Raw genomic sequence first — 70,403 nt, 5'->3', positions numbered from 1 at the left:
ACATCTCACGAACTCGGACTCAACTCAACGAGTTCGGATGCCTAGTTACATCTCACGAACTCGGACTCAACTCAACGAGTTCGGATGCTCAACCATCCTAGTGACATGTCACTTGTATCCTAATCTATTCCTAAGGTTCAAACGGGATTTTTCTCGAACACTTATCCTTGCCGTCTTCCGTAGAATGCCGAAATCAATATTCGGTAACAATTATATTTAACAAGTAGCTCACATAATTTACATATTATTTGAAATTAACCACAAAGCATACATTTCATAATGAAATTCAGCATAACACATAATTAATATCAATAACTTAAAAATAACAATTATGCTACATTATTTACACATGAACTTACCTTGGTACCAAAATACAAAGATTTTGCAATTTAGTCCACAATCTTTTCTTTTCCTCGATTGAGGTCGATTCCACGTCTTTCTTGATCTAAAATAACACATTTAGCTCATTTAATACTCACATTATCAAATTAATCCTAACTCAAATTTTGGCAAAATTACAATTTTGCCCCTAAACTTTTTCATATTTACATTTTTGCCCCTAGGCTCGGGATTAAACTTTATTCCTTATTCTTATGTTTTACATCATGCTGATCACTTTTCTCTTCTATGGCAACATCAAATTCTCACTCTAACATGTACTTGTGACTATTAGGTATTTTTACCGATTAAGCCCTTTTACTCGTTTTTGCTTAAAATCGAGTAGTACAAGTTGTCTAACATAATTTAAAACCCCATATTCTATCATAAAACATCAAAATACACAAATTTCACCTATGGGTATTTTTCCAAATATAAACCCTAGGTTGAATTATTGCTAACATAAGCTTAATCGAGCTACCGGGATTCCAAAAACGTAAAGAACATTAAAAACGGGGCTTGGAATCACTTACTATGGAGCTTGGAAGCTTGAAACAAACCCTAGCTATGGAGAACCCTTGAAATTTCGGCCTAATGAAGAAGATGGACAAAAATTGGCTTTTAATTTTGTTTTTAATTCATTTTAATAACTAAATGACCAAAATACCCTTACTACTAAACTTTCCAAAAATTCCTTCCATGTCCTAATTTTGTCCATGAACTTAAAATTGGTCAAATTGCTATTTAAGACCTCCTCATTAATATTCCAAAACAATTTCATACTAAAAACTTCTAGAATGCAAGTTTTGCAACTTATTCGATTTAGTCCCTACTTTCAATTTAAGCACTTTAGGCATAGAATTTCATCACGAAATTTTCACACAATCATGCAATCATATCATAATAATCAAAATAATTATAAAATAATTATTTCTATCTCAGATTTGTGGTCACGAAACCACTATTCTGATTAGGCCCTAATTCGGGATATTACAGGAGTGACTCGAGAAGCTCTCTTCCGAGCTTTGAATGATTTGTTTGCCGAGTTCGTTCGTACGAATCCGGCAGTTAGACCTCCACCCCCTTATGATTCTCAGGCTACCCATGTAGCTCAAGCTTCCTCAGTCACAGGTACAATGGTAAGAGAAAAGCCACCAGTTGATAGAATCAGGAAACAAGGGGCAGAAGAGTTCCGAGCAACAAAAGATGATGATGCAGAAAGAGCAGAATTTTGGTTAGAAAATACTATCAGAGTCTTTGACGAATTATCTTGTACACCCGAGGAATGTACGAAATGTGTAGTATCACTTCTTAGAGACTCAGCCTACTACTGGTGGAAGACACTTGTATCAGTTGTACCAAAGGAGAGGGTCACTTGGGATTTCTTTCAGGAGGAATTTCGTAAAAAGTACATCAGTCAGAGGTTTATTGACCAGAAGAGAAAGGAATTCCTGGAATTGAAACAAGGTACTATGACAGTGACCGATTATGAGCGCGAATTTGTCAGGCTTAGTAAATATGCTCGAGAATGTGTGTCCACAGAGGCTATCATGTGTAAAAGGTTTGAGGATGGGTTAAATGATGATATCCGACTGTCAGTGGGTGTCCCAGAAATAAAAGAGTTCGTTATTTTAGTTGAGAGAGCCTGTAAGGCAGAGGAGCTGTTAAAAAGAAAAGGCAAAGTTGAGATAGAGACACAAGATACAAAGAAGAGACAGATGAGCAGATCATTTCAGGCTACATCCAAGAGTCCCAAAGAGTTTTCTACCAGATCTAGCTTTTCGGCAGGGCAATCTAGTCAGAATAGAGGTAGCAGATTTAAGGATCCGAAGGCTCAGACCACCTCGACTACGAGTGTAGGTAATGTCAAACAGGGTAGATCAGGGTGTCCACGGTGTGGTAGACTTCATTATGGTCCTTGTCGGGCAGGCGAAAATGTTTCCTATAAATGTGGCGCTCTAGATCATTTTGTACGAGAATATTCAGAAGTGGCTAGCCGAGAAGTAACACAGAGTGCTAGATCCGAAAATGCTCCTACTAGAGGCAGATCACGAGACAACCGGGAGTAGGAGCAAGTAACAGAGGTACCTCTAGAGATTCGGCTGTGAGACCAAATGTTAGAGCCCCTGCAAGGACTTATGCTATTTGTGCACGCGAAGAGGCATCCTCCCCCAATGTGATTACGGGTACATTTTCTCTACATGATATTAATGTCATTACTCTGATTGATCCGGGTTCGACTCATTCTTATGTTTGTATGAAATTGATGCGTAGTATAAGTATGCCTATAGAATCTATAGAATTTGTGATTAAAGTATCAAATCCATTAGGCAAGCATGTATTAGTAGATAAAGTATGTAGAAATTGTCCTTTAATGATTAGAGGCTACTGTTTTCCGGCTGATCTTATGCTATTGCCATTTGATGAGTATGATGTGATTCTTGGTATGGATTGGTTGACTACACATGATGTGATAGTGAATTGTGGAAAGAAATTCATTGAGTTGAAGTGTGAAAATGGTGAAATTCTTCGGGTTAATTCAGAAGAGTCAGATAGTTTATTTCCCATAATTTCTGTTATGTTTGCTCAGAAATGTTTGAGAAAAGGGTATGAAGCTTATCTTGCTTTTGTGTTGAACACTAAAGATCCAGAATTGAAAATTGAATCAGTGCCTGTGGTATGTGAGTTTCCCGATGTGTTTCCGGAAGAACTACTAGGTTTGCCTCCTGTTAGAGAAGTTGAGTTTGGTATTGAGTTGATTCCAGGTACCACGCCCATTTCTATTGCTCCTTATAGAATGGCTCCGTTGGAATTGAAAGAATTGAAAGCTCAGTTGCAAGAATTAACAGATAAAGGCTTGGTAAGACCCAGTAGTTCACCATGGGGTGCACCAGTGCTATTTGTGAAAAAGAAAGACGGATCGATGAGATTGTGCATAGATTATCGGCAAATTAACAAGGTAACAGTAAAGAACAAGTATCCATTGCCTAGAATTGATGATTTGTTTGATCAATTGAAGGGAGCTACTGTGTTTTCCAAGATAGATTTGAGATCCGGATACTATCAGTTGCGAGTTAAAGTGTCAGATGTCCTGAAGACTGCTTTCCGGACTAGGTATGGTCATTATGAGTTCCTTGTGATGCCATTTGGCTTGACTAATGCTCCTGCCATTTTCATGGACTTAATGAACCGAATTTTCATATCGTACTTAGATAAGTTTGTAGTTGTGTTCATTGATGATATTTTGATTTATTCTCATGATGACTCTGAGCATGCAGAGCATTTGAGAACAGTTTTACAAATTCTGAGAGATAATCAGTTGTATGCCAAGTTCAGCAAAAGTGAGTTCTGGTTACGAGAAGTTGGTTTTCTTGGACATATTGTCTCAGGTGAAGGTATTAAGGTTGATACGAGCAAGATTTCAGCCATTGTTGATTGGAAGCCTCCTAGAAATGTATCAGAAGTTAGAAGTTTTCTTGGTCTTGCCGGATATTATAGACGATTTGTGGAGGGATTTTCCATGATAGCTACCCCGTTGACGAGACTGCTACGGAAGGATGTTAAGTTTGAATGGACTGAGAAGTGCCAACAAAGTTTTGACAAGTTAAAGGCATTGTTGACGGAAGCTCCTATCTTAGTACAGCCGGAACCGGGTAAAGAATTTGTGATTTACAGTGATGCATCCTTGAATGGGCTCGGTTGTGTACTCATGCAAGAAGGAAAGGTAATTGCTTATGCCTCTAGACAATTGAAGCCACATGAGAAAAATTATCCGACACATGAATTAGAGCTAGCTGCTATTGTATTTGCATTGAAGATTTGGAGACATTATTTGTATGGTGAAAGGTGCCGGATATTTACCGATCATAAAAGCTTGAAATACTTGATGACTCAAAAAGATTTGAATTTGAGGCAAAGAAGATGGTTGGAATTGCTTAAAGATTATGAGTTAGTGATTGATTATCACCCAGGTAAGGCAAATGTAGTTGCTGATGCTTTAAGTAGGAAACTTTTATTTACATTGCGAGCTTTGAATACCAATTTAGCCATGTCAGATGATGGTTCTATTTTAGCTGAATTGAGAGCTAAACCGGTATTTCTTGAAGAGATTTGTGAAGCTCAGAAAGATGATAATGAGTTACAAGCTAAAATAGTTCAATGTGAGTCAGGCATAGAATCAGATTTCTGGATTGGTTCTGATGGTTGTTTGATGTTTAGAGACAGAATATGTGTACCAAAGAATGATGAGCTTACTCGGAAGATTTTACAGGAAGAACATAGCAGTCCTTTATCTATTCATCCAGGCAGTACAAAAATGTATAATGATTTGAAGAAATTGTATTGGTGGGTAGGAATGAAAAGAGATATTTCAGAGTTTGTTTCTAGATGCTTGATTTGTCAACAGGTAAAGGCCGAACATCAGGTACCCTCAGGATTATTGCAGCCTGTGCTAGTTCCGGAATGGAAATGGGATTGAGTTACTATGGATTTTGTGACAGGATTACCGTTTACACCGAGAAAGAAAGATGCAGTATGGGTTGTGATTGATAAGTTAACGAAGTCGGCTCATTTTATCCCAGTTCGTATGGATTATTCACTTGACAAGTTGGTCGAGTTGTATATTTCAGAGATAGTCAGGCTACATGGGGTACCATTATCGATCATTTCAGACAAAGATCCAAGATTTACTTCACGATTTTGGAAGAAATTACAAGAGGCTTTGGGCACAAAGTTGAGTTTTAGTACAGCTTTCCATCCTCAAACCGACGGTCAGTCAGAGAGAGTTATTCAGGTACTTGAAGATATGCTTAGATGTTGTGTATTAGAATTTCAAGGTAGTTGGGAAAAATACTTACCATTGGTAGAGTTTGCCTATAATAATAGTTACCAGTCAAGTTTGAAGATGACACCTTATGAAGCTTTGTATGGACGTAAATTCCGTACACCTTTATATTGGATAGAGCTTAAAGAAAGCCACATTTACGGGGTTGATCTAGTTAAAGCAACAGAAGAAAAAGTGAAAGTTATCAGAAATTGTTTAAAAGCAGCTTCAGACAGGCAGAAGTCATATGCAGATTTAAAAAGAAAAGAGATCGAATATCAAGTTGGTGACAAAGTTTTTTTAAAAGTATCCCCGTGGAAGAAAGTTCTCAGATTTGGCAAGAAAGGCAAACTAAGTCCACGTTTTATTGGACCGTTTGAAGTAATTGAGAGAGTCGGACCATTAGCATATCGGTTAGCTTTGCCGATTGAGTTAGAGAAGATTCATAATGTATTTCATGTGTCTATGCTACGCCGTTATCGTTCAGATCCGTCACATGTGATTTCTCAGACAGAGGTTGAGATTCAGCCAGACATGACTTACGGTGAAGAACCGGTAAAGATTCTAGCTCGAGAGGTAAAGCAATTAAGGAACAAAAGTATTGCACTTGTGAAAGTACTATGGAATAGACACGGGGTAGATGAGGCTACATGGGAACCCGAAGAGGCTATGCGAAAACAATATCCAAATCTCTTCACAGGTAAGATTTTCGGGACGAAAATCCCTAAAAGTAGGGGAGAAATGTAACATCCCGAAATAGGGCCTAAACAGAATAGTGGTTGCGAAACCACAAATCTGAGGTAGAAAAATTTATTTTATTATTATTTTGAGGTTCATGGTATGATTGCATGATTGTGTGAAAACTTCGTGATGAAATTCTATGCATAAAGTGCTTAAGTTGATGTTAGGGACTAAATCGAATAATTTGCAAAACTTGCATTCTAGAAGTTTTTGGTATGAAATTACTTTGGAATATTAATTAGGAGGGTTTAAATAACAATTTGACCAATTTTAAGTTCATGGACAAAAATTAGGACATGGAAGGAATTTTTAAAAGTTTAGTAAGGAGGGGTAATTTGGTCATTTGGATATTAAATGAATTAAAAAGGGGAAAAATAACACAAAAATGGTCATCTTCTCAATTAGTTTCTGCAGATTTTTGCTCTCCTCCATAGCTGGGGTTTCTTCAACTTTCAAGTTTCATAGTAAGTGATTCCAAGCCCCGTTTTTAATGATCTTTACGTTTTTGGAGTCCCGGTAACTTGATTAAGCTTATTCTAGCAATAATTCAACCTAGGGTTCATATTTGAAAAAATACCCATGGCTGAAATTTGTGTATTTTGGTGTTTTATGATAGAATATGAGGTTTTAAATTATGTTAAACAACTTATGCTACTCGGTTTTAAGTGAAAACGAGTAAAAGGGCTTAAATTGGAAAAAAATACCAATAGTCATAAGTATATGTTAGAGTGTGATTTTGATATTGCCATAGAAGGGAAAAATGATCAGCATGTCATAAAACATAATAAAATAGGATGAAGTTTAATTTACGAGCCTTGGTGCAAAAGTGCAAATATGTGAAAGTTTAGGGGTAAAAATATAATTTTGCAAAAGTTTGGGTCAATGACTGTTTTAATAAATGTGAATATTAAATAAGTTAAATTTGCTATTATAGATCAAGAAGAACGAAATTCGGGAGTAGATCGGGGAAAAGAAAAAGTAAAGGATTAAATTGTAAAGTTTAGTCACATTTTGTATCAAGGTAAGTTACAGTAAATAAATGCAATATTCTTTTATTTTACATTAGTATTGTCAATTTCCAGCATTTATATATTTATGTTATGAAAATATTTAAAGTCGAATTTAAGGTGAAGTGACAGAGGAAAAGTGTTAGAAAGCCCCGGTTGAACCCTAGGAATGTTAGGATATTAGGGTTGACAGGACAGAACAGAAATGAGCCATGTAAGTCCATATTAGAAATATGGCTTTGGAGACAGGATTGAGCCATGTAAGTTCATATTATATATGGCATTGGAGACAAGAATAATTCATGTAAGTCCATGTCAAAGACATGGCATTGGCAGGATATTGATAGACAGGAACGACCCTAGTGTCCTTAGTATTTCGAGTGGTTCAACGGGTCAGGATACGAGTTAAATTACAGTGAATTAACAGCAAAGGAAAAGTAGATTATACTTATGAAAAAGGAAAAGTCAGGTAAGAAAGAAGGTAAGGGAATAAAGAAGAAGATAGAAATTGAGAAGTAAAGAAATTTATGATGTTAGATGATATTATGCATAATTATCCATTATGTTGAATGTTGTGATTTATTTGCTTCTAAGCTTACTAAGCCTAGTGCTTAATCTCTTTATTTTCTTCTTCTTATAGTACTTATCTAGTCACTCGGGGATCAAAGGAAACGTCGGAGGCCGATCACACTATCAAAGAAATAACTCGGTATAACTAGACGTTTTGTTTTGGGTATGGCATGTATAGAAACTTAGCTACTTTTGGTATAATATGAACAATGAATGATGTGTAAATACTTGCTAGTGATTAGCTAATAAAATAGCCGATGATATACATGTTTATTAATATGTATGATTGAATGATGATTATCACATGAAAATTATGAAAAATGTGAAAGTAACCTAAAAATAGATTCAAGTAACAGAAATGACGTAACTTTGAAAAATCACTAAAAATTGTAGAAACATAGTTTGAAGATGAATAATATATGAAATTAAGTCTTATTATGTATATTTTCTCATGGAATAAGAAAAACAGGTAAAGGTATTATATTTTAAGAGATATCTGAGTTTTAGTGAAACAGGATCAGAGCGATTTCTGACTCCCCTGTTTCAACTTTGGAAATTCACCATAAATAGTAAAAAACTAATTAGAAGGTGTAATTTATATGGTCAGAATCCTTGTTGAATCTAGTTTTGGGAGAAACAAACGGCTTAGTCATATGAATTTTTTACAGGAAGAAAAATGGTTTGTAGTAAGAAGAGGTCAGTGCAGTCGAGTTTTGAAACAAGGAAAACTTTAACTAATAAACTGTACTAATTGGATAAGTCAAAAATTCTAGAAAAAAATTAGTAGATATATATATGAGTCTAGATTCAAGAAAAATTTACGGATCTTAATTTTGAGTTTTGAAACTAGAGAAATGAATTTTTAAGTAACCATGACGCAGAAAAACAGTTTATTCTAAAAATTAAAATAAGTGGTTTAGAGTTGTTTAAAAGGTAAGATAAGTTTAGTAACACCTCAAGCTTGACTCCGGTGATGGTTTCGGGGGTGGGGGTGTTACAAAAAACTTCTAGAATGCAAGTTTTGAAAATTATTCGATTTAGTCCCTAATATCAACTTAAGCACTTTATGCATAGAATTTCATCACGAAATTTTCACACAATAATGCAATCATATCATGAACCTCAAAATAATAATAAAATAAATTTTTTTACTTCAAATTTGTGGTTTCACAACCACTGTTCCGTTTAGGCCCTATTTCGGGATGTTACAAAACTTGTACATTATCTAATTACCTAACAAAATCTTTAACCATTGCCCAACACTTTCTGTATTGAAATCAAACTTTTCATGACAATGCATCACTGCTATGCCTAACTTTCTGTGTTCAGTAAATAAGTATAGTCAGCAGCTTGTTATTGTGGCTTCACGAATCTCCAAACAGACTTGCCATTGATCATCTCGGATTTAAAAAAGAGATTCGATTTATGTTGCTCCTCTACCGTCTTCTTCAAATATCTAAGTTTCGACCTTTTTATGTGAATAGTAAATATAAATTTTCAAAAACCTAAAAAAAATTAAATTTAAAAATATTTATATCTGATACTTACGTCAAAATCCAAAAAATAAAAACTTATAATGTCGCAACATTATAATGAACCAAACTTTTATGGGTTTAAGTTGAAGTTGAATCCATAGCAAATAATTATTTGAACTAAAGTGATTTTTACTAGTAAAACATATTATATAATGTTGAGGGGATTCAACTTTCTTATTGGAAAAAGTTTTTTAAGTGTTATCTTTTAGCAATAGATTTAGATCTTGAAGTATTGTTTTTAAGGTGTTTCCTAACTTTGAGGAACGTTTAAACCCAAGTCTTTAAAGAGCCCTAAAAGAAAAGTAACAAATGATAAAAATATTTTCATGATTTTGAGTAAACAAAATCCCAAAGTTAAAATCAAACATAAACAATACTCAAACAATTAAAATACCAAATTCACTGCTCAAAAAATGAGATCTTAAAAGAGAATCAATTTCCCCTCACCATATAAAAATGCGAGTCAATGGATCAAAACAAAATGCAAGTGTCATCCAGTTGATTTATACAGTTTCAATAATTTGAGTTTTAGCTTCTTTTTTTATTACAACTTACAAGAAAGAAAATAAAGTAGATACACCTGATCGCTTTCATTAATAACTTTTCGAAAACTAAGATACAAGAGCATACGTAAACCATAAAAGATAGCCCATAATTCAGTATCAAGGACAAAGCACGATCCATTCCTTCTATAATAGCCCCAAAGCCATTGCCAATTAGCATTATGTTCTTCAGATTCTACTTGTTTTTTTTATTGAAAAAATAGACTTTCTATTTTCATTGCATGTTATTTTATGATGCATGTAATTAACGATCCAAAATTAACTAATTACTTTATTTTTGTGCATACTAGTTTTTATAGTACGTGGGTGCTAAATAATTTTACCTATTTATATTTTAAAATTATTAACGATCCGAAATTAATAAATTGTATATTATTATTCGATAATAACTTTTATAAATAAAAAATAGTAAAAGATAAAATTATGACTAATATTACATAATTAACTTATTTTCTTTTTATTATTCATTTGCTTAATTAATTCTTTTTATAAGATGATAAGATGAGAAATACTTTTCTATACCAAATGTTATTTCTTTTAGGAATTTGAATAAATTAAAAAATGGAAATTTTATTTTATTTAATGGGTAGTTCTCAATAACAAAAAGTTTAAATATTTAGATTTTTTTTTAAATATGTATGTTTAGAATTGGATCGACAGTGAAACTGATCAGGCCACTGATTTTGTTGGTCTGAATGGTTCAATTAAAAAATCATTAAAAATTTATAATAAAAAAAAACCTGACCCAACCTATTTCTTAAATATTTCATGGTTAAACTAGTTTACTATTACATTTTAAATCGATACCCCAACCGATTCTTGATCTAGTCTAGTTCAGTTCAAACAAACATCATTCATAAATACTTTACATTGGCAAATAAAGGCTACATTAAAGGGGAAAATAATTATCAATGTCAACTCAATTCAACATCCTTAAAATATGGCTTAAACTTTAAATTAATCACAAACTTAAAAAAAAGTCCTAATAGAATCTTTAAAGTATTAACATCATATCAATAAACCTTCTATCAATTTAGCCATTAACTTACTCATTAAATGTTAAATCCGATTTGACATTGAGCATATTTAGAACACATAGGTCATATTTAAACAAGTTCATACTTACTATGTGGACAACTTAAATTTGACGTACTAAAATAATTCTCCTAAATTTTAATGAGTTTGCCTTTTTTAATACGTTATATCCAAATTGTTTATGTGGTCGTGTACTTGTACTTAAAATTTGGATTCACATATTTTAAGTATGTTTAACATTATATTCAAGTTGGCATTTTAACACCAAAGTGATGTTAGGTTTAAGGAAACACTAGATTAACACAATACTGATACTTCGAAGTTTAAGGATTAATTTGGAATTTAGATTATAGTTCGGGGACTTTTATTGCAATAACTCTAGTTAACATAAAAAAATCTTTATCATGAAAGTAGTTGATCACATGCCACGTGTAGGCCAGATACTTGAAAGAATATTAGAAAAGCCCTTTAAACTCAAAGCTAAGCCTAAGCTAAGCTACACCGCCGATTTATCGGCCATGTCGCCGGACCTATAAAGTTTATCCCGATTTTAGCCTTTCTCTCTCTAAAAACCCCTCTGCACCATTTCTCTTTCTCTCTTTGGCGATTTTTTTTAAAAAATTAATAAAATTGGGTTTAGCTTAAACATTTTAGCACTTCAGCTCCATCTCTCTGAAATAATAAAGAAGAAAATAGAGAGAATCCTAGATTTTTGGGCCTAGGGCCATTTGCGTCATTTCGCGAGAACGGAAGCGATTATTATCATCGACAAATAAAGGAGGGATAGATAAAAAGGGAAGATGTACAGAGGAGAGAGAGCGGCCGGTGGCTCTAAGGGAGAGGTGGGGTCGGTGGATCGGAAGCGTATCAACGAGACGCTTGATAAGCAACTGGTGCGATCATCGCCGTCCACTTTGAGAGCGATCAACGGCAAAGATAAGTCTGCAAACGCCCATCTCATGGGGAAGCATCCACCTGATCATCATCGCGACTCTCGCTCCGCTTCTCTACCTAAAGCAAAGGCCTCCGAAGGTATATGCATAATCACATCTCCCTCTTTCAATAGTTAAATTAGATGCCATTTATTTTTTAAAGATGGATTTTTTTCCTTGTTTCGTATGAGAAATTACAAGAAATGGAGTATTTTTTCTTTATTTAAATTTGTTTCTAGGTTTGCACCATACAATTTGGACATTTTATGTTTTTCCTCCAAAGTTTCATTGTATTTGATATCTACTGAAATTAATCACGCTAAAAGATTTTGAAATTTATGTAATTGAGGTTGGATATAAATGAAATTGAGAGTTCTTATTGATATTAATATCGATGTGGTTGGAAGACAAATTAGTGATTTGGTGCCATCATTTTAAAGAGAGTAATAAATGATAAGAAAGCTCAAAGATTTCTGTTGACATTCCCACAATGACACCTAACTTTCAACAGTGTGTGCTTTTCTATCTTTAAATTAAGAAAAGAAGCATACTTTCTTACACCAATGTTCTCTTTCGATTCTTCCGGTGCTTGGTGCCATAAGATTATATGTTATATTGGCCAGACCCTGTATTTGAATGGACAATTGTTGCTCAATATTTGTGTTTATACACTCAAATGAAGTGTCAGTACTGAAAGCAAGTTGGTTTTAGCTTTTCCTATTTTGCCATTTTTTTTGGAAGTGTTCAATTTCCAAAATCAAGTAATTTATGTTTTATAACCTCTTCATATACTGTTTTGTAAAATTATATTTCTATTTATTCATGACTATGCATCAAGTGGATTTCTTTTTATTGCAAAAGTATTGCAAGACTTGTGGTGTTTCTGTGATTCCCTTTACATTTTTGACTGCATTATCTAGTTTCTTTTTCTGAATCATGTTTTCTAAGTAAGGGTTGTTACATTTTTGGTGTTTGGTAACATTGGTTTCCTATTTCTCTTGTTATGGACATATGCTGATGTAAATTTTCATTGGATTGACTGCAGATGAATCTGAAACAGACAGTGAAGAATCAGATGTCAGTGGTTCTGATGGGGATGACACATCTTGGATTTCGTGGTTTTGCAACCTACGTGGAAATGAATTCTTTTGTGAAGTCGATGATGACTACATTCAAGATGACTTTAACCTTTGTGGGCTAAGCAGTCAAGTTCCTTATTATGATTATGCACTTGATTTGATTTTGGACGTTGAATCCCATGGTAAGCTTGCAGTTCGTTTCTTCACATGTCAAATCATTCCTTCTTGTTCTTGGTGAAGTCTTTCTGTGCCATTGTTCTGTTATTCGTTTGAGAATTGAAAGTGTTAACATTTGTCTATTTATGTTCTTTGAAGCAGCTAGTTTTGTGATACAGTTTTATTCTAACTGTGTTAAATCAAATACAGTTTTCCTTTTCGTATTTGATATTCTTGATATAACACTTAAATTTAAGGGGAGCATGTTATTTATGTCATTTAGCAACGTGGCAAGTGTCTATTTTATTTTTCTTGCAATGGGTAAATTTGTCTTGGGTTGAAATTGATAGGGGATATGTTTACAGAAGAGCAAAATGAATTAGTTGAATCTGCGGCAGAGATGCTTTATGGTTTGATTCATGCTCGATACATATTGACAAGCAAAGGAATGGCAGCTATGGTAAGATGTTTCCCAAGATATTCATTGTGATAGTTCCTTATTTTCTTATACATGTAAATTGGGCAGTTTATTACAATGGAATTTTTTAAACTTTTACAGCTAGACAAGTACAAGAACTATGATTTTGGAAGATGCCCTAGAGTTTACTGCTGCGGACAACCTTGTCTTCCTGTTGGTCAATCAGATATTCCTCGTGCAAGCACCGTAAAAATATACTGCCCTAGGTGTGAAGATATATACTACCCTCGGTCCAAGTATCAAGGCAGTATCCTTTTCGCCATTGAATTTGTTTGCTACTTTTTGTTGCATGCATTTGGTACGGAGATAACATGCATATCATGAATAGGCTTTCATTTCTACCACTCCCATGCATTTATGATATCCCTCTATCATTTTGGACATTTCCTTATTGTTCCTGCATTGGGTCTTAAGTTCCTTTTCTAGGAATCTTTTAAACTTCCATGAAGTAATGATATTATTAAATATTATTGGAAGGACCCCATATGATGATAATGAGTTCATTAGGATATATGATCTATTGGAATAAATACAATCTTTAATAAATATGAAGTGGATATCACTCTTACATCGTAGTATGTGTCACATAAAGGGCCTGATACATCATCATGGGATCAGTGTTTCTATTTCCAAAATTTGTGCTAGGAATGTTGTGGTTGGAGTATGTAATGAAGTTACCTTTATTCTATCTAGACATTGATGGAGCCTATTTTGGGACCACATTCCCAAACCTGTTCCTGATGACACATGGGCACTTGAAGCCACAAAAGGCAACTCAAAGCTATGTTCCAAGAGTATTTGGGTACAAGATCCACAAGCCATAATGCTGGAACTAAAACATCCTTCATGACATTTTGCCTTCTAATCTGGAAGTAATGGTTTTGAAAGATGAGGGATAGTTGAGTAGTCTTTCATAATCAAGTTTACTGTCCTTTTTTGTATGTTCTAAGATCTAAATGGATTACCACAAGGCTTGTTTACAAATAGCAAGTGTTTAATTCTTAATTCAGAAGAGCCTTTCATGTGATTATATTCATTTGAATTGATTCTAGGTAGAGTAACCATTAATACCGTCCGGCATCCGTTGTACTTTATCGATTGATTTATCAGTGTTTTCTCTGTGTATTTCCTTATACTTAAAATGTCTGTTATATGGTATCAGCATTGACATAGTGGAACAATTTGCTAGGCTTTTTAGTTCATACATTTCTTTTCACGTACACGCGATAGGAAGAGATCAATGTGGCTCATGGGCTCTTAATTCAAACAGCTGTATTTCGAAGTTTTAAACCCCTCAACTCTTTTTTTTTAACTCAACCCTCTGCTTACAAGTGATTCGACTTCTGAAGCATATTTTGGACAAAAGGATGTCTTGTTTTTTTTTTTTTTTTTGTCATAATCGTGTGCGAAGTATTATGTATTATATAAGTTTGAGTTAATAAGTAGTTTAGCCCTTTGAATTTATCCAAAAGTTGGTACCTGAATTTTTTTCAGTCACTCAGGTTAGTCACACTAACATTACTAGTTTGTGCTAATGTGGCATTGGTTACCAATCCTATAATGATATGTGTATCTCTTAGTATGGCACATAACGGATATAAATTTAAAAATTTAAGTCTTTTAAAAAATATAATTTTTAGATAAATTTAGGTACTAATTAGGTATTTTTTGGACAAGTTTGGCAGATAAGTTACATCTTAACCCTTAAAAAATAAATGCTATTATCAAATTGGAGTAATGTGAGACGGAATACAAATTCAGGTACTAATTAGGTATTAAAAAAAATTTAGATACTAATTAGGTATTTTTAGACAAGTTCAAGGGGTAAATTGCATATTAACCTATAAAATTTGATGGTTGGATAAATTAAACTATCAGTTTTCAATTTAACAATAAAATCATAATAATTAAATAATAAATTAAAAATAAAAATTATAAACTAATTTAATGGTCAAATTTTTGTTTAAATTTTTTTTAGTGTCCGTCCAACTTTTTTTCCAGATTGGTATATTGACCAATTTTTTATCTTTATCAGTCCTATCTACCGATCCAACAAGACTAATAAATAATGTCCAAAGATGGATGGATACAATGATCTCAAAGTATTAATCCAATAAGAAGAAAATTAGAAGACATTAAGGTTTTATGAAGTGATTTTTAGAATCAAAATTGCTTTTGGAACTGTAAATAATATTAAACAAATAATTTTTGCAATAAAAAATGTTTTTGAACCCAAAAGTGAACAATTTTTTAGTTTCAGTTTTGGAAAAAAACACTTTTAAAACTAAATGATTTATTTAACCCTTATTTATAATCTATTATATTTTATCTTATATATATTGAGTACATAATTATTTTTTTATTTAATTTATTTTAAATATATAACATTATATACTTAAATTTATAATAATTACATTTTAATAATATTTAAAATATAAATTATATGTTCAAATTAAATTTTACAAATAACTAATATTGATTGTTTATAAATATTTAAAATTTATATTTCATATATTGAAATATAAATAACGAATTACAATAAATCATTTTTTTATACTCTTACTAAAATGTAATAATATTAATGAATTTAAAAAATATTTAAATAAATATTTTTACTTCATAATATCAAATCTAAAATAAATATTTTATTTTTCAAAAATACGTTTTAACAACAATACTAAAATTTAACTTTTAAATCAATAGGAAGGAACTGATTTTCGAAGAACTTCAATTACTCCTCCACTCCCAACTGTATTTCGATGAACAACATTGGGATTGTGAAGGTTCTGAGAACATCCAAAGATATAAAATTAGCCCACTCAACCAAATCTGCAGTTCACATTACGGGCTCATTCCCATGGAATGCTTATAAAAGAACTTAACAGGTCCAAGCTAAAGACATACAGACACGAACTAACATGCAAATATCAAAGGTGGCTGCAGCAAGCATTTGAGTGGGAAAAGATATTGGGCTTGGATATCATTTTTTGCGATGAAAACTGATGGTAACAGTTCCATCAGCATTTTTGGTGGTGATTGGATTACTACTACGTCTCCTTTGCTCTTCCGTTTAACGTTTCTCATAATTTGAAACCCATGGCAACGGTGGTGGGTTCATTTCGAGAGTCGATTTTAATGAGAGGAATGTCCCCAGAAGAGGCTAATCCCAAGCCGATAGCATGATACTGGAATCTACAAGCCATTTGAGAATAAAGTGTGCCTTGAACAAGGCCTGAGTCCATCAGGGCTCAGGTGATATGGATTTGAACAGGAAGGCGGTGGACCAATTTTTCTCTCATGGACATGGTGAAATTGGGGAACAGAGTCAGGACCACTGCTCCAGAGTTGAGCGTTGTTTCCACCATCCCCAAACAACCATGCTGATAATTTTTGTATCTAGAGTCAAGCAAGGCCATTCTAGTGGTCACAGGGAGCCCTCTTCTGTTAAGAAAAGTTAAAACCAGCTAAATGGCTCCGACACGAACATAATTGTAGCTGAAGCCGAATAGTGGAAACTGATGTGGAATGTCGAGAGTGAAGCATCTCTTGCTCACCGGATGTGGAAAAAACTGTGCGACTTAGATAGATTCTTTGGGCATTTTAGGAAGGCTAAGGCAAGTTTTAATAAATTTGAAAGAGGATGTTGAAGGCTTAGCTAAACCCTTGTAAAGATTAAGATCAGGAAGTAATATACCGTGGATATCCTCATTTGGAAAATGCTTGCATAGCAACTTGGAGGTTGTTGATTTTTTCAGAGACGGGGGAGGAATGTAGAAGAAATTTTTTGAACAATCAGAGGGTGAAGAGACTTCTGCACTTTGCAGTGCCATAGCTTTTAATGGAACAAAACTGGATACCCGCTTCTGCCCGTAATGAACTACCTCCTATACCTTGGTTACAATGACGATGAGTTTAGAGAGCCCGCCTCCCCTATTCTTATACACAGTGTGACACATACATCACACACAGAAGAGAATAAGGACAATCCTGCCGACCCAAAAACCATAAAGAAGCTAGCACTGGTAAAAGTTGACATAAAGTGATAGAAAGAAAGAGAACAAAATAAGTGCCGTACTTAACAAACGCATGTAAAAGCATCTATGCAGAAAAGATCACCCAAATTCATTTAACAGAAGTCATTCATTATTCAAAAAAAAGGGGCATAAGTTGTTCAAGCCAAAGTTCAATAGCTTATCTAGAGATCAACTCGGGTTGGAACTTTGTGATAGGCTCATCACTCCGTTCATGCTGGGGTCAGTTCTGGAATTCTGAAGAGATTTATGGAGGGTTCGGCCACTATTGCAGCATTCTCAAAACAATACAGTAACAAATAATATGAGCAAGACAAAGAATCAAGAATGCCATAATTTGAAGTGAAAATAACAAGATAATGTCGAATGAAGCAAATAATTGAACTTAAATAAAGTTCTAAAACCAGACTCAGATAAAAAAATGAGAACACATAGCACGAACATCATTGTCAAAAAAAGGTCTCAATTAAGTCTCATAGCTAAAACATGCAAAACAACATCCTATGAAAGTAGAATATAAATCAATCACCAGTGGTGGCTCAGCTCTCAGTTTGCTCCCTCAGCCTCCTGATGGTACTCCTCACAGTCACAGCGCTAGCAGTGCTGTTAAATTAACAAATGCAGCAACCAGTAAATTACCTGGGCATCCAAATAAATGAAATTGAAGTATGAAGAGGTAAAAAAATGTATCTTTACTTCAAAGTATAAGCACCGCCTGCTTTGACTTTCCCGCAATCCTTGCATCCCCAGATACCGACAGCTTTTCTCTCCACCGCATACTGTTGGGAGCAGAGTTTATTAGAACAAATACATTCTACTCAAATAAAGAAGTGCAATAGATACAAAATTTTCTCCAAGTTTAAACAAAGAAATGCACCGAAAGGACAAGCAAAAAGCAAGGGCCTCAAAATATAGGATCAAATGGATAATGCACCAAAAGAAATGCACCAACCTTTCCACAGAACTCACAGAAGTACTTGCTGTGTTGACTAACCTCCATCTTCTTAATTTGCTTCCTCAAACTGGCACCATAACGAGTACCTTTATTACAAGGCAAAAAAAAAAAAAAAAAAAAAAAGAGAGAGAAAGAAATCAGAAACTTTGGGAATTTTTAAAGAGGCAAAATCCCATTGTTATTTCAATTAACTGAAGAGTCTATTACAATGAATAAGAACAAGAAATGAATTCGGATAAATCTTATAATGGTGACAAGTTCCAGCAAAATCAAATCACAGAGCTACCAATTAGTACTGATCTTTCCTATTCCATGAATGCTTTCTACTTAGAAACTCTCTTTAACAAACCATAATAAAGTAAGACTTCAAAAATTTTGCCTACCATATTTTCCAACAATTCCAGCCTTCTTGGTTCTCTTTGTCTGCAACATCAGAGAAAGAAAGGAATTAACTAATTACAACAAAATAAAACAATTAACACAAATTCATCACCTATTGATTTCTTCCTATTCAATTCTCCACACAACCACAGTAAGGGGCTATAAACTAAAGCAATCCTAAATGATAGGATAGTTCAATTCCTAAGTGATTTACTAGCCAAATTTGACAATGAATCAAAATACATAAGTAAATATCAAAACAAGTGGCTGAAATTGAAACTGAAGTAACTTTATGAGTAATCAACAAAAGTTATTACCAAATTTTGTAATATAATAGCTCAAGTTCCAAGTGATTTCCTCCTACTTCTCCGTCAGAATATTAAATAACTTTTTCAAAAAAAAAATGAAAATATGAAGAGAAAGCATGACGACATTGCTGAAACATTCAACCAACAACACAACCAGGACGCAATTTCTACTTAGCTAATAAAGGAGGTTTCATCATCTTTAACTTCTTTTTCTTCGTTAGCTGACCAACTACTTCAATGAACAACACTTTCTATGGACAGCATTTTCTCAAGAAACAAACATATCTACAGATATACACAGCTAAGAGAAAGAATCTTTTTTCCCAACTTAGGAAGTAGAGAAATACCATTGTTGTTTGATTGGGAGGATCTCTGACTGTCTGGTCGCTGAAGTGAGAAACGGCTCGTCGAGAGAATGCAACAAAATCAAAGAAAAATTTAGGGTTTTTCTTGCTCGGTTTTTATATAAACTTGAAATCAACGGGAATTTTGAATTTTAGGCCCATTTCTCATTCTAATGTTAACGACAATAAGGCCCAAAGCGGTTTATCATTTCTTGTGCTGACTTTTTTTCCTTTAAAAAAACACAATTTCTTGTATTATGATAAGAAATTAATTTTTATGATGTGGATTGAGTCTCGATTAGTATGGCTATTATTGTCAATAAAGAAGAACATAGGCTCGAGTGTGTTGAAGCACGCTATCCTCCTATTTATGGGTTAAAAAGGGAGCTATGAATAATTCTAAGCATTATGTAAAAAAAAAAAAACAGATATGATCAGAACTTTGGTATATATTAATATTAAATATCAAAGTTTGAACTTTGATAACCAATATACATTTGATTGGAATGTAGGATTCTTTCCTTTATTTGAGAGAATGCAAGATAATTTAATATCATTTTTATTAAATTATTGTTTTTTATAATTAAAGTATTTTTTATATCTATTTTATGATTTATGAATACTAATTTTTTTTAATTCGTGATCGTCTCTCCTAACAATATCGTCTTTAAAATTCAAATTTGTATTCTTCTATTAGAAGTGCAATATGACTTACCATTATCAAACTATTATAGTTAGTTGATTATGAAAACATAACACTAAGCCAAGTTAATAATATAAAAAATGAGTTAATATAAAGTTTAATGACTTTAAATTTGGTTAAATTTCGCTATTAGTTCTTTTACTGGATTTAGTCATTATATTTTAATTTGATCAATTTTAGTACTTGTATTTTTTGTATTTTTAAATTTCAGTCTTGACCCTAATGGTAGCACTTAAAACTATTTGGTTAAATTATGCTATTAGCCTTGATTTAATCTATATTCTTCAATTTGACTATTCTTAATTCCTATACTTTTTGTTTTGAAATTTTTGCATTCACCAGCACAATAGTTATCCAATTAACTCACCTTTTTTAGAGCAATGTGTGGAAATAGTAAATTATACGTCATTACATATATGATAATATGTTTGCCGCGTATTGTAAGACCCGAATTTTGCCCGGCCCATAAGGAAAGCAAAATCAAACACAAAAATTAAATAGTCCATCAAATTCGTTCGGTTTACAAGCCCAAAATTTTACAATGGCCCGATAGGCCCAAATTTTTAGGGTTTCAGAAACCCTAAGTTCCCCTTTTGCACAGCAGCCCCACGCCGCAACCCCCACGTCGGCACTCCACGCACGATCCCCGTGTGCCTCGCTCCATGTTTGCGCCCATACTCCATGCCCCTCGTTCTCCACAACTTCACGGCCTGTAAGTTGGACAAGGAAGCAGCAGAAATTGCTTGTATTTTGGCTATAAAGCCTTTGATTTTTAATGGTAAAGGGGTTTTTTTTCTTTTTTTTTTGAAATACAAAAGATACCAAAAAAGAGAGTAAAGAGCAGCCAAGAAAATATTCCTAAGGTGGTTATTTTATCATTTTCTTTTCCCGTTCTTTTCCTTGATTTTTATTTCCATTCAAATCCGAAAATACGAAATAAAAGGGGAAAGGGTGAGTACCTCTCGATTCGCTTCACAAGAGGGGTTCTCCAGCCCTCTGTTGGTCGTCACGGAGGCGAATGAAGGCTTGGTGTTGGCCTTGTTTGCGGCTGGAAGAAAGAGGACAGTGGGGAGAAAGAGCTTAGGGTTTTTTAGAAAAAAGAAATTAAAGTTAAAGTTTTTTTAACAAAAAAAAAAAGACTTTAAAACTAGCTTTTGTTTTTAATAATAAAATAAATGGTTGTTAAAAGCAGTAGCATTTTGGAAAGGCCCGTGTGTTGACCCAATTCACAGGCTGGGTCCACACACTTTCATTTTAAAGGGGCAATTTCGCTTCCAGTCCTTCCCATTCGCGCCAGTTTTGAATTAACTCCTATTTGCACCTTCTTTATTTTATTAAATTTTTCCTATAATTTACACGTTGATTGTGATCTGGTCCACGCCCAGGTGCTGAGTTTTGGAGATTTGGGTCATTTTCGTTTTTGATCCTTGAGAATTTGTGCCAATTGAATTGTGGTCCCTAGTTTTAATTTGACGTTCTATTTATTCATTAATTATCTCTTTAAGTTTGGTTTATTTCAATTAAGTTTTTTTTTTACATGTATAATTCATTATTTCTTAAATTTATTTGGTACTCAACTTTTAAAAATTTATTTTAATATACTTTTTAGGTTACCTAAATAATTTTCTACTCTATTTTTATTTGTTTAAATTATAAAAATATTATTGTAAAATTCTATATTATGTAGTGTTGTTTTAAAATTCTTGTATAATATTTAGTTAAAATACCTTTATATATTATTATTATACATATATAATTTATGATAAAATTATTTATTCCATGTACATTATTGTTCTCGTATTATTTTATGTAAGTATTTTCTTAAATTTTATATATATATTTAAATTTATTTATGTATAATTTGGTTCTCTTTAAAGGATTATTGTATATTTTATTTATTTTAGTATCTTGGTATATATCATTTACACTTTTTTTTCCATTTTCATATATACATCATTAGTTAAATTAACTTGTCTATGTTTTGTATTATTTAGTTTGAATTTCTTCTTACATAACATATATATATATTAATAATTATTCATATATTGTCAGTTTTTATATGCATATAAGTTATTTCGAATTTTTTGCTTGTATTATTTCTTTGCATATATTTAATAATCTTTAAATATCATTGACTCCTAATTCTTGTGTTGTCTTGCATATCATGTGCCGTCATTCACTTTCATATCGTTTTCACATATTATTGTTCATACATATAACTATTTTTTTCTCTTGTAATTGCATTATGTTTTCAATTCTCGTGTTTACTCAATATCGATTATTTTTATCCTCAAGCAAACAAGTAGTTTTAATTCGTTGTTGCAACTAGCAAATTTTTTAAAAAAAACTTCTAAAATAAGGCAATGTTCTATGTTTAGAAATTCGAGAAATCGTGCCATAACGTGTTGGGTTTCGTTTTTTTCGTTGGTCCAAATAATTGAATACCCTTCTTGTTGCGTTTTGGAAATCATGAAGTGATCTCAATTTTTGGAGGCTTAAAATATCGTGTCCTAACGTGCTGGATGTGATATTTTATTTCTTTGAAACGAGTGAATCTTGAAATCCAGTTCGAGTTGTGCACACACTTTTAAGGGGATCGTATTTCAATGTTTTTTTTTTAAATTTTCAACATTAGGACATAAATTAACCAGTTAGGTTAATTTTGGGCGTTACGAGGGTGCTAATCCTTCCTCGTATGTAACCGACTCCCGAACCCATTTCTTGATTTTCGTTGGGTCAAAATCCATATTTTAATAAAATGATTTATTAAGTGATCCGATCACACCTAAACCAAAAAAGGATTGGTAGCGACTCCAAACTTTCGTTTTAAAGTCGATCTCGATTTTTCAAAATAAAAAGAGTTTTGACACGTATAATTTTATAAATAATATAATTTAATAAATTTAGCAATTACCCAAAATTAAATTTCCATAATTGAAAAACTTGAGGAAAAAATTATCAAATTAAAATAAAAGAATCAAAATCAAAACTTATACACAATATAAATATTAATAGTAGTATTTCGCCATACTTAAAAATCACTGAACTTTGTCACCGAACTAATTATTATTTGTTAAATGTTCTGCTTCATTCAGTTTATGTGTGGTTTGGCTCGGACCTCGGTTTGACATTGTTCTTGTGTGGCAGACATCAAAGCAATAGAACAAACAAAAGATACATCTCTCTGATGGGCCTAATGAAGGCTTTGGGGAAGAAACTGTCTTGCGAGCTTCGTGTAGGTAAGTATATATACTAATATGATTTTAGCTGATTGAGTTATACTCAAGTTCAAGTCAAATTTTCGTGTAAAAATACTGTCACTTATAGCCACATAGGTACACTTCCTTCCTCACTAATCGGTGTTCTCTTCTGGCCTCAACAATACATTGATGAACTAACTTGCTTGCAACTAATATTGTATCTTTTAGTTAAATTTTTACTTTTAGGTGTGGACATAACAATTTTTTCGTGATTTTAAAAAACCTCGAGAATTAACTTGAGTTACAGGCGTAATTTTGATTGTATTAATGGTATATTTTGGCGTAATAAATTACTTCTTACCTCTGGATCAAATTAATTATTGAGCAATAAAAATCGTAACAGGTATTCCGAAAATTATTCTGATAATAAGATTATCTCTGGTAAAGTTACCGTGTGGAAGTGTTAGTACGACACAATTTATTTTGACCTATTTTTATAATTTATACACTTTTCTATTATCCTTTTTACTGATATATTTATGTTAAAACATTTCTTAATATTACGTAAATAAAATATTTCTAGTCAAATATAAAACATAGCTATATTGTAACTAATAATTTATCTTAATTGGGGAGGAACAACCTAAACCCATATAATTTAGAGTTATTATCTTATGGTAGGTATAAAAATTAGTTGAAGATGATAGTAAGAAAATGAAAATGAATTTTATTCAAACAACATGAATTCCTTTTTATATGAAAATGACAGTAGACCACCTACCACAATTTAAATGAAAATGCCACAATGACACAATCAATGGGTCAAATCTCATATATGATAACTATAAACCAGCATCCATAATCATTTGCCAACATTCTTCAGTGTCATCATGATCAAAATATTACGCTAGGATACACCACAAATTTAACAGTTTAATAAACATGAAAAAGAAATAAGATATGGTTGAAGACAGTCCCATAAAAAAGTAGAAAATTGTTTTAGTAGCAATCGCCTCTAAATGTTGAAGTAGTCAGAAAATGTGAAAGAAATTAATAAAGAACTAAGGAAGTGAAATCTTCACGTTTGACATAGTTGCGTCAGCCGTGTTGAAATGAATGAAAAAGGTATGCGGCATATTGTTGAAAATTATAATCATATCCTACTTTCCTAACCACAAAATAAATGGAAACTTGGATGTTGTTTTCTTTGGTTTTGGGACACTGTTCCTTTCAAACAACATCAACAATGTAAACAAGCACGAAGATGGTCCACTTGTTTTTAATTGTTACTGAATGCTAATTAATAAGTCCATACAACATTTACGAAGAAACCAAACAAAACGCGGTATAGAGTAGGATTATTTTATTACTAGCGCCACCTTTTTCCATTTTAGAAATGTCAAAACAGTAGTGCTTTAGAACATTAGCGTATTTTTCTTGAGTGGGTCTTCCTATATTTCTTGATCCCATCTTCTCTCATGTCATTCATATATTTTTCTCATCTATCCTCAGTCGGTAAAGGAGGATTCAGGTGTATATTTGTCCGGATGGGGTTTCTTTTTACTGTTTCTTGTCTGGTTTTCACTTTTCATTGATTGTTTCTACCCTTTGTTGTATTAAAATTCCATCTCTTTATCTTCATTTGTTATATATTTTGCTTTTTCTTCTCCATTTTCCACTCCTAGGCACCAAGACTTTTCTGGGTCCATTTTCTTTCTCTGTTTTCTTCATACGTTTACTCGTTCCTCGTTCAAAATTCAGTTTTTCTCCTTGGGTTCATAAGTTAAATGTGAAGGAAAGGTTGCAACTTGATAGAACAAATTTGAGGGTAGCAGGAAAATTTTTTTATTTTGATAAAAACTTAGACATGAAGTGTTTTTCTATCTTCATCAAGGACAAATCAAAGAAGAAGAAAAGAGAATCAAGAACTGCTCCTGAACTGAGAAACCAAAGTAAATCGGATAATTCAGCCCTGAGTCAGACTCGGACATCATCAAGGTCTTTGCCATCTCCAAGGGGCATACCAGAGCTGTACAAAGAAAAAGAGCATAATTTGAGAGTTTTCTCGTTACAAGAGTTGAGGGATGCCACACATGGTTTCAACAAGTTGTTAAAGATCGGTGAGGGTGGTTTTGGGGGTGTTTATAAGGGAAGTATTACTCCTCCAAATGGTCGAGGTGATCCTATAGTTGTTGCTATCAAGAAGCTCAACACTCAGGGTTTGTTGGAAACGTGATGGGCCGAAAATTTACTTTTTATTACACACTCAATATATTATAATACGAAGATTACAAATATTTTCTCAATGACTAGATAGTCTAGCTGCTGCTAGATTTTAACTCACTCAAGGTTTGCTAACCTTCTCACTCTCACTCACGTTGCTTCTCTTATTTCTTTTTTCTTCTCATTTTTCTTCATTACAACACAAGTTCAAGCCTCTATTTATAGGCTGATAAAGTGACAACAAATGTGGCTATTAATCCACTTAATTTCCAGCCACAAAACATCTCAATAATGGAGCACTTTGTATGGCTAAAATTTCAGCACTTTGCATGGCACAAAATTGCTCCACGTCTCATGCTTCTAGATTATGCTTGGAGTGGGTTTGATTTCTAACACTCCCCCTCAAACCCAACTTTCATACCGAGCTTCTCCTTGAATTTGTTGAATGTCTCCACTTTCAACGGTTTTGTGAAAATATCTGCCAGTTGATCTTCTGTCCTGCAATGGACCAACTCCACGTTTTTGTTTTTCACTTGCTCTCGGATAAAATGATACTTCGTATCGATGTGCTTGCTTCGGCTGTGCGACACCAGATTCTTGGCAAGTGATATAGCGGATTTGTTGTCAACGTAGATGGTAATTGGACCTTCATTTGAAACACCTATTTCTCCCAAAATATTCTTCAACCACATTGCTTGGCATGTACAAGTTGCTGCGGCCATATACTCTGCTTCACATGTTGAGAGAGCAATTGTTTGTTGCTTCTTTGACGACCATGAAAAAACTGCGGAACTGATGTGGAATGCATATCCGGAAGTGCTTTTCCGATCATCCAAGTCTCCCCCATAATCGCTATCTGAGTAGCCAACTAATTTTGAATCTTGTGAGTGGGTATAGAATAAACCATGGTTCATCGTACCTTTGATATATCTCAAAATTCTTTTTGCGGCAATTAAGTGGTCTTGCTTCGGCTTCTCCATGAATCTGCTCACCAATCCTACTGCATATGTAATATCTGGTCGTGTGATTGTCAAATACCTTAAACTTCCAACGAGACTTTTAAACAACGTCGGATTTATCGACTCCCTTGTCGAATCAACACTTAGCTTCATCCCTGGATCAGCTGGCGTGACTACTGGCTTGCAATCCTTCATTTTGAACTTGTTCAAAATCTGCTCCGCATACTTCTTTTGAGAGACAAAAATTCCATCTTGCATTTGTTTCACCTCGACTCCAAGAAAGTATGACATCTCACCGATATCTGTCATTTCAAATTCTTTAGTCATAGCTTTCTTGAAATCATCAGACATACCTGGATTGTTTCCGGTGAAGATCATGTCATCCACATATAGGCATACGATCATGATATCTCCATATCCATTCTTCTTTGTGTACAGGGTGTGCTCGTGCGGGCTTTTGATGAATCCATTTCTTCGGAAGTACTCGTCGATCCTTGTGTTCCATGCTCTTGGGGCTTGCTTCAATCCATACAAAGCTTTCTTCAATCGGTAGACTTTGTCCTCCTTTCCTTGTATGCTATATCCAGGTGGTTGTTCTATGTAGACTTCCTCCTCCAAGTAGCCATTCAGGAATGCAGACTTGACGTCCATCTGATAGATTTTCCATTTGTATTGTGCTGCGACCGCTATGAGAAGCCTAATTGTGTCTATTCTTGCGACTGGAGCAAATATTTCATCATAGTCCACTCCTTGTCTTTGCTTGTAGCCTTTGGCGACTAGTCTTGCCTTGTATTTCTCTACTTTTCCTTCTTTGTTGGTCTTCGTCTTGTACACCCACTTGACACCAATCGGGCTATGTCCTTCTGGCAGACTTGTTAGCTCCCACGTGTCATTCCTTCTTATTGCAGCAATCTCCTCGTCCATGGCCTTCTTCCATTTATTGTCTTCAATTGCTTCTTCGTATGTCACTGGATCACATTCTGTCATTAGACAGAATAGTGAATAATCGAACTGCGTCTCTACAGGTTCCGTAGAATTGTAGATGTCGTTGAGACTCCGTGTTCTTGTGGGTGCTTCATCTGAGCTGCTGCTTCCGCTGCTGCTGGTTGGTGACGAAGGGGCTGTTGTACCAAGACTTTGATCATCGCCTTGTTCTTCTTGGTTGATGACATCATTGTCGTCTTCGTTGAAAAATAATCCTTCCACTTTCTTTTCTTCTTCACTCCATCTCCAGTAATCCGCTTCATCGAACTCGACATCTCTTAAGATAATCAATTTCTTAGTAAGAGGATTATAAAGTCTGTAGGCCTTACTTCTTTTGTCATAGCCTATAAAGATACACTTCTCTCCTCTATCGTCAAGCTTTTTCCTCTGTTGCTCAGGAACGTGTGCATATGCAATGCATCCAAAAATTTTGAGGTGTCCAACTCTTGGCTTGTGATCGCTCCATGCTTCTTCTGGTGTCTTTTGTCTTACACTTTTTGTTGGACATTGATTCAACAGATAAACTGCGCATTCAACGGCTTCAGCCCAGAAAGTTCTCGGAAGGTGTTTACCTTTTATCATGCTTCTTGCCATATCCAGAATTGTCCGATTCTTCCTTTCTGCAACTCCGTTTTGTTGTGGAGTGCGTCTGGCTGTTAACTGATGAATGATTCCATGATCCTTGCAGAAACTTTCATAAAGCTTTGCAGTATACTCGCCTCCTCTATCGGATCTGAGTATCTTCAAATATCGACCACTCTGTTTTTCCACCATTGCTTTGAACTCCTTGAATTTTTCTAGGGCTTCCGATTTTGCTTTGAGAAAATAAACCCAACATTTTCTGCTATAATCATCAATAAAAGTTAGGTAGTACCTGTTTCCACCGAGTGATTCAATGTCGTACGGACCAGATATGTCGGTGTGTACAATTTCCAATGGTCTTCTAGCTCTTCGAGATTTTCCTACTTCAAATTTCTGCCTATGCTGCTTTCCTTTGACACAGGCTTCACACAGTTGATCTGGATGATTAATACTTGGTAATCCATTCACCATATTTGTCTTCGACAACAGCTTCAAGCCAGAAAATCCGAGATGTCCGTACCTTAAGTGCCACAACCATGATTCATTCTTCAGATCCGTCTTCATGCATTTTACTTCTCCAGACTCGATGTCGAGGGTGAAAAGACGATTTCGCGTCATATCAACTCGAACAACTAATTCTCCACTTTTGTTTTTGATGGCGAGTGAGCGGTCTTTCATATGAACTTCATATCCTTTTTCTAGGAGTTGACCAAGACTGATCAGGTTGCTCTTCAAATCTGGTACGTAGTAAACGTCTGAGATGTACTTCTTCTCTCCATTCCTTTGTGTTATAACAACCTTGCCCTTTCCTTTGATTTCTGCATGTGAGTTGTCTCCAAAAGTTATTTGTCCATGAACTGTTTCATCTAATTCTGTGAACAGCTCCTTTCTTCCACACATGTGGTTGCTTGCACCGTTGTCGAGATACCACACACTTCTCTTGCGATCTTCATTTTCTCCGTAAGTGAGAAAGACACTTGATTCCACTTTTTCGTTGCCTTCTGCTGCGACTGCTACATGGTTTCTTTCATCCACTTTGTGTGTTGATCTGCACTCGTAACTGAAATGTCCATACTTGTTACAGTTGTAGCATTGTACCTGAGATTTATTTTCTTGAAATCTGCCTCGGCCACGACCTCTAGATCCACGTCCACGGTTGGATGTTTGATAATCTTTATTTTCTTGATATCTCCCATATGATTGATTTCCACGTCCTCGTGATCCTCTTCCTCCTCTGTTTCCACCACGGTAGCCTCCACGGTATCCTCTGCGGTTTCCTCTTCCTTGGTTAAAGTTATTACTTGTTTCTCCGTCGTCGACGGACAACTTGCTATGCAAGGCTTGATCAAGATTTTCACTATCTTCATTTAGCTTCATCTTTTGCTCATGGGCTTGCAGAGAACCCACAAGTTCTTCGAGCGACATCTTTGACAAATCTTTTGATTCTTCGATGGCAACGACTACGTACTCGAATTTGCGTGTGAGTGACCGTAGAATTTTCTCCATCACTCTTACCTCGTCAAGAGTTTCTCCATTTCGTTTCATTTCATTTACCACCGATTTTACACGATTGGCATAGTCATCGATATTCTCGGAGCTCTTCATTTTTAACATTTCAAATTCAGCTCTAAGTGACTGAAGGCGTACCTTTTTAGCTTTTTCTACACCTTGAAATGATTTTTGCAAAATCTCCCATGCATTCTTCGCGTTCTTCACATCTGATATTTTCTCGAAGGTTGATTCATCCATACCTTGAAAGATACTATTCAAGGCCTTTTGATCCTTCTTTCGTGCTTCTCGTAACGCCTTCTTAGCGTCATTTGATAAAGCTGCTTCTGTAGCGGCATCTCCGGGCTCGATGTATCCTTTTTCAACGATCTCCCAACAATCTTGCGAACCGAGCAAAGCCTTCATTCGAATGCTCCAATTTCCATAATTTGTCTTCGTCAATTGTGGAACTTGTAGCTGAATTACGTCGCCCATATCGACTTGTTAGATGAACACCAAAGGTACTCCGAACTGGACACGAACCGGACACGAACCGAACTCCGAACCAAGCTCCGAACCGTAGCTCTGATGCCACTTGTTGGAAACGTGATGGGCCGAAAATTTACTTTTTATTACACACTCAATATATTATAATACGAAGATTACAAATATTTTCTCAATGACTAGATAGTCTAGCTGCTGCTAGATTTTAACTCACTCAAGGTTTGCTAACCTTCTCACTCTCACTCACGTTGCTTCTCTTATTTCTTTTTTCTTCTCATTTTTCTTCATTACAACACAAGTTCAAGCCTCTATTTATAGGCTGATAAAGTGACAACAAATGTGGCTATTAATCCACTTAATTTCCAGCCACAAAACATCTCAATAATGGAGCACTTTGTATGGCTAAAATTTCAGCACTTTGCATGGCACAAAATTGCTCCACGTCTCATGCTTCTAGATTATGCTTGGAGTGGGTTTGATTTCTAACAGGTTTACAGGTACTAGCTGCAAAATCATTTTCTTCCTTTAAATTTGTCTGAAAATTCAGCACTGTAAGGGTGGTCTGAAAATTGAACGTGAATAATGACAATAAATCATAAAAAGGGAAGAAAATAGAACACAGAATTTTAATAGGAATTTGGTTCACACAACTCTTGACTTACACCTCTAAGTCTAGTGAATAAGTACTGTTCATGTGCTGTAAGGCTGATTGCAACAATGATTGGACCATGATACTAATAATAATCTTGTAATGATCCAAAATATTTTGATCTCAGACAAAGATACCATCAGCCATTCTTGCTTTGGACCATGAGATGTTTCTCTGTCTGTTTGTCTGTCTAGTAGCTTCCAATATCACTTTATTTTGAGAATCGTTTCTGTTTCTTATGGTATTTTGGAGTAACCACATGTAGGGTCATAAGGAATGGCTTGCGGAGGTTCAATTTCTCGGAGTCGTTAACCATCCAAACCTGGTAAAACTTTTAGGATATTGTTCGGTAGACGGGGAAAGAGGGATTCATAGGTTGCTGGTGTACGAATACATGCCTAACCGGAGCTTAGAAGATCATCTTTTTAAGAGGACACCAACTTTACCTTGGAAAACAAGGTTAGAGATTATGCTTGGTGCAGCACAAGGCTTGGCTTATCTACATGAGGGATTGGAAGTCAAGGTACATCCCTCTTTTATTCATATCACTTCATTAACGATGGTTATCTCTGATCTGCCTTTTGTCTATTTGTAAAGGTGATATATCGAGATTTCAAGTCCTCGAATGTGCTCTTGGATGAAAGTTTTAAGCCAAAGCTCTCAGACTTTGGGCTTGCAAGGGAAGGGCCAACGGATGATCGTACTCACGTATCCACTGCGGTAAGTAGATACTGAATTCGGACTCAATTCAATGTCTGCAAAGCATCTTCATTGCATCCTTCTTGGTTGGCTCCACTGTTTCGCTTTTCACTGACTGTCAATATCTTTTTAAGTGGTGCATTAGTAGCACTAACATAGCTCTTTAGCGCATTAGGCACTCATTATCACTAGGATACTAAATAAATGGTTTGTTTTCTTTTGTTAAAGGTGGTCGGAACATACGGATATGCTGCCCCAGAATATGTGAAAACAGGCCATCTCACAATTCAAAGTGATATATGGACTTTTGGGGTGGTACTTTATGAGATCCTCACAGGGAGGCGAGCAGTGGAAAGGAACCGGCCACCATTGGAGCAGAAGCTGTTAGATTGGGTGAAAGAGTTCCCTCCTGATAGTAAAAAGTTCAGGTTGCTAATAGACCCTCGACTTGGTAACAGTTACTCTTCGAGTGCAGCTCAAAAGGTAGGAAAGTTGGCTAATAGCTGCCTAAACAAAAATGCCAAGGAAAGACCAACAATGAGCGAAGTGGTAGAGAGCTTGAAGCAAGCAATACAAGAATCGGGAGGAAGCTCTTCAGCCAACAAGGCTCCTCCTCTTACACCCTCATCGAGAAACGGGGGGAAATAAACGTACTTCTGATCTGATGTTTTAGCAGATAACCAATCAAGAAAGCATATATTAGCGACTAAGATGTCTTTTGCTTTTGTTTCACTGGTTTGAACTCTGAATCCGTGGATATTTCACTTTGAATGAGAGCCCTTTTCTTCATTGAGGTATTGGCCATTTGAAGAAATTTTTTAGCATAATGTATGCTTGTAAATTATAGCAGCCATTATAAATTGTTATGCATTAAATTGATATTTAAATTTCTTTGTTGATCAAAAAGGCGGTGTTTGCTGATATCTTTTTTGTTGGTTGGATTCTCCGTTGGTAAGAAAAAGAAAAAAAAAAAAAAAAGGGCTTTTATCCAACATTTCGGGCGGCGGCCACTACGGTATTAATTTAGAAAATTATTTTAGGAAATGATCATTGCTCAATTTATTATGGTCAGTCAATTAAAGTAAAAAATGTTTTTTAATATTTAAATATTTAATATTATAATTTTTTATTTTTTAAAATTTAAATTTAATGTTTTTATTTTAATAAATTTAATTGTTAAGTGACATTTTTTTTTTGGCCAAAACATGCCATATGAGGCTAAAAATTGGCTAACGGTCTTTTGTTAACAGTGGTTACAAATTGGATCAAAAATAAAGAAAATTGACATTTTTAAGTATCAAATTGAGATAAAAAAAATTAAATATCAAAGTGAAAAAGTGAGTATATTTTAAGGGCAAATAATGAATTAAGCCAAAAGAAAAAAAAGTTCCGTACAGTCGCGGGAAAGAAATAGAAAACGGAGAAAAAAACGTCTCATTCAAAGTTCAAACCATTGCCACCGCCGGTGTCTTACTGGTATCGATTGCTTCTCCCTTTCTTTCTATTCACTTGCTCTAGAATCTCTTGTGTTAAAGTTTGATATTTGCTTTTTTGTGTTTTTGGAAAAAAAAAATTATTCTGGTATGGATTCATGTTTGGCAGAGACTCGGGTCGTAAAGAACTCGGGGACTTGATCAAAAGTCTTCGCCGTGTTTGATATTTGTTTCTTCTTCTTCTTCTCGGTGAGAGATCCGATTTGAGGATGCTTCTAGGTGGACACAGTATAGGCATGTATTTGTACTTTTATATATTAGCTATTAACTGCTAATTAGGATAGTCTGTTTTTATTTCCTTTGCGCAACCAAAGCCTGAGGTGGTTTGATTTCCTTATTTAACTCATTTATCTGGCAATAATTGAATATGTTCCTCTTAAAGTTGAATATCATGTATTAATAATGGCATGATTGACATCATTTACTGATTTTGGATGCATGGATTTAAATTGAATGAAATCCTCCATATAATTTATGGAGATGTTATATTCTCTATTATGTTTTTCACCTATCTGCTAGTTTGACATATGATGCAAAAAATTATATTGTATATGGATGTAATCTTTGCTCTGTTTTGCTTTTCCTTTTTTTCTAGCTTATACATGATACACTAATTATATACTGTTGTTCATGGACTCTGTACATCGTTTCTATACCAGAGCAACCTCCTTTTTCTCAACAGTCTTGTCTTTGATAAACCCAATGTAAAGGTTTGTTCCTCGGCTGTCACACTCCGAAATCTTTCTACCTCCTTCCGACATGTTCTTCACAAATTCCACCAAATGCCTCCAATTGTCCCCTTCAAACAACCTTTTGTTCATCCTTAAATATGTAAATGCACTCAATCCGTTGCCTGAATCCGATCTACTCGTTGCCAAAACCTGTGCATATGAACCAGCATCATACCTCTCTAGTGCATTTTCTCCGGCAAGTTCGACCCTGGCTATCTTTGTTGCCATTTTTACTTGCCGGACTAATCCCTCGGGTGAACAGTTTGCATATTCAGGTTGTTCCCCATCTCTCATTTCCATGCAAGTGAAATTGAAAACAACTCCATGTTTACTGAACATTTGTGCTATTGGGACGTAACCATCATGATGTCTGGTGTTATAGTAACCAGCTGTTAGTTCAGCAGCATGTGACCTTGTTCTGTAATGCCAATGAATCCCAGCAACCTTTGCTGATAGTTTTGCTCCTGTTCCATGGAATGTTCCTTTTGCAGCCGCAAGTATTCGGTCTCCATGCTCGAGTAGCTTCCTGGAGTACCATTCTAGGAAGAACTGTCCGTACTCGGTGTTCCATGTTCCATCCCTTTTGAAGAAGTCAGTTTCTTCAGGAACTTGCTTGTAATGACCAGAATCATGTGGACCACCTTTTCCCCAGTCTTTTTGCCCGATGGCTTCCGCCGCTGCTTCCAGGGAAGCTCTCATATACTGTAAGTTAAAACATTTTATCTTGTTTAGGAATTAGGAATCTACCATATCTAAGTTTTGATCATTCAAGTTATGTGCTATATCTGAAAACATAAATAAAAGAGAAACTTCATTTAGTTCATAAAATTTACCTTATCATAGCACTGAAACTCTCCAATTCCAGGAAATTTCCACGTTCCATTACTTTCTGGATAAGATGGGTATCTCAGTTCCCCACATGGTCCCATCCCCACTTGAATTTCCTGAAATAGAAATTACATTTAGATTTCTAGAGCTTCCAAAAAATAAAATAAAAATGAATATCATCATCCACCACTTGAGTAAAGAAACGAAAGTGCCAAAACTTTTATATTTGACATATTTTGGTATTTTAAACATGTTGGGTAGGCGTCTGTGGTCCATCATTTGGATGGATTCTACACTGAAAAATAACATGAATACGAAACGATAACGACGCTTTTGTAGTATCTATTTTCTTTAATCTAAATCTATCTCCTTACACCCATTCATATTCATTCATCTTGTTGCTTGTGATATTTAGCTGCAAAGTTTACGTGTTTTCTATTTCTCCCCAGAATAAGCACAATCAGTTTTATAACAGTTGCCTTTGTGTATGATTGGATCATATAAAACTTAAAATTTATTTATCTGTATTTTCTGTTTTGCCTGTCCTAGATCTTCCAGTAAAGATAATATGTAGAATTTCATACGATTTTGGATAAAACTAAGGTATCCTGTGCTAAACTAGCAGTAGTAGTTTGAGTTTTATAGATGCTATACCACAATAACTCGTCCCAAGTAATCTCTGAACCTCTCACGGAAGCTCCTCATGTAATCTGTGTAAGCTTGAATAGGTGTTCTTCCTCTGAGAACAGGAACTGAGTCACATCCCAAGGAAATGTACTCGGGATTCCTTCGTCCCAATCTATCTGTGTAGACAAGGTCTGGGTTTTTGCTGATTTCTTCAAGCACCCATGGAGGCAATGGGATACTAAACATTCAAGCAGATAAAATTTCAGGTTTACGTACACAAATTTTATCAGTAGAAGAAAAACCAGAAACACAGGATGTTAAAATAATACCTGCAAGAGTCTCCAACATTGCCGCCACACTGATGAAACGACATGACAACTTGGAGCTTTAGACCATGTTTTTCAACCATTTTCACAAGCTCAGCATACCCTTCCCAGTTGTAGTTTAAAGGTCCATCTTTCTCTACTAAGCCCCACCAAGCATCAACCATAACCCCTTCGACACCTGCACTCTTTAAGGCCATCAAACTTGTTTTCATTGCCCGTGGCTTATTCAAGCTACCCCCTAGAGTTATTGTGTCTAGTGGCAACATCACATAAACAGGTACCTTTGAGTTATTTTCAGCATGGGAAATTGTTAGACCGTATAACTTCTCGGTTTCCTTGGTCGAGATTTTCCCATGCACCAGCGGTGCTTCCTGCATCGACATCGAATTCCTTGCTCGGATTCGGCAGGATGGCTTCATTTGAGCAAAAGAAATGGAGCCTAAGAAGTCATCAGGAGTTTTGAAGCTGTTGGTTTCTTTGAGTTTGATGAAAGAAGTAGAAGAACGTAATGTTAAGGCCATGTTTTTTTGGTAAATGAAGAGAGGGAAAACAGATATTGGAATGAATGAAGATGGGTTACATCCATTTATAAAATGAACCTTGGGTCAGAGCTTTAGAAGAACACAATATTGGTGGGCTCCGTTTAAAAGGGAAAAAGTGCATAAGATCAAACTAGTCACCTCAACTTTTCAAAGGTCATTATCTAAAACGCGATCATTCCATGTCCATGCTTCACAAAATGAAGATCCTAAAAGTTTTAAGTTTTTAAAGGTCACGAATACCCTCTTTTGGAACAACTGAATGCCTTTGGGTGTAGGTTTTGGTGATTATTTTGCTTATTAAAGGTGGATATATCCACAATTTGGTTGTTCTTTGTTATAGGATAAAAAGGAAAATAGTTACCAACAAGTGTTATGTGCAATAGTAAGTAGCAATGGCATACACTAAAGCACACATAGAAATATCTTTAGAAGAGAGATTTTGAATCTTGTTAATGGCACAACTCATGGTGAATAAAAAACAGGCCTTAATCAATAGTTTATTCATTTATTCATGGGAATGAAGTGAATTTTCTATATATTTTCTTCAGTTATGTAAAATAATCATACTGGTGATAATAAGTAACTCTTTACAATAAAATTATTAGCTTGGTTGACAACTAAATGATCTAGCAACTTGCAAACCAGTTAGCCTCTAATTTGCATATGAGAATTTTAGTGGCTGACAAGTTAATAGGATTTCAATTTTCATTGGCTTTGGTTGGTTCAGGATAAGAAGATTGGAGAATCCGTTTTCATTTGGAAATGCATGTGGCTGTAGTTGAAGTCTGTGCTTTCTTTTTTTGTTGGAATTTTCTTTCCATTTATATTGATATATCCAAATGATTTATACTAATATATCATATGCTAAACAGTACTTTAATCAAGCAGTTGAATCAGAAATGTTAAATGTTGCAGATAGGAACAAAATTCGTCCATGTCATCAATACGTGTTGGCTAGCTGGTTTAGCATCCATGTGTGGGTTTGAGATTTGAGGAAGGAAACAAATGAAGATGCAAATGCAAGAAATGAGGTGTCAGAGTTGTCGGTGCCAAAGAGGAGACACGTCAATGGCTGATTAAAGTTTGGCGTTTTGCATGGGGGAAGACTATTGACTATTGAGGTTTAGCTATTTTGAGCCAATCAGGTTCTTCAATTCTCATGCTCACCATTTACGTGTGTTTTGTGGAGCAAATTGATAGATATACATATACACGTGAGTGTTGTGGACAGAAGAAAGAGGGAAAAAACGACCCCATTTCCCTACTGGTTTCACATTTCAAATTTCAAGTAGGGACATTGCTCTTTTCTTTCACAATCAATGCCAACAAGATCCCCCCAAAAATTTCCCAGTTTTTTTTAATACGTGATCAGCTTTGGATTTTTTTTTTTTTTTTTGCAGAGACTTAAACTAAAACCCCTAACAGAGGTTGTTCAAACAGAACTAACACGTCTTCCTTACTACGATCCATTTTTGCAAGAAAATCCGCAACTTTATTTTCATCTCTGAGTACATATTGGATACGCCATTTTGCTGTCCTTTCCAGCAGCTTTGGATAATTAAGTAACATAAGTTGGTTACCTAATTTCTTTCCTCGTAGAGGACAGTTTTATTAGGTATAGATTTAAGACATTGAACAAACCATCTTTAATTGGAATGTCTCAGAAGTCAACTATTTCAGAAGCATATTAAAGCAAAAGGAATGATTTAATGAAATTACACCACTTTGAAATTGTCATACTGATGTTCATCTCTTTTTGTGATTATTTTGTGATTATTTTGTGTTAATCGTTGCAACTTTGTGTGCGTGTGTGTGTGTTCATCTAACGGCCATAACTAGTTGTGGCATATTACACTCTTATCAAGATATCAATAGAAAAAGAGGGATAGTTTTCTGTGAAATATTATAAGCAGACAATTGACCTATGAACATGTTGGTGATAAGAAGAGAGTTGCTGTCCTCTCTTTCATGTTAGATATTTCCATTTTAAGTTTTGGGTTCTCAAGAAGCTAGCAATTTGATCTTTTTAACTTAGCTCAAAGAGGGGTTCCTTTATAAATATCTGATGAACCCTCAAAAAAGATATTTTCAACCAACGTTGATAATGGCTGCTTAGGATATTTTTCCATCTGCATATAATATATAGACGGCACTGAACGATTGATTCCTTTTAATGATGCAGAAAGAATCCATAACATCATTTTCACAAGTCAATTCCCCCCCCCCAACTTGATCAAACAACACCCTAAAGCCTTTCTCTAATCAATCTTCACCAACACAAGTTTGAGAATTATCATTTGAATGAAAAATGAAAACAACAATAAAGAAGAATGAAGAAGAAGAAGAAGAAACAAACAGGTGCAGCTGATGACTACAAATGAGTGTGAAAGGGTGAGGCCAAAGTCTCCTTTAGTTATTTCCATTTTACCAACAATCAGTTCTTTGGCCATTAACTTCTAAGCCTAAGGGTGGAACACTGTCAAGACCAAGCACGACCCAATTTCGTTGAAATCTTAGGTAGAAATTCTCCAAACCAGTAACACATGGTAAACTCACTAGTTCAGAACTATATGCAGATTTTGATTCCTCAATCATCATAAAGATTAAGCTATAGGGGAATGCATATCAACATAGCATGTAAGTTTTACACATATCATAATTATCAATTTTGTAAGTTAAAAGATCCAAGTAAAAGATATGTTATGATATATCATAAACTAAAGTTAGACAGTAACATGAACATGATGTCTACAGTGTTTCTGTAGCTTCTGGACAATAATAATAATAACACACAGAGCTGAAAATCATCATTCTGCTATTGGAAATACAGAACCGATTTTATTTCCAAATCGGTAGCACTTGATGTTAACAGAGTATGGACCCAGCTGTACATAGTTATCCTCTCCACCCACGAAGAAACACAGAGTATAGAGAGCAATTTCAAACTCAGGACTCACCCCAACCAATGTACTTGACACGGATTTAAGAACCCCATTCCATTCGAACTGAACTGTTAGCAACTGTGTCTCGGAGTCAGGCTGCAAAAGAAACACATGCAGAGTGATATTAAATATTGAAAGTGGGTGTGAACAACGTTTTCCTCCTAGTTCAACCTAATATTATTAACTACAATGATCTAGAACTTCAATTCTTTATCAAATGTGATTACAAAGAACTTTCTTCTTTTTCTTCCATTTACTGCAAAACTTAGAAGAGTGCATAAAATGCAGTAGATGCAGAGAGAAACAGAAACAAGTCAAACTGAGACTTACAGTTTCCCCACGTCTTCGGGGTAATATATAACCATGATAGTCAACACATCCTTTTGCTTCTTCTAGGTAAAACTGGAAAACGTAATAAAGGATTAGCAATACACATCTACTACATGGCACCTAAATATCAACTTCTGAAAACAAAATGTATTAAGGTATGCTTGTGACAAGGGTTGGCAACATATTAAAATACTAGCAAGTAGAAATTGATATTTTAAATACTTCAGACGTAAAGACGATATAACTATCACCAACGCATTGCAACCAACATTTCAAAAATTTAATGAACCTTTTCCATTTTGCTCCATCAGATGTAAATGAAAAGTTATTCTAAGAAAATTATTATATTTCAGTATTGCTTCCAGACAACTCGATGGTATAAAATAAACCAGGTCATGAACTAATGATTGCAGTAACCTAGTTGAATTGACAAACAATTAAAAGATACATTAACACACCTGAAGCCAATTGTGGAAGCCACTAACTTCTTGCTCACAATGTTGCTTGATTTCCCCAACGAAAACATGTTCAAAAGCAGAAGAGGAACCAGATGTACCTCCTCGACCATAAAGATCAAACCATAGGCTTGTCAACATTCTTTTGAAATCTTGATAGTTTTCAGATACAATGCCCTTCCGAGACAGGTACTTGTGAAGATATTGAATAGGCGCAGTTCTACTGATTTCTTCGATAAATGCAGCCTGCTCTTGTTTCTCCTCAGATGTAACAACTTCCTTGCACCCAGCATTTGGGTTGTAATTATCCAAGAGAGAACAAAAACGAGCAAATGTAGGTTTTGTTCTAAAAATGTCCTCATTAACATAACAAAATAGGCTTCCTTCTGCCACATCTTCCTTCTGGAAAACCTTCTTCCCTTCACCACAGTCAATTTGATAATCCTTTCCAGGTTCCAGACGGTTTAAATCAAGTTGCCACAGCCTGTTGCAAGCTTGCAAAAAGTCAGCAAGTTCCTCTTCTGAAGGTTCGATGCTAGTACCAGTTCCAACCTCATCAGAGTATTCTTGCTCACTAGGAGGTCGTTTATACCCTTGCCAGTGATCCATATTAACCTGCAAATGTTTCATTCATAAAAATATTAAACACGGTGGTTCAAACAGAACAAAACAGAGAATGACCATAGAACCCCCAGATAAAACAAATAGAAGTCATCTACAAATGCCATAGCTGACAAAAGGGTATTTCCCAGTGCACAAGGCTCCCTGCTTTGTGAGGGTTGAGGCAGTCATTTATCTTACGCAGCATTTCCCTGCTTTTCCACTACTTGGATCCATGACCTTCCAGTTACCAAGGATCAAGTTCACATTGCTACCAAGGCTCGCCCTCACAAAGTTGATAATGGTTAAAAATATTGGAGAGAAAAACTAGTAAGGAATGAAGTAAATACTAATCTACCTAATGCAAATAAATCTAATGTCATTGTGCTACTGCTATATTATACATCAAACATCTACGCGTTTCTAACAAAAATTTAACACAATTCGTTCAACTTAAAAGAAATGTAAATCTAAAACAATGAGAGAAACGACACCAAGACGGCAACTGCATTAGTATTTGTCAGTTTAAAACTTGAGATATCAAAAAACAGAGAAAGAATAGTGACGCACCTTTTGTGGCCGTCTTCGAGGCTTTTTGCCAACAGTTTCCCAGCCATCATTATTCTCCTCTCCTTGCTCCTGTATGCGAAATTTGGGGTAAGTCAGTGCACACACAAATATAGATTTTACTAAAACAAAGAAAAAAGTATAGACCAGTAAATCAAAAGCAAGAGGCAACCTTTCTGTTCCACTTATTTTGGTTATAACCATGTCGTCGCTCATCACCTTCATTTTTTTCATATCCCCCATACTCGGTCTGCATTAGAGGTTTATAGATATTTGATAATAAACCGCATTCAGATTTAGGGTAACGATCAAAATTTCAAATATCCAACCCAAAAGAACAAAGAGCAAATGAATCTATACAACTCTTAAGAATTGTACCCATGAAATTTTCGATATTTACCTTGTGGGTCCTCCCCGAAGGTCTTGAACCCGAACCCTGCCATTGACTCTGCACCTACGAAATCAATAAAATTCCCAAATTAACAATAAAACAATGAACCATCACTTCAACGTGCTCCAATTTCAGATACAAGAGACAATATTCATCAAATAAACGGAAAACCTGTTTTTCGTGATCCTGATCCCCTGACACCACCTGCGAACATTATCAAACTCAATCAGCAATTTTTTTTTTATTTTTTAACTATGATATAACATAAAAAAATCAAAAGATCAGAGGAAGAAATCCAAACTAACCTGCGCCCAACTGGATCTGGAGCGTTCATCTCGTTGGTGATCCTGATCCCCTGACACCGCCTGCGAACATTATCAAACTCAATCAGCAATTTTTTTTTCTTTTTTAACTAAGATATAACATAAGAAATCAAAAGATGAGAAGAAGAAATCCAAACTAACCTGCGCCGAACTGGATCTGGGGCGTTCATCTTGAGACTCATTATCTCCCTCGTGGCCAATAGCGACGTCCAGTAAACCCTTGATCAGTCCGTCCATATGTGAACAAAATAAGTGAAGCGAGGGAAATGAGAAACTGCGATGTGATCTATTCTGAGAAAGTAGAGGATTTTTTCTAACTTCCGTTTTTAAGCGGGTAATGTAAACTTCAAGTTTGCCGACGAGCTTCAACCATACACCTCACGCCACGTGGATGGCCTTAACTGTTTCAACTGTTATTTTGTGACCATTCTGTTAATTTCTCACCAGCTTCCCCACTTCTATTTTATAAGGTAAATATTTTATTAGTGGTAAAATTCTCATAGAGGCCTTACACTTCTAGTTGGATTACATTTTACCCCTTTACTAAAAAATGGGTAAATTAGTGACTATATATTCTATCAAAGAGCAAACTACTCTATCTATTAAAAAATTATCTATTTTTACTATTAAAAATTAGTTTTTATATGTCATCATTAGGTATATGTGGCATGTCACGTGTGATTATCTATTTATTTCATTAGCAATATCGGTTTTTAACAATAGAAATTAATGAAATTTTTAACAGAAACGACCAATTTGCTTTTTAATTTAATTTACAATGACTAATTTACTTATTTTTAAATAAATGAATAAAATACAATTTAAATCTTAATATAAGAGATTCGAAAGTAGTTGTACTTTTTATTGGTTTTGCAAAAATAATTTTCCTAGAAGATAAGATTTGTTTTATAGAAGAAATGCCAGCACACCAGCCCATTTATAAAAAGAAAAATTAAGTAATCAATTAATGTTTGAGAAAGAGAAATCATGTCTAAGCTAATCACGTCTTTACTTAACTGTGTGTACTTTTTTTATGGTATATATTTAGAGTCGTCTTAGTGTGGATTTAGACGGCGTTTAATTTACTTTTTATTTCATATTACAATATCTAATTTTATTACCACCGTAGTTTTTACACTAACCGTAAGTAAATGCGCCGTCCATCTAAACTCACCTTTAATAATATATAAATTTAAATGTAATGTGTCTTATCATTCCACTAAAAATATATTGGTATTTAATTGTACTTTATTATCTTATTTTATATTCATTTTAGTTTATATTAGAATATATTTTATTTTCCACTCAATTATATTTTGTCATTTTATTTTTTATTTTTATTTGTATTTGTATTTGTATTTTTAGTTATGTGGATAATATATCATTGTGTTTATACTTATAAATTTGCGTTAAGAAAAACAATATATGTGATAATTAAAAAATTCCTTTTGAAATATATATGTACACGAGGTTTTTAAAGTAAATAGATATTTATATTTGATTCATACTTTTTAATAGATTTCGCATGCGATGGTCGTGAGGGATGTTTGTTATCTTAGGTTGGAAAGGGAAAGATAAAATTTAATGTTGATGGGCCACTTTTGCTCACAATGGGTGGTGGTTGTGCAAAATGATGCAGGTGACTTCATGCAATGTATTTCGGGTTTCATGGAGAGTACACTTGATCCTTTTTTGTCAGAAATTCTTGTTGTAACGGGGGCCCTTTCTTGCCTCATGTCTTTGCATTTGGACAATGTTGTAATAGAGACTGATAGTCAAGGGCTTTGACGAACTTTTCATCATGGTTACGTGATGCCTCTAATTCTGGATTATTATTAAAGGATTGGATTTGACTCTGCTTTCCAATTCTTTTCCTTCTTTTCAATTTGTAGGGATGCTAATAAGACTGTCCATGTTTTGAAAAGGGGGTTTTATTGATAATAAATTACATGGATTACACTATTTGTCCTTCTACTATTGTTAGTATTGTTTATTCTGAGAAATTATCGAGTTTAGAGATTATATGGAATAAGCCTAATGACTTGGATTTAAATAGACTTCTTATTTTTATTATTGTTTTGCTTTGTCGGATATTTTTCCTATCAGTTCCATCTTTTTCTAGAAAAAGCAATTGAATTAAGTCATCTAATCAAATGACACTAAATTTAGTTAAAATCTTTATTATAGTATAAATCCATCTAATTCAAACCAAAGCCAACTAAAATCATAGTACATCGTAAAGTTTCTTCCACATGATAAAACCATTTTGTACATCCTCACATTGTCTTGAAACTTAAAAAGAGTATGTCCATTACCTTACATGACACCTTAAACTTGATTAGATTAAAATTAAATCAAATAAATGAATGAATTGCGAGATCCAATTAAAATAATTCTGGCTACATGTTTTTTGACTAGATTTACTATGAAAATAAAGGCATCATGGCAGGCCATTTGGATTCATGGACTTGTATATCATTAATCCCTTGGGTTGGCCCCTACAAGAATCCATGTTATTTTTACCTTTAGAGTTCATTTTAGACCCTCTTAAATGTAAAGCCCAACCCTAAATTCCTCGCTATCAGCTCTTTGGTGTGATGATACTAAATGTTTAGTCTTATGTCCATAACTCAAAACAATGGCTCCAATCACTTCTGGTTGAACTGCGATTACTTAAAAATCATCACCATTTACCCCCTTTAGCCTTGTTCAATAATCATCTCGACCTCTGGCCTTTAGTTCATCAATTCCCACACAGATCTTTGGTACTGGTCTCTAGAAATCTCAACCCATTTCCCCATTCTTCAAAATTCCAACATAAAAGTAAAAAAATGTGCTTTACACATCCAATACAATTAGGTCCAAAATGGTCCGAAAAGGTAGAAAGAAGAAATTCCAATTGATGATGAAGCCTCAGCCATTGTTTCCCTGGTGGGAACTCTGGCTGTGGCAGTGACACCCACCAGTTCTGATATAGGAAGCAATGCTTTTTTACCAGAAAAAGTAACCCACTTTTTCCTTCTTTCTCCATATTCCCACTTCACCCTTTCAACTTAAGATGCCTCAATAGGGAAAAAAAGATGAGCAAGTGCAATAACAAATAACCTTAACAATGAAATAGAAAATCAAAATTAACAGCTTTTTCAATAAGTTCCATTTATGTCATTTTCATTAAACATTAGTGATACTGAAAATAGAAATGAAAAAAAAAAACAGTTCTCATCATTCTTCGTGATGCATTAACATTTCTTAAGAACCCCAAAAAAATAAAATCTAATCAGTAATTAACCCCCAAAAAACCCCAAAAAGAAAAAGGGAGCCATATCATAGAGTAGATCCTGGGCAGGCTAATTTCATATCCTCATATAGATATAACATTCACAGAGCTAAAACTATAGCAGTATGTTTTATAAAGGGTATAACAAACCACTCAAAATATAGATTTCTTCATCCTCTCCTCTCTCCTTGGCCCTTTTCTTCATTAATGATCTCCATCACCTTTCTCTTCTCTTCTTTATTTTTTTTGAACTATTCATATATATATATATAGATATATAGATATGTTTTTGTTTATTTCCTTTGTGGTGTGATTTAAGCAGCTGCAACTGTGCTAGTTCGAATAGAGTAACCTTGAGCTTCATTCGGAGATGTAGACTCCCTTTGGCCCTTTTTTCTCATAGCTTTCACTGAGGAAGAAAGGTTCATGTTCTTTTCTTTAGCTTCATCTATCTCGATTTGTTCTTGTCTGCAATCTTCACTGCAGAAAGGTGTGTCCCCTCTGCAAAAAAACCAAACACCAATCAGCAAAAACCAAATCTGTCTACTAGACTTATAAGAAAATTTTTAAAGGGGAAAATTCATTAAGCAAATATGCATAGAAAGATCCAATCGACCTTCCCAAAATTCTGATCTTTCTTTCTAAGAGACTGAAAATTAAGGATGAACCTGTACATGAAGATGTCACGGTTACACCCAAGAGGCTTCTTGCAAAGAAAGCAAACATCCAAGAAATAGGGTTGATGAACGTCTTCAAATCTGGCATCATAAAAGCGAGCAGGCCTCGGAGAAGAAACTGAACCAGAAGAAGATGACGAAGAAAAAGACGATAGATTCCTCAAACTACTCCTTCTAGAGTAACAAAGAGGTCTTGAAAGAAACCCATTTTGGTTAACCTTTTGGTAATGGCTTCCTGAATATCCAGCCTCCATATCTACAATGGAAGCCAATCCATCATCTTCTTGGATGAAACAAGTCCTCCTTGAAGGTCCTGAAGACTCCATTTGTATTTTCTCTCTGTTGGAGAAATAACGGCTTGGCCTTTAGGGATTCTTGAAGGAAATCGGAAAATGAAAGGGTGAAGAGAAGGAAGAAGACGAGTGGGGGAAGAAATTAAGGGTAGAGTTTTATAGGGGGAGAGGCTTTGTTCTTTGTTGGGAGGGAAAATACCTTAAAAGAAATTATAAACAGTGGCAGGTTTTAGGAGTCCGTGCAAGTGAATCCATTGGCTCAAAATACCTGCATCTCCAAGTTTGTGATTATTTCCGGTTATTGCCATTCATTTAGATTTATAATTACTATGATGCCATTGGGTTGAGAAATTTTTTTTAAAAATCCTAGAAATTTTCTAGAAATAGTTAGATACTAGGGGAAACAATACACAACTGCAATAAATCATAGAATTATGAAAATATTTTATGAATAATTTAAAATTTTCTGGTAAAGCTAATTAAAAGAATTTGATCTAATAATACATAATTAAATAGGTTTATTGCATAAAAATAGTAAATATTAATTATAATTCCACTATCTTTAATTTAAATAGATATATATACATATAATTTTCAGATTTTTCTCAACGGTTAAGAACTATTATTTTTCATATAATCATCTCCCATTCCCCAATATAATGTATTGTTTTTTAATAAAGACATCATCTCTTAAATTTTTAAAAAAATTGCTTGTATAAATATACAATAAAAATATTAGAAAAATAAATTTTACTTAAATAGTAGTGCAAGTTTGCGGTGAAATTAATATGAAGCAAAATGGCAAATGGGTGATTTGGGGAAGAAGAGAGGGGTAGAAGAAGAAAATGGGTAGTCTCGTGTTATGGACTAAAAATCTTCGAAGACAAAGCCCCACACTCCATATTCTAACGTTACGTCAATATCTGAGGCAGACACCACGCTAGTCCACTGCGCGTTAACGTAACGACTACACCGCCATATTCTCGGCTCCTCTTTTGCTCTGCGTTGTGGGTGCTCTCTCTCTCTCCAAACACTACTTCAAAAGGTCCAAACTTAAAATTTGCTTTTTAATTTTTTTCCTATTTGTCCCTCTTCATTAAAAGATTTATTGAGAATCAATAATTTTTCATTTAGTTCCCTTTTGGTAAATAGCAAAATGCTCTCAAAAATTGAGTAAGAATAATATTTTTTTAATTAATCGTTGATAAATCTTACCTGTTTTTTGAGGGGGGGCAAGCATGCCATGTTCATGTGAGCAAAGGTGAAGAAAAAAATATCTTGGGGGGGGTGTGGATGTAGGGCAATTTTTGGATTCCAAGCAAAGGTTACTTAAAAGGGTATGATCTTATAGTTTATTTTTAAGCCTTGATCATGTCATATGCTGTAATTGTATGCCAAGTTTAATCCCTTAAACAAACACTATTTTGAATTTGTTTCGTATCATAACTAGTTGCAACATTACAACTATAATCCAAAATGTAACATGCCCCACTTTCACTAAAGTTGGGAAAATTCATAACATTTCAATTTTTTCTTTTTTTGGGCAAAATCGAAAAAAAAGAAGTCTTAAAGTTTAAAAGAGTACAATCTAATCATTAAGAAAAAAAAGAAGAAAGCATTGCAACTTGCAAGTAATGAGTAGTGGGTTAGACCCACGCGCCATAAATGAGAATATGACTTGTCTTTAACTTCCAAGAAGCCCTCCAACTGTACTTTGTACTACACACTAAACTCCCCCTTTTTAAAATAATTTCTTAAAAATAAAATAATTATAGTTAATTTATTTTACAAAAAAAAAGGGAATTTCACGGTATCCTCACCGCCTCTCCTTTCACTCAACCTCTTAATAACGTCATTCTTTGGGCTTTTACTTAAATTATTTTATTTATATTATTTTTTGGGTCATAATTATTTTGTCGTTTTCATGACCCATTCTCTTTCCAACTCCACGGGGGACCCACCTCCCAAAAACCTATCGAAAGTAGGGACCACGCGTTCCATACTCTTCCTTTTATTTTTTTATCATTGATAATGATGATTATGAATGATGCCATCCATGCCATGGTTTTTTTTGGCCTTTGATGTCCTATTGTGATAGGAGCCTCTCCTTGAAATAATTTATTTTTTAAAAAAGCTAAATTAAATAATATCATAAATTATTTAATTGCCAGTTGTTTTCCATTTTCGTTTTCATTTGGAATCAAGTATTGTTGAATTCTTTTTTATGCTATATAGCAAAATCAATACCAATCAATTTACATAAAAATTGAACCAAAAAAAATCTTACAAAAATATTTAATACCATTTCATAAGAAAAAAGAACAAATCACTCATAGACAAAGTCATATATACATTTCTTCTCCAATCAATTGTACATTGAAAATAGTTTTTTTTTTAGTAAAGAAGAATAGACCATTATTATTTTAAACGCTAAAAAAGTCTTATAGCATGGACAGGTGTTTACCCGGTATTTTACCCCTTATTTATCTCACCGGTCAAACTCAAATGTTATTTATTTACATTTTTTAAAATTAACTTATTTTATTTACATTTAACATTTTGGATAAATTTGAAGAAAATGTAGATTTAGAAAAATCAGTTAATTTTGGAAATAAATATAAAACGCATCTTGCAATAAGTATATTCTCTTGACGTGTTTGAAAACACATTCTATAAAATGTATTCTTTTAATAACTTAACATATTAATTTTTTTGTTAAATGGTTAAATATTGGTAATTTTGTCCTTAATTTTCAAGTTTAATTCTTTTCCTATTTACATTTAAATTTTTTTGTTTTACATTTTTAATATTTAATTAATAAAAAAATTGTTTTCAAATTTTTTAATTCATCTTTTTAATTAATAACTTAGTTATTAATATATAATAAAAATTAATTTTAATTTTATAATATTAAAATTTACTATACTTACAAGAGAAAATAAATATTTAATATATAGAAAAATATATCAAACAAATAACTTAAAAATAAAATATATTTAACACTAATAAATATATAATTTCATTATAGAATTGACATATTATTAATTTATAGGTATAAATAAATGAGTTATTAATTAAAAATATTTTTAACATAATGATATATATAAAACATATTTATATAATATAATTACATGCTTATTATTTTATTTATATAAAAAAGAGTTATTAATTAAAGAGACTAATTAAAAAATTTGAAAATAATATATTTATTAATTATTAATTGAATTTTAAAAAAAAGTTTAAAACAACATTAAATAGAAAAAACAAAGGTTCCAAAATCAACATATATTGCTAATTTACCCTTAACATATCTATATTATTATTAAAAAATTTGAGTTTAAACCTTATTTGATACTGTTTGATTGAAATGTTAAGTAGAACTTTTGGAATTTTAAATCTTGATGATTGAGCTTCACTTGGGTAATTATAAGAATAAATTAATTTGAATTATCATTTAATTAATTAAGTATTTGTAATGGAAAGAAATTTATTTATATCAGTGTAAAATTAAATGATTTTATAATTTTTTGTAATTATTAATTTTAACAATTTAACTTTCATATTTCATATATCGTTCATATGGATCATTCATCTCAAATTTGACATAAATTCAAAAATTTTAATTTTGATTTTTGTAAAAAGAAATTTTCAATCATTCAATGAATATTCATATATATACTTTTTTTAGATCTATATGATAAATATATATAATCAATTTGAAAATTTCCATGCATAATAAATATAAATCTATCTATAAATTTATTAATTAAATCATTAAAATATTAATAATATAAAAAATTATAGAAAAATTATTTTAAATAATAATTTTGATAATGATTAACAATATATACGCTTAAAAACTTATTTTAATGACATAAATTCAATGGAAATAACATAGATTTCAAATGTAAAATAAAGTAGAAGATGATATCAGTAATTTAAAATTTAAAATTTTATTATTACTGGTTAGCTTTTGAAAAAGATATTGTAAGAATTTTATTAAATTTGTTCGGTACACGACGAAAAATAAAAGGTGAAAATAATAAAAACAATAAAAAAAGTGCTAAACAACAAGAAAAGGAATGCATGATGTGGGTCATTACTTTAACGTCGGCACTTGTTCCGAGGTTTTTGTTTCTCCAACCACAGGTAGTGCCCGAATATCCCGGTTAACCCCGCCACTCTGCCCGTGATTTTGCACTGTACACGTGTGGCCTATGTTTCTCACCACCACACCACTAACATCTCCTCTTTCCTTCCACGTGGCACTCAATACGCAACCAAATTTTTTATTTTTTGCCTACTCAGTAATCAGTATGCAGAGGCAGATGGGTATTCAATTTTTGACGGTGCCAAGAGCAGTGATCTGCTACGCCATAATGTTATGTTATCGCTTCGTGAATTCTAAAAACCATGACGTGGTTCAGATTGCATCAACGATAAATGCCCTTTCCGATCTTCTGGAACCGGGCAACTTACTCATCGTTGACGATCGGGTTTTCGTTTTCAATGGGCTGACCCGAAACCTTTAGACCCTGATAAAAGGAAAGAGGAATTACCTAGTGCTTTTTAATTTCATAATTTTATTTTTATTATCTGATTTAAAATTTAAATTTTTATTTATTTGAGTTAGACCATTTTAATTTTTAAATCAAAACTCGAAATATTAAAATATTATATATTTAAATTTAATAAGATTTATTATTATTATCTATTGAACTTTAATTTTTTAAATATAATTTTTTTTAAATTCAAATAGTATAATGCCCATAAACATATTTAAATTTAAATCAAAGAAAAATATGATTATTTCAAATTTATGGTGAAGTAACTTTTTGAGACATCATGACACAGATATTACTGTTACATTATCATATGATTCGCATTTTCTTTTATAAGGTACCCAAGGTAAGATTTATTCAAAGATGAAATTTGAGATTAATCGAAGAAGTTAAAATGAAATTTAAAAAAACAGGTGAGTATTTAATGTGATTTTAAGACACAAGTATCGAAAAAGGAAAGCACAGATTTTGGTAAGAGGAAAGGGGGCAGGGGGGTAGGTTTCCAGAGCTTGACTTCTAATTGAAAAAAGAAAAACAGCAGTAGAGAGGATGCATGGAGCAAGAGAAATAGGGTTCCCATACCTTTAGGTTTCCTAGCATTCAATTTCAGACGACTTTCTTCTGATTTTTACTTAAATGTTTCAAAATCTTCCTTAATTTTCCCTCTCCATCTCACAGTTTAGCTTTCAACGTTCACTGTGACCATGGCATAGGACAAGTCTCGTATAAGTCTATCGATTAGATGATAATCATTTAGCTTATGAGATTTAGTCTAATTTCAAGAACTGTTGGAGAAGTTTGTCAAATTAAAACTTGGTTGGCCTGATAATGAAGATACAACAACATAGACTATTTTTAGTAAATGTGAGAATCATATCTTGTAGATTTGATTTGATATGATGTAATTTTGTAAATTCCCAAAATTAAGGTATAGGCTAATTTCGTCCGTCAATGTAATTTGATCTTGACTATTGGTTTTGGGAGAGCTCAACTATAAATAGAGAGCCTTCTCTTTATTTGTAAATCATCTATTGTAAGTTGAATTCTTAAGAGTAATAGAAATCTTTGAGCATTTATTTAAACAATTTTTGTGTGTTATTTCGTGGCTTTCTGTTGTTCTTTTGTAACTTCTTTTGGCACAATTGATTCCACTATACAAATCAATATCTTAAAGGGATTCTAAAAGAATTCTCACTTTTGGGAGTAAAAGTTGATTTAGGCAAGTTTAAAGTGAACGGATCGCCTAAAGCTACATAGATAGCAAGACGAAAAATCTAGCCTTGTGACACTAGAATCAATATCAAATATGTGCTTCTAGAGTTAGAAATAATTTAATTTTCTTTAAAAAAAATATAATTCTCCTAAAATTAAGATAACTTTTTGTTGACTGAATCATACATTAAAATTTTGTAATTAAAATGAGATTACAATATTTGAATTTTTAATATTTCAAATGTCTTGTAATGTTAAATTTTTAAATCGTATAGAGTATAATTTCATATTTAAAATTTCCATTACGAAGCAAAACCTTGATTCTCATAAACATTAACAATTTTATTTTAAGAAACAAACTCAAACTGGTTTTTTCTTTCAAAACTCAAATTTCTTAGAGTCGTTGGGAGCCCCAGACCGCATTAAGTAATACAAAAGAAAACTTAGAGGTTTATATTGTAAATTTTAGGTTACTAAAGTCTCTAAAATAAACACTTACAAACCATATAAGTAAACTAAGTTTAATGGTTGTTCAATTGAAGATCAATGTGTAATAAAATTTAGTTTCTTTAAGCTACTGTGATTTTATGAAGAATTTAAGCCTAAAATATGTTGAACTTATAAAAATAAAAATTTTATAATAAGGACAATTTAATAAAATTTGCTCTTTGGTAATTATATATTTTGTTTACGTTTCAATTAAATAAGTTAAACAAGTTAATCTTATATTTCACCTGTAATTTTATATTCTTGTAAATTTATTATAAAACGTAATTTAAAAATCAGAAAATCAAACGCACCTTATAAAATGAGTAAATACAAATAATTAATTTAAATATTAACTATTTTCATTAATAAATAACAAAGTATGCAATTCAAGCATTGTTTGACAATCTATGGAAAAGAAATTCAATTCTTTGAAAACCAATAATTTCAACAATTTGATTATTTAAATGTTAAAAACATTTGATGAAATTTTTTCATTGAAAATCATACGATAAGATAAATATATAAAATATGACATATCATTTAATGAAGAATACATTCCATCTATTTATACATTTGTTTTTTTTTTCTTTTATATTATATATTATCTTTTTAAATTACAAATCAATTCATGATAGTTTAAGTTAATTATTTTTGTATAACAAATAAAATAATTTAAGTTATTGAATTATTATTAGCTTACAAAACAATTAAGTGTTGGTGGTTATTTATATTGATTCCAATTATTGAAACAAAGTTGAATAACATAAATATATAGAAGATTGAAGATTGAGCAACCCTCACATGCATAGGAAGTGCAGATATTATCTCAAGTGCATAAAGATACAAAGGGGATTTGATTCCAATGACATGACAATCTCCCATATTTTAAATCAATGACTTTATGATAAAGTGGACTCGTTTTTTTCTTGTTCAACTTTGTGCATCATAATTAAACCCGCCATCACATCATATCAATTTGTTTTAATTGGATTCACATTGACTATTAATAAATAAATAAAAATAATTATGTAAACCAGTTACTTTTTTAATAAATTAATTACCACTCACCAGATATATTCAAAATCTCAATTGTCTTGTAGGGGTAAATTGACAAATAATAATAATATGAATTTGCATTTCCATATAATTCTTTTATAACCAAAGAAACTCAATTGTGGGTGCCGTTGGAACAACCCCTAGATTGTAGTTGATAGTAGGACCACCTAATTAACTTCACCAAATCTGTCTTTCACTCGCTCCCCCACTTTGATTCTACCTTTTCCGATACTCTTCTAATATTTTTTGTATTTATTTTTATTAAAAAAAAACACATGTTTTAAAACGCTTTCTCAAGCTTAAACCAGTAATGGAGAAAAGAAAAAAAAACGAGAGTTTGGTAGCAAAGAGAGTAACATGAAGATAAATGAAAGCCCTAAATTGAAAACAGAGCTAATATGGATATTTAGGTTAAAATATGTAACCAGTTCCTAATTCTTTTCAAAATTTGAAATTTAATTCTTATGTTTTTATTTTTAAAAATTTAGTTTATATTGCGCTTAATTAACATGTTTTTATTATTTATTTTAATTACTTCCGGACATGAATTTTACTTAATTTGGTACTTAATTGATCAATTTCTATGTAATTACAAATGTTGTCTTATGTGTTGAAAAATAAGTGGATTGTACAAATTATTTGACACAAGAGCTTGAGTTTAACGTAGAATAAGAATAATTTAGAATTAGTTTATTATTATTTTTATTAAAATTTTATGTGATTTTAAATTTGCCTCCTTTTTCGTGTTGTATAAGTGTCATACATCATCAATGAATAATAACACAACACATCATTATTAAATAAAACAAAAAATATAGAAGACTTGTAAATAAATTATAATAATTTTTTAAACATAATTAAACATTAATTGTAATTATTATAAATAAATATTAATACCTCTCGAATTTAGAATATTAGATTTAAGGGTTTAAGTTTGGGATTTTAATTATTATTTATAATTAATTATTACCTAATTATGTTTAAATGAAATATTAATATTTTTTATTTAATGATAAAATATTATATTATTATTCATTAATAGTCAATTAGTAGACCTATTTATAGGTCGGGCCACCCGACCAGGCTTAAAGGCCCGCTCAAAATGTGGGAGTGTTTGAATAAAAATATAGGCCCTAAAAATAGGTTTGGACAAAAAAATAAGGTTTGTTAAAAAAAAGGGCTGGGCCTCGGGTAAGGCATTTTTGGCCTTGAGCCTGAATTCACTAAAGGACAAAAAAAATTATGATTTTTTTAATGTTATTTTTTGTTGTTTTCTTCCCATTTTGCTACCATTTTTATTATTACTGTACTACTATTTTGATATTATTGTTTGAATATTACATAAAACTTGTTTTATTGCTAATTTTGTTATTATTTTAGAGGCATTGTTAATTTTGTTATTATTTTAAAGACATTTACTTATTAAGTTGCATCTATCTTAGTGTTGTTTAAGTATACATATTTTTTAAAATTTATTTTTAATTTGTTGGAAAATATTTATTTTGATGTTTTTAGTATTTTTGATGTATTATATATATTTTAAAATTATATAAAAATAATATAAAAAATTAATACGGCCAGGTCGAGCCTGAGTTTTAGTATTTTTATTCGAGCCAGGTTTGAGCAAAATTTTAAACTAATTTTTCGGGCCAAGCTAGGCCCAGACCTAACAAACTGCTCAACCTAACCCATGAACACCTCTATTCGTAAGACTTATGTACTGATAATGCATCAAATCTTCTCCTTTTATATTTACATATTATTACTATCCCTTATATTGTTTTAAGCGTGAAACTAAAGAAGGTGCATGGTGAAATCTTCACTTTTCTATATAAATTAGCTCTTAAATTGGCCATTAATATTTTATCTGGATCACATTGATCTCAATATTAATATCCGTTACACAAGTCAATTTTTATGATTAATACTATTATTTTTTAAAGGTTTAATATATAGATTAGCTCTTGAATTTAATAATTTTTTTTAAAATAAGTCATACAACTAATTAAAAATTACTAATTGAAATTAATTTACAGCTAACTCGTAGACTAAAATATAATGAAAAATAATACTTCTTTTAATTAAAAGTACACAATTAAGTTATTTAAAATTGAAATGATATTTTTTGGTAGAAGATTCTTTGTCATATAAAAATAATTATTAGTGACAAATATAGTGCTTCCTCAATCAATTCCCAATGTCTCTTTCAGGAGAAAAAAAATGGTAAAGTTGACTTGTTTGCTTTTTATTTATTTATTAACATTTATTGAAAAGTCAATAATCAATAATGTTTTGTACTAAAAAAAAAAAGTAAAACGTATTGTTCAATTAATGATGCATGGTTTTATAATTTACTAAATTTATTTCCAAGAAATCAAGGAAAATTTGCATATTAAATAAACACAGTGCTTCTTTCTCTTATTAGAGTTTACATCTAATGGAAAACTTATACAGATTATTAAATTATCAGTTGAGTTTTTTCATTTAACACATCAATGTTACTAAATTTTAGAAGAATAATATGCATTATCATGGTCAGGTGTAAAACAAATATTTACATTAAGTATTTTTAAAAAAAATAAAAATCATATACAATAAATGTGAAAAAATAGAGAACGAAAATTTCAATTCTTTTTATTTATTTTACCTTTAAAATTTTAAAAGTTACATTTATCAAATAGTTGAATCATATTTTTATATTTAATTTTAAGAAATATACCAACCAAATTATATTATTTAAATTCAATATCTAATTTTTTTAGCACTTAATTTTTCAATTTATGAAACAACACCTTTGTTGGAATTGTTAATAGACTTTTTATATACAATCAGCCTTCTTTATAACAATCATCTGATATAACAACATTTCGCTATAACAGTCAAGTTTCTTCAGTTTCTAGAAGAAATGATTTTTTATGTTTTATTTTAATCCTCTATAATAACTTTTCACTTATAATAGTAACATCCATAGTTATGAAATACACTATTTATTAGACTGGTTTTTTTATAACAACATATAGTCTAAATTTTTAATTAAAATTATAGTTATCTCTTATAAGCAAACATATTAATTATCATTTATTAAATGAAAATTATCTTAATTAAAATGTTATTTCACTAAAATGATTAAATTTCACGTGAAGAAATATAATAATCATATTTTATTAATTGAAAATAATCTTTAATAAGTGGAATTCAAGAAACTATTAAGTTCCTAATTAAATATTCTAATATGAATTTGAAACATTATAAACTTAAAAGTTGATTATTTGAATTTAGTAACTTGGTATAAATTAATGAATTCAATTTGATAACTCATATTGATTAATTGAACTTATTAGATTTATTATTTTTATAATTAATAAATTGAAAGAATGTAAAATAAAATATACATAGCAATAATATATGCATCTATTATACACATTGTAATTTTGTTATTTTGATTCTCATTTTTTTTTATTTAATTATAAATTTTATGATAAGACTATATTACTATAATCACATATTATTATAAATATAATAATAGAATAAAACGGTATAATAGTAAGGTAGTGGTTAACATTTAGGCATGTGATTTATTACTTGTAGAGCGTAAAAAATCTGATTCTAGGCTCTAACAACGACAAAGATCTAACCACGTGGAACGATATAAAAGTCCCACGTGTGCTTCCAATGCAGCAGGCATGTTCTGAAACGTGAATCTATTATTTTTTCACTTTCATTGTTCTTTTGGTTTATTCATTTTTCTTTGTTTTGTGGAACTTTAAGGTGGCATCCGAAAGTAAGTCCTTTTGCATCTTGTTTTCTTGCAATATTTTAATTTGTCGGCCTGCTTTTTTAAGGACTCTTATATATAATATGTAAAAGTAAGGGTTTATTTTTAATTAAGCTTGATTATTTTAAGTATTATTTTTAGAAGTATGTTTTGAGTTTGGGGGGTGGCTTTTGCTTCTGTTCTTCAATAAAGCATAACAATGGGACAAGAATAAAGCAAAAAAAAAAAATAGTCTCTCTCTTGTTTTTTTGCTTTTGATTAGGCATGAGGTGAAGCCCACAGCCACTTTGATTAACGAAGAGCCCATTTTTCAAAGCAAGTGGTTCTTAAAAGTACGCACCAAATTCACCATAATGGCCTACCCTTTTGGCCCAAAAGCTAATTAGGTTAGCTCTAGCTAAAAAGCCTTTTATATTCAAAGTTATAACTTTTTACATTGTTACTATCAAAATGAGATTAGTAGTAAGACATTATTTATCAAAGAGAATGAAGAATTAATTCTTAGAGATGATATTGTTAAAAAAAAAATAGGCATAAATTTCGACATAGAAAATACAATGTATATAATATAACATAGTCTTAAAGACATTGAGTTTTTGCCGAGTAAACCATAGAAATTAATTAGAATAAATGTTCTCAGTGCATTTGATTATTAAATGATTTATAATACAATTGTGGCTCAATGATTTGAGTTCCAGTATAAATTGAATTATATTAATAATTAAGATTTATATTTACTATAATATAAGATTTTATGTAATTTAAACTCTTTTTTATTTTGTTGATGGAGTTTTAATTCGATGAGTATCAATATTTTTATTCGTGCAAGAGAATATAAGCTAGGGGCAAAGTTGAAAATTTATTTTGGGGTGAAATTAAATTGTATATATTTTATGATAGTAAAAATGTAATTTCACTATTTTAATGGTCTATATCTTTATAAGTTTTAAAAGATTAAATTAATTTTTTAAATCATTTTTTAGGGAGTCAAAGTGCAATTTTACCATTACTAATTTAAAATTTTATCAATTCTAAAGGGCCTAAATGGAATTTTTTCATTTTGGGGGGCCGAGGTCCTTGTCAGCCTTTAGTTTCAACCCCGTAATAGCCTGATTTTCAGTGGTGTTGGAAACGATAGTTTTGGAATCCATTTTCGTAGTAGAAGTCCTTAAATATTATATTTAATATATTTACGAGGTTAGTGTTAAAGTTTGTTAAAGTTTGGTCCCTTAATTTTGGTGAATTAATAATTAATTAAGGTACAATGATTAAATTATAAAAGTTTATCGTTATAGATTTTTAAATAGTCAAAGGACCAACTGAGTAAATAAAACATTTTAAATTATTCAAACGGTGGTGGATGCTATTCAAAATCCACTTAATTAATTGTTTAGTTAATTAAGATTTAATTCATTATTATGATTAATTAAACTTTAATTACAAGTATAAAAGCTAAAATAATAAAGAAAGGAAAACCTAAGTGAAGTTCAAGCTATTCGGTTTTTAAAAGGTAAGTTCAATTTAGTTTTTTTCTTGTAATATTTATATTTTAAGGTCTTTGGAGCTTGATTTAACTAATTCATGTACCAATTTGTAAAACTGTTAAAGTTTTTAAAAGATTCCATTGATAAGTTTTTGAAGAAATAGGTTTTAAATTGATAGATTTTAAGCTTAGATGTGAAAAACGACTAGATTGTAAAGCAGTAAATTTTCAATTTTGTCTAAAAGGACCAAAGTGTAAAAATTAAGTATTTAATGTGAAATTTCTGTAATTTTTTATAGTAGAAGGTCCTAAAAAGATGTAATTGAGATCGATTTCAAAATTGAAGTTGAAAATTGAAAGATTGTTATTTAATATTTCATTTTTAGGCACTAAATTAAATAAAATGTAAAACTTATGGGAATCCGAAAAATGTAATTAAACCGGGTCATTCATGTTATGGGATGATATAAAAGTGTTTGATGTTGATAAATTAAATTAAATAATTGAATAGATTAGGGATTGAACCAAACCGGGGATAATTATGGAAAAGATAAAATTATTGATTAATCCTTAAAGATTCAGTTATTTGTCGTTTTGACCAGGAAAGTTTATATGGCATGATTGTATTAAATTGTTATGTATTTGGATTATGAATATGTGTATATTTGGTTGAAAATTGGATTGTTTGCGATTTGGTACAAAATGTGAGATTTAGACTAAATTGTAATGAAATGTATATATATATGTGTGTGTGTGTGTGTGTTGAAAATGTCCTGGTGAACTTGGTAAAGGTTTTGTACACATTTTAATGATTGTTTACCGATGATAACTAAGATCTAGCATTTGTTGTGGAATCGAAGCTATATGTGACACATGTTTAGCTTGGACTAGTAACTTGATGTCATTTTATAGACAGGTAACCTGATGTTAGGTTATAGGTTTAGCTTGGATTGGTAACCTTATAGTATATTTTCAACTTGGCCAAACAATTGAACGTGTCATTAAAGGTTTCGTAACCTAACATGAATATGTATTCACCTCGGGTGAGCAATTATTGTACTAGAGATACCTATGTAGCCAAATACGTTTACTAGAGTTCATCGGGCTAAATAACTAATGGGAAGAAAAATAGAAAATGAATTAACATTTGATTGATGTTTGAATGAATAAATGTGGAATTGAATAAGAGTATGATACAAAGATATTGATTTTGAAATGGATTGAATTGGTATATGTTTAAATCATATTACAGTTGATTTATATGCTAAGCTTACCTTGTTGTTATATGGTTGCCAACTTGTCAAGTTAAATAGATTATGGTATTAAATTTTAAATTGAGATAAGTTGTTTAATGCATATAAACTTACTAAGCATCATATATGTTTACCCCGTCTGTTTTCCCTTTTCTTTTTAGATCATCTTCTCGTGGAACGTGTCAAGTCGGACCAACTAAAAGCTCACACTCTTCTATCATTGAACCGATAGATATTTAATCGTTTTGGACCCTTAATGTTGTGGCATGTGTCTAGGTGTTTTGATGTGTAAAAATTATTATGTTATGAACTTGGTATATGTAAGCAGATGCTGTCTTGATATATGGTTTGATATGCTTGATTTAGCAATGGTTGATACCTAATGAAATGGCATGTTGTGGTTGACATACTTTAGGATATATGGGATAAGAAATGTCATGTTCATGAGTTGACTTGGTACATGTAATGTTAGTGAATGGATTGTTGAATTGGTATGCCCTAATGGTATTGAAATGTTTAAACTTAGTTGATGATTTAGAATTGAATGATTAGTTTAAAGATTGGATTAGTTATTGAGCTTGTTTGTCATGTTTTGATATGTTTTGAGTTAAGTTAATACTTATTGCATAATTGGTATAGTTTGGTTGGAAGACTTGAAATAGATACCAAATGGTTTATTTTTATCAAAAATAGAGTCCATGTCCCAAAGAGCAACCTTCCTCGTCGTAAAGTTGGTCGACAGTGTGTAACATCGTGGCGTCGAGTGGTCTGAGGCCACAATGTGACAAACTGTTTGGTGATGTCTCGACGTAGAGGAAGTGACGTCACGACGTCAGCCTTAAGATTTTGAAACTTTACAATTTGGTCCTATTTCATGCTCGAGTCAATAAAAAAGTTTTCGTAAACTCGATTAAGGCTCGGATTTAATTGTGTTTCCAAATGTGAATGTGTTTAAGATATGGTTGAATGTTTGGAGGATTTATTTACTGTAAATTTGACGGTAGTTGTTCCGGCAACGATTGTAACATTTCGTAGCTCAGACCCGGTAATCAGGTCGGGCGAGGGGTGTTAGTTGTTCTGGCAATGATTGTAACATTTAGTAGCTTAGACCCGGCAATCAGGTCGGGCAAGGGGTGTTATAGTCCCTGGTATGAGTTCAAGTGCGTTGAAACACATTTATCCTCCTATTTAAGGGTTTGGAATGTGTTATGGCTAGTTATAGGTAAAAATGGGGCTGTTGTGTGCTTACTGTTAGTGAGCCATTGTACGTGGAATAATAACGTTGAACCTTGAGTGGTGAACATACGTTTTCGTTGGTGAGGTCTTGAAAGTTTAAATCCGTAAATGGGGTTTCCCCACAGCTAACAAAATTGAAGTGTCAAATTCTGTACTGAAAAGCATGCATCCTTAGTCATAAAGGGTTCCAAAATATGCAAAATGGATCGTTCCTTCATGTCCCTGTTTTTTGTCAAACTGCCATCCCCATTGAGCATCGTATCCCAATAGCAATACAGCTTGTACTCGTTTAGTTGCTTTAATAAAAAAAAGAAGAAGCTTCGTATGTATTTTCCTTGCATATTTACAGCAAAATCGAAACAATAGAAAAGTCCATTTACTCCATCAAAGATGACTGTGCTGGTTTATGACAACAAGAATGGGACAAACGATGCCAATGACATTTCATATATAGTGATCAAAACCGTCCAGAACAAGGGACAAATTTTTTTGCGTTCCCACTTCAATAAATAAAAATAAAATTAATTGAAAACGAGGTATGTGTGTTCCTTTCGTGGACTGCCTATGTTTCAATGAGCTGGGTCACTCACTAGGTTTGGTATATATCAAGTCTTTTTTATCATTTTGCAGGGGTGTGGTTGTTGAGTGAGGACCATGTAGCCCTCTTTAACAAGGCATTGGGGGGGGGGGGGCACTGCTGCAACTCTTATAATTTCATTGTCCTCTACGTTTGCCCCCATTTGACAGCCCTTGAGTTTCATTCAAAACAAGTTGGAATCATATGGATAAAAAGTAGTGAAAAATCAAGGCAAAGGAAACTTGTTTTTTGGTGTAGTTGAGGGGAATTAATTGATTAATAAAAATTTTCTCTTTTATTCACTTCAAAGTTCAAACAGCTTTGAAAAATACCCCCATTTTGCATCGGACAATGCAATGTGATGGGCATGTGATGAGGCACAACCAGATTCCAGCTTATCTTCTGCTTGTTAGATACGCAGTCAAAGTTGCCTCTGATCCAATCTTAAACTGCACTTAGCTTCATTATTATATTCAAAGTTTAATTACTTCCAAAATATCAAATTCACTGATAATTATCATATATATATGCAGTAGTTGGTAATAAGGTAAAAGTTTGGGTCTATCATAAGTCCATCATATTGTAAGAAAGCATCTGCTCTGCAAGAATTTCAAAGGCAAAAAGGAGATAATTTCTCCATTCATGAACTTGGATTTTTTTTCACATTTGAAATTTAACCCTTTTTTTTATTTTAAAGAATTTATCAACTCTACTTTTTGGATATAAAAAATATAAGCCTAATTATTAACACGTAACACCGTTAAAATTTTTATGTTAAATTTAGTTTCATTGTAATATTATTATTTTTGTTACATACCTATCAAACGAATATTGTATTATTCAAAATGTTATACTAATGAATTTAATAAAAAGAAACTCTGATTATGTTAACAATTGGATTTAAAATTTAAAATTTTAGAAGCAAAGGGATTGAATTTTAAATATAGGAAGAAGACTTGTGTGAAATTTTAACCAGGAGGTGTTGCCTAATTATTAAATTAGAGAAGGTTATTGAACAAATGAATCCTGATTCCCTCCAATTCCTTAACAGGTTTAGCTTGAAACTAAATCAATCTTAACTTGTAACTTTATTGATTTTATTTGGGTTAATATCTTATATAGTTCATGCAATTTATGAGTTTCTTTTAATGGTACCTCTAATTTTAAGATATATAACTATCTAAACTATTCTTCTGCATTATCAATTGTCCATGTATATGATTATTGTGTGAGCTACTCTCCACAATATATATTTAAAAAATCAATATAATAAAAAATACTTTTGCTTCTTTCTTAAATCTCACAAGCAGTATATAGAATGTAATTAATGTACATCATTACCTTTAATGTTGGAGCGCTGTGGTTGCATGGCATACACTTCAACTTCATGTAGCAAAATGTCATATAAATTGATAGATTCAAATGAAAAGAAGGGACTGCATCCGCAATTTTGCATATGGTTAATTACATTTACTCTTTTAACTTTTAATTCATCCAGCAGTAATTTTTGACACAAATTCCTCCTTCTTAGAAAGCTACAGTAATACTAGCAAATATTATTTATCTGTATGGATTTGAGGGATTTGCCTCCAAAAGGCAATAATGAAAGGCATTATCTTATATAGTGGTAGTTGATGTGTGTAATGGAGACATTGAGCAGCTAGCTCAGCAACACATGGACTGACACCACTCCTCGCTTCTCTTCTTTCAATTGGATCCCATCATACCATGGTGCTTCAATATTTTATTTTTATCAAGTAAAATACAAAGAATTAAATAATTACAAGTATAACAGATAAGAGTTGGTACAATTCGACCTAAAACCTACGTACCTATGGTAGAATTCGAAGACTCACGTATATAATTACATATGATGAATCTCAAATTTGAATAGTTAATATTCAGGATCTTTTCTTTTGTCAATAGAAACAAAACTTCCTCATTAGTTGTCAAAATTTGTTGTTATTTTTTTTTACTTTACAGATTTAATATCTACAACTTTAATTCGATTAATTTTAATTTATATATTTATTAAATTTTAAAAATTTAATCATGATTCAAATCGTAGTAATTAAATTCATTAAGTGAAATCCTGCTATTAGTCTCGTATATTTGTAAGTCCAAGGCAAATCTGAAGGAGGCATGTAGGACATTGGACCCTCCTCAAATGAAAAAAATGCTATCTATGTTTTCGATAAGATAATTAAATCAAAAATTAATTAATGATAAAATTGACTTTGACCCCTAAAAAAGAAAAAAAAATATGTTTAATCCTTTCAAAAATGATGTAATAATAAATTAATACATTATAAAATTATATTTTGATTTCTCAAAATTTTATTATTCAATTTCGACCCCTAAAAATATTTTTGAATTTGCCCTTGATGGAAGTGATGAATTTAGTTGATATTCTCCAATTTGATAATTTTTAACGTGAAAATGATAACTTAACATACAATTACACACATATGACAATAAATTTGTAGCATAATATTTTAAAAATAGTATAATTCAGCTTAATAAATTTAACCACTATTATTTAAAAAATATATGGACAAAAATTAATAATATTAAAGAATAAATACTAAATCTACGAATTACTTATGCTAGATGATCTAATTGTAGATTTTAATCCTTTTTTATTACAACAAATTTGAAGGACTGGGTGGCATCGGACTCGAACTTAATCTTTGATGCCTAAAGTGATTTCATCCACGATTGTGCTTCAATTTTGAATCATATGTTATTGTTTGGTCAAATTTTATTATTAGTCCCTGTTCTTTTGCAGAAATTATAAATTTAATCCTGTACTCTAATTTGGTCAATGCTGGTGCATGTATTTTTTGAATTGATTGATTTTAGCTCCTATATTTTCAATTTTTTAATATTAGTCTTGACCGAAACAGTAGTAGCTCAAATTATTTGGTTAAATTCTATCATTAGTTTGTACTATGGCATAAGATTCTAAATTTAATTCATGTTATCCAAGTCAATTATTCTTACTCCCTGTACTTTTTGAACTTCAAAATTTTAGTCTTGATGTAAACAACCACCATTAAATTAGTTTATAGTCCTTTTTTAAGTAATATGTAGATCTTAATCCAATAGCAAGGTGATATCGTCAAGAATGAGCAAAATTTAATTTGACTCAAAATTTTATCAAAGTCTTTTACTTCCCTTCCCCCAAACCTCTCAAAACTTTTCTCCTTTTACTTTCCTTCCCCTAGATATGGCATTACAATGTGATAATTTATTTGTTGCATAAATTTTTTTAAAATAAAACATAACTTAATTTTATGAATTTAGTTTGTCTAATTAAGATTGAATGACCAAATCATCTTACGCATAGCACAAGGACTAATAAAATAATTTAACCCAATTAATTATACGTTTTACTCGTTTTGCTTCTTAATGTTTCTAAATATTATTTATCGTGTTCCCAACATATTGAAGAATAATGAAAAAAAAACAACATAATTAAGTTTATTTTAAATTGATTATTTTTGTAAGCAATTATTTAAAGAAAATAGTTGAAGTAATGGTTATTGACATTTTTAATATTCTTTTGGTTTATGAATAAATGATGCTAATATTTTAGTTTGAATAATTTGTCGGACGAAATTAGTGATATTATATATGTATAACCTCTGAACTTGTTCTACCATTTGTTCATATACAAAAAATTTATCTTAGATTTATTGAAATTTCTTTATGAACCAAATATAAACTTTGATTAAAAATGTAAAACTTATTATCATAATCAAGGTTTATACTATTTGATTTTCTTTCTTTTTTCCAAATTGTTTTTCCCCCCCTTTTTTTTTTAATCTGGACTTTAAAAAAAAAATTCAAGAAAGAAAAGCCTCGACGCTAGAATTCCTGGCGGTGAGGCAAAGCGGGCAGGCTTGCGCCACTCGATCACACTCTGTACACAAGCATAGATGCCGACACGGCAGCAGCACCATCGACGCCAGACGTTTCCGACACGCCTTGCATGCCGGACCCCATGAAGCCACCACCCGGTCCGGGTCCACGTAAGCCGACTCGGCGTCCACCGCTTGCCCTTCACCGCACTTTACCCCCTCCTCCCCTCTCCTGCTGTCGTGCATCGAGACGGCAGCCCCTCCGCTCATTATAGCCTGTTGAAGCTGCGCTTGTAATGAAGCCGCCGTAGCCTCCTGTGCCCGGGCTTTCGCCTGCCAAACCTGCGCCTCCACGTTAAGTTGCGCCACGCGTGTCTCCAACTCTGCGTTCCGCTGCTTTGCTTTCTCAACTTCCGCCTCTTTATCCCTTAATCTCCTCGCCACCGATTCTTCCGCTGCCCCCAGTAGCGCACGGAAGTGCCTATGTCTTTTCTCCGCTAACGTACGCCGCAATGCCTCCCCCTTTAATCCATAACAAACGAACCCCCCCCAAAAAAAAAAATAATAAAATGTCACTACATTTTTCCCTAACAAAAGAAAACCAATTCAAGAAAGAAAACTCTGGTACCTGGGCTTGAAGAAATTGGTCTAGTTCTTCTCTCTGGCGTTTGATTTGGGTAGCCAATTCATCAGATATTATAGACAGAAAAGCAGTGGAGCTGGAAACGAGATTTTGATGTTGGTGTTCATAACTTTGGTTTTGGTTTTGGTGCAAGTGTTGTTGGTCCCCAAAAGATAAGCAGAGCCCCGTGGAGACTACATTTGGTCTTTGGAGTTGAGAAAGCTCTATGAATTGAGGCGGTTGCGTTTGCAAAGAAAATGAATTCACGGGCGCTGTTGTTGCTACCGCTGCCATTTCTCTTCCTCTTTTCCTTGGATTATTATTGTTGTTGCTGCTGTTAAAGAACATATGGGATTGATCAACATAAACCCCTCCCCCTTGTTGTTGCAACGAAAACTCATGCCCTTCTTGTCCACTTCTATAAAAAAAAATACCCCAGAAAAGATAAATAAATAGATGAGAAATCATATGAAGAGGCAGAGAGATAAAAAGACAAACCTGTTTAAGAGGAGGACATTGGAAGGATACTGAGCTTGAACGGCCATTACAGCAATGTGATTGTGAAGGGAAAGCAATCAAGTTTGAAGAAGATAAGAAAGAAAGAATGAATGAATGAAGCAATCAAAGAATGGATGATAAAAGCTGATCAACAACAAGAGAATAGATCACCCTTCTTCTAATTTTCTTGTTTCTTTAATTTGGTTTCTCACCACCAACATTTTGGCTTTGCCTTTGTTTGATATGGTTTCTTTTCTTTTGATATATAGGGAGAAGAGAGATGGAAATGGAAATGAAAAAGAATCAGTCCAAGAGAGAGACACCTATTTCTGCTCTTTCTTTCTTTCTTTTTTTCTTTTGTTTTTTTGGTGGACTTTGCTTTCGCTTGTTGTTCGCGTGGGGTTTGGCTTTACTTCTCACTCTCACCCTCTCCTGTTTGTCTTTCATTTCAATTTCACACTTCCCACTTAATACTCTTTTGCCCTTTATTGTTATTCCTAATTAAATCACTAATTACTAATAACATTTTTTAATTAAAACCCATTCAATTTGGGAAAAAAACATTGGTAAAAGGAATATATACATATATATATGTATTAAGTAGTAAGTTGAAAGTTGGTGAGCGCAGAGCAGTAGAGGGGACTGCAGGTCTCTGCCGCTACCGCTGCCGCTGGGATTGGTTATGTTTGTTTATAGATGGCCCATCCATCTGTATTTTCGTCAGCCTTTCTTTTTCATTTTCCCTCTATTTTTTACATTTCCACATTTTCCATTTTTATTTTCCTACCCATTTTCATCTTTTACTTGTCAATATTTTATATTTTTTCCCCGTTTGAGAGATAGTTAAAAACTCAGCCAATTTTTTCTATTCTCTTTAATAGGATTCAAACTTTGAATTTCAATTATATTGATTCAGTGCAAGAGAGTTTGATTTCGATTTCGAGAAAAATCACCTAATTTCAATTATGAATATTTTTTTTGCTTATCAAATAGAGAAGAGAAAAGAAAATGGAAGATATATCATCACTGACCTAATTGATTGGGGGGGGGTGTTGGTTGGGTTTTCTTTATTTTGTTGTGATCAAAATGTTGGTGTTAAATCACGAGTTTCTTTAAACACCGCTATGTCATAGTCTCCCAACAAGTTCTTACACTTTATGATATAATTTTTAAACACAATAAAATCATTACAAATTTCCCAATATATTAGTGGAGATCTCTATCAATTCAATATATTATATCAAACAATTAATTCGATTCCATTAAAGAAACACTCATTTTCATTTTTAGGAACAGAAATATAACCCCAATTTTTATTTATTTAAAATAGGTTCATCTTGTATAGCAAAAAGTGTATACATACAGCCTAGGTAATGTAAAAGAAAAATGAAAATCTGTGTAAAAACAAAAGATACTCTGGAATGGGTGATCTTCTCCAAAACCAAGAAGGGTATTTTAACTTTAATTGACGGAGGAAGTGACAATGAAAGGCTAAAAAGAAGGCATTGGATTTACAAAAGAAAAAAAAGGAAAATGTGAAGGAGAGTGCTTGGGAATCACTCGGATGTTGTATATTTGTATTTGCCCTTTGGTCACCATAGTCGGCTACTCATTATCATCCAATCATCTTAATATTCCTATGGGTTTTTCTTTTTATTCTTACCTTTGTTTGGTCTATTAGTAAAAAGCTTCCTATTTTTAAATACAGTCACACTTCTAAATTTTATTAATATTAAAAATATTTATTTAATTGAAATCAGGAGGTGAAAGATAAAAAAATAAAAATGAAAATTTCAATTTCCTTCTCTACCTCTTAGTAACACTGAGCTGCACGGCATTTGCATCTCACATCCAACTCATGAGTCATTGTTTTCTTCTACCTTCTCAACAGTACGGTGTCGGTTTGTATGTTTAAATTACATTAATGTATTGAAATATTAAAATATATTGAGTGATATTAATACTATATCCTTTTATCATACCATTAGAATAATATGCAGGAAATATAGAGTTACAGATAAAATGGGGCTTTCGAGGTTACTGAAGACTTAATCGAAGCCAATCGGTTTGATTTGGATGGAATTGTATGAAACCAATGTCTTCATTAAATCAAATTAGAGCAGCAGGCCAAATCATTTGAGACCTCACACCTTTTGTTTTGTTATATAGTTTTGTAGTAGGTTCAAATTTACTCTAAACCCCTATTTTTATTTTCTTTTTAGTTTTACAACCAATCAACACTTTTGACTCATTAATGATGTAGAGAATTTCATCAAATCCACCTAAATTAAGTAGAATCATCTACAATTAATATTAAACTAGAAGATGGACTGACATGACTAAGAACCTAAATTCAAAATTTTCTATTAACAACAGTTTAGATCTACCCCTTAAACAGCTCCCGTATGAATATTAAAATGGAGGCAGTTTCTGTATTGTGGTATTCATGGGATAAAAACTTGGCAAGCTTTGATGTGAATAATCATTTCCAAGAAGTATCATGAAATCAGGCACATTTTCTTGGCTTCAAGACAATGCCAACTTTACTTTCTTTAATGCTGATTCAACCATTCCCATTCATTTTCCCCTTGTCCCACACAAAAACTAATTTATTTTTTATTAAAAAAAAAAAAAGGTTTTCTTGTTTATTTTCCTCCCTTTCCCATACTTTCTTTGCACTTAACAAATATAATTCCTTGGGCATTGTTTCCTTTTTACATTGGCATTTGGCACCATCAACTCCACCACTTCCCAACAGTCTTACCCACTACTCCATGCCTTTCTTCACCATCTAAATCACTGCCCAATTCCATCCTACATATATTTCAACCCTTCAACTATATATATATTCTCCCTTATTTTATTTGTCATTTTTCATGTCCCTATATGTACAATAATTAACCCTTCACTCTTAATTAATTTAGTGATCTACCCCTAATGCCTTCACCAAAAGTAAAATGATATTCATTTTTCTTTTCATTGAATTCTAAACATGGGTAATTGGATGTAACTTTATTAAAAGGGATGAAAAAGTTTTGAATAAGTGCTAGTAATCTATAACCTACCACAATAATTACAAGATCAGCATAACATGCAATAAAACAATATAGTATATTATCTTATTATTCATGGGTTTGTTATGAACTAACAATGAGAGGAAATGGAGGATTAGTGATCTAATGTTTATTGTCATGAATTGACACCTAACTCAAGCTAATTGGATCACCCATCTTTAATTGGTTGATGAGATTATTGTAAAGGGGAAAGACAGAGAGAGAGACTGACTTAGAAAATAAACAATTTCCAAGCTAATTTAAACCCACACAAGAAGAGGTAAAGGGATTGTGGTGGGATACTTGAAACTATTTTAGGCTTATTCTCTATGCTATGGAATTTTGATTTAATTAATTAAGTATTCGTTAAATACCAAAGTTCGATTCTTATTTTGATGTATAAAAAGAATGGATATTATACTTGATGATAAAGTGAGTAGCTAGGAAGGAGCTGGGTAAGGGGATGGTGCAATAATTTAAGAGAGTGATGAAAGGACAATGGCATCTCTTGTTTGGAGGTATAATGGCACTCACAAGAAAAAAGGGGAAATGAGGGAAGCGATAACATACGATAGGAGTGGGGGCTTTTGCATTTGCTGCGAAAGAATCAAAACTTTCACTGCAAAACCAAACTTCTTCCGCTCTCTACATTCATTGTGGGCACACTTTCAGTGTCATATCTAATCCACTCTAGGCCCCATTCGTATGGGATTCTATTTTTATATATATATATATATATATCTCATTTTTAACTATATTTGTTTTCACATATATATTGGTTTTAGCCTCTCTCTTTTTTTTTTAATCCAAGATTATTTATCACTTTTTAATGAAGAATGGTTATATAGTATGTTTTCAATTTGCCACTCACTAATAAAGAGTTGTTTTTACTTCTCTTTGGATTTTAGATACACCACAATCCTCAATTGTGGAGGGAAAATGGAATTTAAGGAATATGTTATGTGGATAAGATTAAGTCAAATTCTGTTATTAGTCATTTTATTATTTGTAAATTG

The 70,403-nt window shown here is 32.6% G+C and overlaps 7 protein-coding genes and 1 long non-coding RNA gene across 11 annotated transcripts; 2 read left to right on the top strand and 6 right to left on the bottom strand.

Annotated features, from left to right (window-relative positions):
- Nucleotides 1-11,067: 11,067 nt before the first annotated feature.
- LOC107944141 (casein kinase II subunit beta-1) lies at nt 11,068-14,429 on the top strand. Of its 2 annotated transcripts, none has more exons than XM_016877975.2 (5): nt 11,068-11,683; nt 12,629-12,844; nt 13,184-13,278; nt 13,378-13,543; nt 13,990-14,429. In XM_016877975.2, the coding sequence occupies exons 1-5, from the start codon at nt 11,452-11,454 to the stop codon at nt 14,118-14,120; spliced, it is 840 nt and encodes a 279-aa protein (XP_016733464.1). In that variant the 5' UTR covers nt 11,068-11,451; the 3' UTR covers nt 14,121-14,429. The 2 variants fall into 2 exon arrangements, with proteins under 2 accessions (XP_016733464.1, XP_016733463.1); XM_016877974.2 differs by having other exon boundaries at nt 11,083-11,683; nt 13,169-13,278.
- A 3,203-nt stretch (nt 14,430-17,632) lies between these two features.
- LOC121211119 (60S ribosomal protein L37a-like) lies at nt 17,633-19,555 on the bottom strand. The gene is made up of 5 exons (XM_041083420.1): nt 19,319-19,555; nt 18,666-18,705; nt 18,280-18,368; nt 18,024-18,106; nt 17,633-17,930 (listed from the first exon to the last, which is right to left on the bottom strand). The coding sequence occupies exons 1-5, from the start codon at nt 19,319-19,321 to the stop codon at nt 17,867-17,869; spliced, it is 279 nt and encodes a 92-aa protein (XP_040939354.1). The 5' UTR covers nt 19,322-19,555; the 3' UTR covers nt 17,633-17,866.
- A 934-nt stretch (nt 19,556-20,489) lies between these two features.
- LOC121211120 (uncharacterized) lies at nt 20,490-21,527 on the bottom strand. Its single transcript, XR_005906491.1, has 2 exons — nt 20,978-21,527; nt 20,490-20,728 (listed from the first exon to the last, which is right to left on the bottom strand). It is a non-coding gene; the product is annotated as an uncharacterized lncRNA (long non-coding RNA).
- Nucleotides 21,528-24,643: 3,116 nt separating this feature from the next.
- Nucleotides 24,644-32,193, top strand: LOC121211118 (probable serine/threonine-protein kinase PBL19). Its single transcript, XM_041083418.1, has 5 exons — nt 24,644-25,437; nt 30,448-30,455; nt 30,873-31,130; nt 31,205-31,327; nt 31,535-32,193. Exons 1-5 carry the CDS (start codon nt 25,086-25,088, stop codon nt 31,952-31,954), a joined length of 1,161 nt encoding a protein of 386 aa, XP_040939352.1. The 5' UTR covers nt 24,644-25,085; the 3' UTR covers nt 31,955-32,193.
- Nucleotides 32,194-33,248: 1,055 nt separating this feature from the next.
- Nucleotides 33,249-36,042, bottom strand: LOC121211117 (beta-amylase 3, chloroplastic). Its single transcript, XM_041083417.1, has 4 exons — nt 35,315-36,042; nt 35,013-35,223; nt 34,364-34,474; nt 33,249-34,232 (listed from the first exon to the last, which is right to left on the bottom strand). Exons 1-4 carry the CDS (start codon nt 35,830-35,832, stop codon nt 33,450-33,452), a joined length of 1,623 nt encoding a protein of 540 aa, XP_040939351.1. The 5' UTR covers nt 35,833-36,042; the 3' UTR covers nt 33,249-33,449.
- Nucleotides 36,043-38,536: 2,494 nt separating this feature from the next.
- Nucleotides 38,537-41,895, bottom strand: LOC107946708 (poly(U)-specific endoribonuclease-A). Its single transcript, XM_016881144.2, has 9 exons — nt 41,603-41,895; nt 41,444-41,503; nt 41,310-41,342; nt 41,148-41,201; nt 40,920-40,997; nt 40,751-40,819; nt 39,584-40,195; nt 39,126-39,197; nt 38,537-38,891 (listed from the first exon to the last, which is right to left on the bottom strand). The coding sequence occupies exons 1-9, from the start codon at nt 41,696-41,698 to the stop codon at nt 38,661-38,663; spliced, it is 1,305 nt and encodes a 434-aa protein (XP_016736633.2). The 5' UTR covers nt 41,699-41,895; the 3' UTR covers nt 38,537-38,660.
- A 2,686-nt stretch (nt 41,896-44,581) lies between these two features.
- LOC121211115 (FCS-Like Zinc finger 2) lies at nt 44,582-45,942 on the bottom strand. 2 transcript variants are annotated; one of them, XM_041083415.1, is made up of 2 exons: nt 45,407-45,942; nt 44,582-45,239 (listed from the first exon to the last, which is right to left on the bottom strand). In XM_041083415.1, the coding sequence occupies exons 1-2, from the start codon at nt 45,739-45,741 to the stop codon at nt 45,053-45,055; spliced, it is 522 nt and encodes a 173-aa protein (XP_040939349.1). In that variant the 5' UTR covers nt 45,742-45,942; the 3' UTR covers nt 44,582-45,052. The 2 variants fall into 2 exon arrangements, with proteins under 2 accessions (XP_040939349.1, XP_040939350.1); XM_041083416.1 differs by having other exon boundaries at nt 45,413-45,923.
- Nucleotides 45,943-65,025: 19,083 nt separating this feature from the next.
- Nucleotides 65,026-66,889, bottom strand: LOC107946710 (BOI-related E3 ubiquitin-protein ligase 1). Of its 2 annotated transcripts, none has more exons than XM_016881147.2 (3): nt 66,335-66,889; nt 65,843-66,251; nt 65,026-65,736 (listed from the first exon to the last, which is right to left on the bottom strand). In XM_016881147.2, the coding sequence occupies exons 1-3, from the start codon at nt 66,379-66,381 to the stop codon at nt 65,200-65,202; spliced, it is 993 nt and encodes a 330-aa protein (XP_016736636.2). In that variant the 5' UTR covers nt 66,382-66,889; the 3' UTR covers nt 65,026-65,199. The 2 variants fall into 2 exon arrangements, with proteins under 2 accessions (XP_016736636.2, XP_016736635.2); XM_016881146.2 differs by having other exon boundaries at nt 65,843-66,254; nt 66,335-66,789.
- Nucleotides 66,890-70,403: the final 3,514 nt, after the last annotated feature.

Source organism: Gossypium hirsutum, chromosome A12 (genome assembly GCF_007990345.1).
Source record: "Gossypium hirsutum isolate 1008001.06 chromosome A12, Gossypium_hirsutum_v2.1, whole genome shotgun sequence".
Lineage (NCBI taxonomy): Eukaryota > Viridiplantae > Streptophyta > Magnoliopsida > Malvales > Malvaceae > Gossypium > Gossypium hirsutum.
Note: the sequence above shows the minus strand (reverse complement) of the source record. Positions and strands in the feature narration are given on the sequence as shown.

What these genes read in the sequence shown, in the direction of transcription:
- LOC107944141 (XM_016877974.2), top strand. Translation starts at nt 11,452, where the DNA reads ATGTACAGAGGAGAGAGAGCGGCCGGTGGCTCTAAGGGAGAGGTGGGG. An exon ending in TTTGGACGTTGAATCCCATG is followed by an intron (nt 12,845 to 13,168) that starts GTAAGCTTGCAG and finishes TGAAATTGATAG; the next exon opens with GGGATATGTTTACAGAAGAG. An exon ending in TCGGTCCAAGTATCAAGGCA is followed by an intron (nt 13,544 to 13,989) that starts GTATCCTTTTCG and finishes TATTCTATCTAG; the next exon opens with ACATTGATGGAGCCTATTTT.
- LOC121211119 (XM_041083420.1), bottom strand. An exon ending in TCTGTGAGTTCTGTGGAAAG is followed by an intron (nt 18,107 to 18,279) that starts GTTGGTGCATTT and finishes TGCTCCCAACAG; the next exon opens with TATGCGGTGGAGAGAAAAGC. An exon ending in GGCGGTGCTTATACTTTGAA is followed by an intron (nt 17,931 to 18,023) that starts GTAAAGATACAT and finishes TTAATTTAACAG; the next exon opens with CACTGCTAGCGCTGTGACTG.
- LOC121211118 (XM_041083418.1), top strand. Translation starts at nt 25,086, where the DNA reads ATGAAGTGTTTTTCTATCTTCATCAAGGACAAATCAAAGAAGAAGAAA. An exon ending in ATGAGGGATTGGAAGTCAAG is followed by an intron (nt 31,131 to 31,204) that starts GTACATCCCTCT and finishes CTATTTGTAAAG; the next exon opens with GTGATATATCGAGATTTCAA. An exon ending in GTACTCACGTATCCACTGCG is followed by an intron (nt 31,328 to 31,534) that starts GTAAGTAGATAC and finishes CTTTTGTTAAAG; the next exon opens with GTGGTCGGAACATACGGATA.
- LOC121211117 (XM_041083417.1), bottom strand. Translation starts at nt 35,832, where the DNA reads ATGGCCTTAACATTACGTTCTTCTACTTCTTTCATCAAACTCAAAGAA. An exon ending in AATGTTGGAGACTCTTGCAG is followed by an intron (nt 35,224 to 35,314) that starts GTATTATTTTAA and finishes TTGAATGTTTAG; the next exon opens with TATCCCATTGCCTCCATGGG. An exon ending in ACTTGGGACGAGTTATTGTG is followed by an intron (nt 34,475 to 35,012) that starts GTATAGCATCTA and finishes TTTCTATTTCAG; the next exon opens with GAAATTCAAGTGGGGATGGG.
- LOC107946708 (XM_016881144.2), bottom strand. Translation starts at nt 41,698, where the DNA reads ATGGACGGACTGATCAAGGGTTTACTGGACGTCGCTATTGGCCACGAG. An exon ending in ATCAGGATCACGAAAAACAG is followed by an intron (nt 41,202 to 41,309) that starts GTTTTCCGTTTA and finishes TTGATTTCGTAG; the next exon opens with GTGCAGAGTCAATGGCAGGG. An exon ending in CTTCGGGGAGGACCCACAAG is followed by an intron (nt 40,998 to 41,147) that starts GTAAATATCGAA and finishes CCTCTAATGCAG; the next exon opens with ACCGAGTATGGGGGATATGA.
- LOC121211115 (XM_041083415.1), bottom strand. Translation starts at nt 45,741, where the DNA reads ATGGAGTCTTCAGGACCTTCAAGGAGGACTTGTTTCATCCAAGAAGAT. An exon ending in CGTGACATCTTCATGTACAG is followed by an intron (nt 45,240 to 45,406) that starts GTTCATCCTTAA and finishes GTTTTTTTGCAG; the next exon opens with AGGGGACACACCTTTCTGCA.
- LOC107946710 (XM_016881146.2), bottom strand. Translation starts at nt 66,381, where the DNA reads ATGGCCGTTCAAGCTCAGTATCCTTCCAATGTCCTCCTCTTAAACAG. An exon ending in AATGTCCTCCTCTTAAACAG is followed by an intron (nt 66,255 to 66,334) that starts GTTTGTCTTTTT and finishes TTTTTTTTATAG; the next exon opens with AAGTGGACAAGAAGGGCATG. An exon ending in ACCAATTTCTTCAAGCCCAG is followed by an intron (nt 65,737 to 65,842) that starts GTACCAGAGTTT and finishes TATGGATTAAAG; the next exon opens with GGGGAGGCATTGCGGCGTAC.